The following is a 72,089-nucleotide window of genomic DNA, read 5'->3' as shown; positions in this document are numbered from 1 at the left end:
CGCCAGGTTCTGTGAACTGGTGGCCCTCTGTCCCAACATGGTTCATACTGAGGGGAAGAAGATTGAAAGATACATATGGGGGCTGGTGCCTCCATTCCAGGGAAATGTTTTGGCTTCAAACCCCACTACATTTGATAGTGCCAAGCGATTAGCACAGCGGCTCATAGACCATAGGGTTCGTTCCGCGGCCGCAACAACAACCCTAGCCATCTCGGAACCCGCCAGAACCGCTGATTCCAAGCGGAAATTCTGGGATGACAAGAAAAAGAAGAAGGTTTCCATAAAGCAGCAGATCGTGGCAGCTCATAGTGAGATAGCACCTGCCGCTGCTGCTCCAATAAAGCAGTACGCTGGAAGTTTGCCCAAGTGCAACAAGTGCAACTTCCACCACCTCGGTGCCTGCCGGGAAATGCAGTGTTTGAACTGCAACAGGAAGGGGCACATTGCCCGTTTCTGCAAAGCTCCGGCGAGGCCAATCACCCAAGTCCCCGGCGCTGGTGTGAGCCAAACTAGCTACGGTTGTGGCGAGGTGGGCCACTACAAAAGGAACTGCCCAAAGGTAGGGAATGCCGGTGGAGTGGGAAGAGTTCTGGCCATAGGCCACGAGGAAGCACTTGCCGACCACACAGTGGTCACTGGTACGTTTCTCCTCGATAACTCTTATGCATGCATTATGTTTGATAGTGGAGCGGAGAGGAGTTTCGTGAATCAAAAATTTGCTCATTTACTTAAGCAAAAATCACGAGCACTTAAAGAACCGTTCACTGTAGAAATGGCTAATGGAAAGACAGAGAGCACTAGCAGTATATTCATAGGGTGTACCCTAATACTAGATAGCCATTCATTTTCGATCGCCCTCATGCCGGTTTCTATTAAAAGTTTCGACGTCATTATCGGCATGGATTGGTTGAGTCTTCATCGTGCCGACATCATGTGTTACGAAAAGGTTGTACGCCTTAATCTGTCGTCTGGCGAAACTCTAGTAGTATATGGCGACAAACCCGGCACGAACCTTCGTATCATCTCGAGCATTCAAGCTCATAAATTCTTGCGAAAGGAATGTCGCGCATTCCTTGCTCATATGGTCGATGTGAGTCAAGAAACGAAAGACGGTCAGAACATTCCAATAGTACGCGACTTTCCCGACATATTTCCGGAAGAACTCCCAGGATTACCTCCGCAACGTAAAGTCGAGTTTCGAATCGACTTAGTTCCAGGGGCTACTCCCGTAGCCAAATCGCCCTATCGCCTAGCACCTGCAGAGATGCAAGAACTGTCCTGTCAACTTAACAAACTGCTCAGCAAGGGCTTTATAAAACCAAGCTTCTCACCCTGGGGAGCTCCAGTCTTGTTCGTCAAGAAGAAAGACGGATCGTTTCGTATGTGCATCGACTACAGGGAGCTCAACAAACTGACCATCAAAAATCGTTATCCTTTGCCTCGGATTGACGATTTATTCGATCAACTTCAAGGGGCGAACTTCTTTTCAAAAATCGACTTAAGGTCCGGATATCACCAACTACGAGTGCTAGGGGAGGATGTTCCGAAGACAGCCTTCCGAACTCGTTATGGGCACTACGAATTCGTAGTGATACCGTTCGAATTAACAAACGCACCTGCTGTATTCATGGACTTAATGAATAGGGTGTGTCGTCCTTACTTGGATCAGTTCGTCATCATCTTCATCGATGACATACTTATCTACTCTCGTAGTGAGGAGGAGCATAGTCAACATCTGCGACTAGTCTTAAAAAACCCTTCGTTCGGCGAAGCTCTATGCGAAGTTCTCGAAATGCGAATTTTGGATCCGACGAGTCGAATTCTTAGGGCACGTGGTTAGCGAAGAGGGAATACACGTGGACCCTTCCATAATTAAAGCCATTGAGAACTGGTCAGCACCGAAGACGCCTACAGAAATTCGTCAATTTCTAGGTCTCGCTGGCTACTATCGCAGGTTCATTCAGAACTTCTCCCGCATTGTGAAACCTCTTACGACACTGACCCAGAAAGGCGTGGCCTTTGACTAGGAAGAGAAGCAGGAGAGAGCGTTCCAAACGCTCAAGCGAGCCTTGCCCACCGCACCAATACTATCCCTCCCCGAAGGGATAGAAGACTTCGTTGTCTATTGCGATGCGTCGAATCAAGGACTCGGATGTGTTCTGATGCAGCGAGGTAAGGTCATCGCCTATGCCTCGAGACAGCTAAAGACACATGAGGTCAACTACACTACCCACGATCTTAAGCTAGGAGCAGTTGTGTCGCTCTGAAGATCTGGAGACACTACCTGTACGGTACAAAGAGCACAATCTTTACAGACCACAAAAGCCTACAACACATATTCGACCAGAAGGAGCTCAACATGAGACAACGACGGTGGGTCGAGCTACTCAGTGATTACGAATGTGAAATTCGTTATCATCCGGGTAAAGCCAACGTAGTAGCTGACGCCCTATGTCGGAAAGAATATTCTGGTCGTAGAGTTAAATCATTGACTATGACTATCCATTCACACTTGTCCACGCAAATTAAGGAGGCTCAGCTCGACGCTTTGAAACCTGAAAATGTGGCGGGTGAATCCCTGATAGGGATGGATAAGAACTTGGAGGTTAAGGGTGGCGGAGCTTATTTTCTCATGGATCGGATTTGGACCCCGAAACTTGGTGGTTTCAGAGACTTGGTCATGAACGAGGCGCACAACACTCGTTACTCCGTCCACCCAGGTTCAGATAAGATGTATCTGGATCTTAAAAAGCTATACTGGTGGCCTAACATGAAAGCAGATATTGCTACCTTCGTGAGTAAATGCCTTACCTGCGCTAAGGTCAAGGTCGAATACCAGAAACCCTCCGGTCTTCTACAACAACCGGAGATACCGGAATGGAAGTGGGAGCGGATCACTATGGATTTCATAACCAAGTTGCCCAAGACAACGGGTGGACTTGATACCATATGGGTCATCGTCGATAGATTGACCAAGTCCGCACACTTCCTGCCTATCAAGGAAACAGACAAGATGGGGAAGCTTACAAGAACTTACATTAGGGAGATTGTACGACTGCACGGTGTTCCCATATCCATTATCTCGGACAGAGATAGTAGATTCACGTCGAGGTTCTGGCAGTCGCTACAAAGTTCCCTAGGAACTAGGCTGGACATGAGTACAGCCTACCATCCACAGACAGACGGGCAAAGTGAGAGGACTATCCAAACATTGGAAGATATGTTGCGATCCTGTGTGATCGACTTTGGGAAAGCATGGGATACTCATTTACCCCTTGTCGAATTTTCCTACAACAGCGGTTATCACACAAGCATAAAGGCTGCTCCATTCGAGGCCCTCTATGGCCGAAAGTGCAGATCCCCTTTGTGCTGGGCTGAGGTGGGTGATACCCAGTTAGCTAAAGGACGAGTTCCTGAAAGCACTCTCACAGGTCCGGAGATCATTCGGGAAACGACAGAGAAGATCGTTCAGATTTGTGAACGATTGAAAGCCTCTAGAGACCGACAGAAAAGCTACGCTGATAAACGAAGGAAACCGTTGGAATTCCAGGCGGGCAACCGTGTTCTATTGAAGGTCTCACCCTGGAAGGGCTTGATACGCTTCGGAAAGCGTGGAAAGCTAAATCCAAGGTACATAGGGCCTTTCGAGATTCTCGCAAGAATCGGCCCTGTAGCTTACAAACTTAACTTACCACGCGAACTCAGTAACGTACATTCTACTTTCCACGTCTCGAACTTGAAAAAGTGTTTCTCCGACGAGACTCTTGTAATCCCACTCGACGAGATCGAGATCAACGAGAGCCTCAACTTTGTGGAAGAACCAGTAGAGAGCATGGACCGGGAGGTCAAGCAAACAAAACAAAGCCGTATCCCGATAGTGAAGTATCGCTGGAACGCCAACCCAGGACCTGAATTCACTTGGGAGCGAGAGGATCAGATGAAACTGAAATATCCTCTTCTTTTTACTTAGTTATTTGTAACTACTTATTTGCTTAAACTCTAATTTCGGGACGAAATTCCTTCTAACGGGGGGATGATGTGACAACCCGAAATTTCTATTCTGTACAACCATTCACTTCAATAGGAGTCAAAACTGTTTCTGCTAATTTTCAAGCTTTTTGGAATAAGTTTGAGTATTTTAAGATTAGTACTTCAGGAGATAACAGGAGAGAGGATGCCCTAGGGTATATTGTGCAACAATATTATTCCAAAACTCCAAGAGTTTGGAGTTTACGGCCTAAACAAAGGTGTTTACGGCCGTAAACCCTAAAAGGGGGTATAAATATGACACTTAGTCATATTTTACCATTTTTCAGATTTTCAAGATCCAAATCTCAATTCTCTCTCAAGTATCATCCAACATTTCTTCAAGATCTTCAACTTGTAAGTGTTTCTTACCCTAATAAGTTGATATATACCTTAATCTAGTGATCTAACATGATTCCATCCGTGAAATCATTCCAAAAGTGTAGATCTTCAAGTTTCACCAAGAACACCAAGAACACACACTAGTGTTCTTGGACTTTTAGCACCTTTTCAAGCTTCTACCTAGTAAGTACTTCTATCCTAGAGTATTATAGAGCTTGTTACACTTCTAAACATCAACAAAACGCCCAAGAAACCAAGGATCAAAGGTGTTTACGGTCCAAGATGTTCTTGGACCGTAAACCCCAAAAAGGGTGCCAAAGTGTGCCCTAGTCCCTTCTAAGCGTTGGAAACAAGCCTAGATCCCTTCCTTGATGTGCTTAGTACTTGAAAACATCAAAAGACCATAAACCATTTGGGTTTACAGCCGTAAACCCAAAGGGAAATGGTCCAAGGACTGTAACTCCTAAAAGGAGTGAAATGGTGCCCTAATCTCTTCCTAAGGCTTAAACATGAAGTAGGAATGCTTCTTGTGATCTTTAAGGCTTCAAAACACAAAATGGTCAAAGAAACATGAGTTTACGGCCGTAAACGCATGGGTTTACGACCGTAAACTCAATGAGTTATGGTCACAAAACCATAAACTCAAATAAAGGGTCCCCTTGAACCCTAAACTCAATAGCAATGTCCTACAACACTTAGATGCAATCCTTAGGACTTATAGCACTTAAATAAGGTGTTTTACATGTCCTAGGATGTCTTAACTTTGTTAATTAGTTGTTTAAAGACTAATTGGATACATATATGTGATATTATATGTTAAACTAGGATCATTGTGTGTGTACAAGTCTTCACTTGACACCTACCATCCTATACATTCCGTTCATCCAAACCACTCACTACAGGTGAGTTCATACCCCTTAATTAACCTTTTAAATGTTTTTAAATGCTTTTATGGGGGGGGGATACAAGTTGAACTATTATAGTTATTATATCAATCACATGTGATTAATAACTACCAAACAAGTAGATTTCTTACTTTTCAAACTGTGTTATCAAACTGTTTTACTTCAAACTGTTTTACAAACTGTTTTACATATCAAATACTTTTATTAAACTCTTTTAACTTATATTTTGTGTATCTATGTGGATATAATTATATAAGTAGGATTGAAAGGACTTATGACTGATAGCTCACCTTACTTCCTGTTCCTTGTTTGGGTGTGGACTTGGGGTATTCGGGTTATTTGTCCGAAGGTCGTTTGAATCCTAGTTATATATCATGTATATGTGTATAGATATAAAAGGTTACTTCATTCATTCAGTTTAATGCCTTTGGGTAGCAAAGGTATACAAACATGTTCATATACACAAACAACATTACTAGTAAACTATAATAGGTATAGTTTAGGAAGATACTATTACTAGAACAATGAAACATACAATGAGTCAGTTCATTCATGAGTAATACATAGTGATGAGAAACAAACATAATACATAGTGATGAGAAACAAAAATAATACATAGTGATGAGAAACAAACATAATACATAGTGATGAGAAACAAACATAATACATAGTGATGAGAAACAAACATAATACATAGTGATGAGAAACAACCATAATACATAGTGATGAGAAACAAACATAATACATAGTGATGAAAAACAAACATAATACACAGTGATGAGAAACAAAATATACAGGCTAGACAGAGAAAGAACACACAATACAGCTAGCACATACATATACATATACATATACATTACTTACAGTTATGTGAGCCACTTAACGAGGGCATGGCACTACCTGTCATGACCCGTTTTGTATCCAGAATCTCCTTAAATGAGGAGCATATGAGTTTGTGTATAGATCTATAATGGATTGACTATCCTACACCTTGCTGCTCGCTACAGTGGGACTTGCAAGTCTACGGGTGCCAAACGTCATTTCTTACGACGTCTTACATCGTCGTTTTTCTATAGAGTCGGTAGCAGGATACAGGCCGATCACATGGTACTTTAAATAACAATTGGTTTAAAGTAATTAATACAATAGTATTTACTTGATACAACACTACAGTACTATTTCATTTTCCCTTTACATTTACTTTGTGATATTCACACAATAAACAATAATGTAAAAACTATATTTTTGGTTAATGATAGTCAGATTTGGGAAAATACACACTCTTACAAGAGACACACACACAGATACTAGATGCCTTGGTAGAAGGCTACTTTTAGTAGGAAACATAGGGTTTTCTAGGAGAGTTCAAACAATTACAAACTTTTACAAAACTTATAGATTACAGACTTACAAACACTTTCATACAAATACAGACACTAATATACTTATGAACTCACCAACTTTAAAGCTGATAAACTCTTTCAAAATAACTTCTATTCTCAGGTCACCAGTAGACAGGTACCGGTGCCAGGTTTTGAGAAGATGGAGCTCGTTCAAGACTCATCTTTTATTTTTGATGTATATTTTTGGTGTCTATATAACTTGACAGAACACACTTGTATGAAATTATATTATTAATGCAATGGATGATGCTGTTGCTTGTTTACTACTTTGCATTGTTGTGATACTGAACATGACGTCCTCCACCCCCGAACGTTTCCGCCGTTCCGGTGTTGGGGTGTGACAGTTGGCGATGCTCTTCCTTACTTCGTGAGTAGACCAAAATGTCGTCGATGAACACGATCACGAACTTGTCTAAGTAGGGTCGACACACTCGATTCATCAGGTCCATGAACACCGCAGGTGCGTTGGTTAACCCGAAGGGCATCACTACAAACTCGTAGTGCCCATAGCGAGTTCTGAAGGCTGTCTTGGGGATATCTTCTTCTTGAACTCGTAGCTGATGTTAACCCGACCTCAGATCGATTTTTGAAAAGTAGCTTGCTCCTTGAAGTTGGTCGAAGAGGTCGTCGATTCGGGGTAGAGAGTATCGGTTTTTGATAGTAAGCTTATTTAACTCGCGGTAGTCGATACACATGCGAAAAGATCCGTCCTTCTTCTTTACAAACAGGACCGGTGCTCCCCAAGGTGAAAAGCTCCCCAAGGTCAATTGACTGGACAATTCTTACATTTCTGCCAGCGCTAGGCGGTATGGAGCTTTGGCTACTGGGGTAGCTCCGGGGACCAAGTCGATTCAGAATTCGACTTGACGTGCGAGGGGTACGCCTGGAAGGTCTTCAGGGAATACGTCGGGAAAGTTGCACACTTCTGGAATGGCCTTGATATCCTTCATCTCTTGTTTCTTATCTACTACGTGGGCTAAGAAGGTGTGGTATTCCTTTCGGAGATACTTTTGAGCCTTGACGCAAGAGATGATTTGTAAGTTTGCACTGGGTTTATCACCGTAGACATGAAGGGTTTCGCCACTTGGCAGATTGAGGCGAACGGCCCTTTCGTAACATAGAATGTCGGCACGATGAGAACTTAACCAATCCATACCGATGATTATGTCGAAACTTTTTATTGTTACCGGCATTAGGTCGATTTTAAATGAATGATTATCTAGAGTGAGGGTACACCCTGAGTATATATCGCTACCGCGCTCTGCCTTTCCGTTTGCCATTTCTACGATGTATGTGTCTTTTAGCAATTGGGGATCTTGTTTAAGTAAATGTTTGAATTGATGGCTCACAAAACTCCTCTCCGCTCCACTATCGAAGAGTATGCATGCATATAAGTTATTGAGAAGGAACGTACCAGTAACCACCGTGGGGTCGTTGATTGCTTCTCCATGTCCTATAGTCAGGACTCTCCCCACGCCACCAGCATTAGGGGTTTGTGATTTTGGGCAGTTTCTTTTGAAGTGCCCTATCTCCCCACAGCCGTAACAGGTTTGACTTGCCCCCGTATTGGTGACTTGAGTGATTGGTTGGGCTGGCGCCCTACAGAAGCGAGCGGTATGCCCCTTCTTGTTGCAATTTTTGTAGTGCATTTCCCGACAAGCACCGGTGTGGTGGAAATTACACTTGTTGCACTTGGGAAGGTTTCCAGCATATTGCATTTGTGGTGTTGGAGTGGCAGGGGTAGTGGCAGCGTGGACAGCAACTGTCTGTTGTTTTTTGGTGGAGTCTGGCACCGACTGCTTCTTTTTGTTGTTCCAGAATTTTCTTTTATTGCTCCCCCCTTAGCTAGATCACGGGTGGTAGTAACAGTACCGTGACTGGCTCTATGATCGATAAGTTGTTGTGCCAATTCCTTGGCACTATCAAAAGTAGTGGGTTTCGAGGCCAGTATACTACCTTGAATCTGGGATGATAGCCCCCAGAGGTATCGTTCCACCTTCTTCTCTTCTGGATTGACCATTGCTGGGCAGAGGAGTGCGAGGTCATTGAATCGGGTAGTATAAGTTTCAAGGTCTGTGCCCGACATCTTGAGGTTCCAGAGTTCTTCTTCGAGTTTTTGTACTTCGCCCCTCGGGCAATACTCCTTTAGCATCAAATCTTTCAAGTCCTCCCAGCTGATAGAGTTAGCCACTACAGGAGTAAGTGACTTAACTCGGCCATTCCACCAAGTGAGAGCTTTACCGGTGAAAGTTAATGCCGCATACTTGACTTTGCTTGTTTCGGGGCAAGCACAGATTTCGAAAACTGCTTCAGTCCTCTCGAACCATTACATTAGTGTGACCACTCCCCCGTTTCCATTAAAAAATTCAGGTTTGCCATTTCGTGAAATCTTTGTAGGAACACTCTTTTGTACGCCCCGTACTGTCCCCGTGGTTAGAGTGCGTAGCACCCGATCCAGAACCACCAGTACCGTTTGTCCCTATTTGCGATATTGCGGCCGCCACGACTGCTGTTACTGCAGCCTGGAACATCACGGAATCAAAATGTGGAGGTGGCGGCGGAGGAGGTGGTGCTATGCTGCCGGAAGGTCTGGGTCTTTTCCTTGGCGGCATAGTTCTGTCAAAAGTTATAAAGACGAAAAATCGGTAAGTCTTCAATTATAAGTCGGAGTTTATTGAATTTGATTATTTGTTATATGTCTCGACTTAAAACATTCAGAAATGATTTATGAAGAAAGTTCATGCGCTCGAACTCCCCGAATTTAGTAGTGACCCCAAATGTAATTCTGTAATCTTTGGTCATGCTTGGTCCTTTTCTATGATCTCTCGATGCACACCAGTTATTTGTGATTATGGTCCAATAGGCCGTTGAACTTAATGAGTCTATCCTAGGCCCACAACCAAACAAGGAACAGGACCTAAGGCGGACTCACCATTTCTAAGTCGATCGTCTCACAATTACAATTTACCAGGAGGTGTACATTAAGAATCTCAGAAACACCGAGAGCAAATTGTTTGCACTGCCATGCTATGAGATTTATCATAAACTCGCAATGAAATAAAGTACATGCCAATTTCATTGATATAATTTGATACATATTGATTAGGAGAATTTGACCTTTAAGCAGGTCTACATCAATGTAACGGAAAATTTTGGCATAACATAGCCCCTTGAGTAGTGTAATCACTTAATCACAGGGTTAGCTTACATGCAAAAGAGTAGCACCAACGCATACTCAAAATCCTAGTTTATAACAAAATGTGAGTAGTGTAAGAACTACTCGTGGCGGGTGGCATCTGGTCCATTGTGGCCTTGAGATGAGGTCGAGGCTCCCTGAAGCTCTGCAATCCGGCGTTCGGCCGCGATTACTCTCTCCTCAAGAGCTGTGTGCCTTATCTGGTACTCCCTTACCTCCGCCCACGCGGTGGTAAGGTACTCGATGAGTTGGTCAATGGGGTAGAAGTCTCTTTCCAAGTCCCTGGTACGAGCATCTGAGGCGTCTACAACAACTTTGAGATCCCGAACCTGATTTGCCACTTCCCTATTCTGGTCTCCAAGGTTCGTGATCTGTTGGATAACGACTGGGAGGGCTCTATCAGCCGGTCCCCCATGACTAAGGTCGTAGTAACCCCGTTGATCACCAAATGGTGATCGTTGTCATTGTTGACGACCCCATCGCTCGATCACTGTTGCCCAACGGGGCTCGGGTCCGTTGTAGCCAAAACGGTTTGCAGGCACCCTGGCGATGTAAGGAGGGTTGATAACCTCCTCCTCTGGCTCTTCTTCTTCTTCTTCTTCGTCCTCCATTTCCTCTTCCTCCTTGGGTTCCTCTTCTTCCTCAACCTCTTCGGGGTCTTCCTCAGGATCCTCCTCGATCATTTCCTCGGGTTCTGCCTCGAGCCATCTAGCATTTCCATCATTAGGGAAGTAAGGGTCTCCGGGTAGATGGAATCCTGCCATGTTGTCTGCACGTGAATAGGGGTGTAAGAGATATGAGATGAATCTAAAATGTCGAGTTATAATTTTACAAAATACTCCTATAGTATTTTTAAATGTTATGTTTGGTTCTTAGCGTATTCGTTATAGGGTGATGTTAGGTTGTCAGATTTGTTGTCCACTACGACTATCCCTTAATACATGAAAGTCACTTCTCGGACAGATATAGTTGATCAGGCTATATCCATCCCAGACTTGACCACATATCCCAAGGCATACTCGTAACGTACAACTCCTCCTATTTTACCTTATGTTTTTCATAGTTATGACACTATGCGAGCATGGATACTTGTACTTATACTTTTAACAAGAAACCGTTTACTTTCTAAAAGTATAGTCATTTGAAAATGTTCAATCAGAGACTTTCAGTCCTAATTGTGTTTATAGTTTGTATATCTTATGTGGTTCGAAATACTTAGTTCACTATAAACATTGCTCTGATACCAATCTTTCACACCCCCAAACCAAGGATGGCGGAAACGTCCGGGGGTGGAGGACTTCATGTATAGTATCATAACAACAATTTGCAATAGTGATCAAAGTAAATACAACCAACATAAATATAATTGAACGAGTTACATCATTGTATGAGTTTACATGTTTCCAAATCAATTACATTATGTTGACAAAAAAAATTGAAATGTTTGACGCCTTACGTCCCATCCTCAAAAGCACTCGGTTACCTGTTTATTGATTTCCTGATAATACAAGTAGTTTTGAAAGAGTGTCAACAATTAAGTTGGTGAGTTCATAGGCTTTTGAAGGTGATACTAAAATCCTTTTCTAGTAAAAATGATGTTTGTTCAAGAAAGATCCCATATTTTCTTATGTAATGCATTGTAGTCTTAAAAGCCAAGACCGAAGTGTTCAAGTATTTTACCATACTTAAAGAAATTTATGCAAGTTTAAATCGACATAAACTCGTTAAATTTAGAAGTAAACCCCCTAAATCTTATGTTTTGTTAATACCACATGTGAGTTATTATAACCATACTATGACTCAGACGGCCTCGTAATACGACGTTCTTCAGGCGTCGCAAGTTAAATGACACTTGTCACCCCAGACCTGTCGGTCTAGCTGTTGCATGCAGATCAGGTGTGGGTTTTTCAGACCCAATATAGATCTATACACAACTATCACGTTCTCCCTACAAGAGACTCTGGTTACAATTTACAGGACTTTTGATTTCGTTACTTGGATGTAACGCGAAGCGAATGTCTCACAAATTTATTCATTAACAGATTTACGTGAACTGAAAACCTTAGGTAAAGAGTTTGAAATGTAATGAGACATAAACTATACCTATTATAGTTTATTTTAATCGTTTATAAGGTAAAAGCAACATAAACTATACTTCCTTAGTTTATCAAATGTTTGTATACAATGGAGATAAACTTTGTTTATAACAAAAATTAATTACCATACTTGTGAAGGTACTCTCCATTTGTTTTCTGATGTATGTCAATTTATCAAGACGAAATGACATATAATGTAAAAACATATATTCACATAATGATACACACCTTGCTCAACAAGTTACAAGGTGCAAATGAAATTGATAGCATTTTTCTAGTATTAACATTTCTATTACTGTTCTGAGAAAATTTATAGAAAAATCATCAAAGGTCCAAATCAGAATCTGTAAATTCTGAGAGTTTGGAAAATGAGTCTAGTTTGTTCATAAATTTTATTATGATTTTTAGTGACCTCCAACTTGTGTGAAAAAGTCCTTAATCACAGAATGGTCCGGATTTGTTCTTGAAATGATAGGCAGTTTTGTAAAAATCACCATAAATTGTAGAAAATCGTACGGAGATGTGCAAGTATTCATTTTAAAGGTATGAACCTGAATTATTGGCACCTAGTACAGTTTTGAAAAATAAAATGTTTAAGTTGACCAAAACAGTCCGTGAATGGAGTTAAACTTTTCTGATGAAGGCTGTTAAATGAGTTTAGTTGTGTTCTTGGTGTTTTAACTTGTATTCCCCCCCCCCCCTTAAAACTTAAGAAAAAAATGAAAAGATAGGGGTATGAACTCACCTTGCGTGTTCTTAGTGGATGGATGTTGAAGAAAAGAAGTGTTCTACTCAAGAACACTAAGAAGATGCCTTGAAGGTTCGAAGATCAAAACTGAATGTGATGATGTTTGTGTAAGATATCTATGATTTGAGTAGAAGGAAGTGAAATAATCATAAGGAGGATAATATCACTTACCAAAACTGAAAGGAAAGTTGATGATCAGCCCTTGAATCTCGAATTTGAGAGAGAGAGAAGTGAGAGAGAAAGGTGTTTGTTCTTTGGTGGAAATGAGAGAAATGAGAGAGGAGAGATAATGATTCTACCTTTTGTTCAAGTGTATGGCTGGAAGGAAATGATGGGAAGGATGATGGAAGTGACCAGGTATGGTGGAAGGACAATGGTTGGTCATGGAGTGGGCATGGGGTGGTTGCTTGTGTCATACACTAAGGTAAAGTCAACACTCCACCACAAGATCTAACTTAATAGATTTTTATTCTTAAATAAGGATTTCCCTAAAAATATGCTTAATTTATGAATATATGGGGTCTTATATGTCAAAATATAAGTTTGGGTGAAAAACCCTCGTTAAAATAATTAAAAACGGGCTTAAAACGGAGTCGTGGTCGAAAACCGGGTGGAAAACGAGAAAATCCGCAGTCAAGGCGAGGTTCCGGTCTCAGCAGCCTTAGAACCGGAGTGATGTTTTGGTTGGTGCATTGGAACCGAGGGGAAGGGACTTCGGTCCGTGCAGGTACCGCAGGCGGACTCATCCGAAGGGACCGAAGGCGAGGGTCGGGTCCGGTGCTCCAGTCTCGAGTTCGGTTCAGCGTTGCGGTCTTCATCAGCTTCGGTCCTCAGCAGTTCCGTCCTTAGTCGTTCCGGTCCGATGGCTGCGGTTCCTCAAGGAGACTTTGATTTTGGTCCTTGGGGCTTCGGCTCAAGGAGGGTTTGGTCTCTATAGAGGGACTTCGGCCCTAAAAGGCCATTTTCCAACGTATCATCCCGTTTCGAGTGGTTTTTCATCAAGTCAAGTGTCGGGATGCCCCAAAGGATTAAAAAAAATCAAAAGAGGTTTTGAGAGAGATTTGGGAGAGATTTGACATACTTGGAATTTGACTTGTTGACTTGTTGACTTTATTTGACTTTGACTAGACCAGAATTTGACGGTTGTCACATATTCTCAGTTGGGCCAGATTGTTCAGTCTTAACTGAAGCTGGTACAGGGGGCTGGCCATACTGAGCAGGTATCTCTACCTCATTGGTTTCAAGGGGCGGGGTATAGTTGTCATCGAAGGGAGGTGGAACACTGTGATACCCTAGACCCTTATTCTGATTATCTTTAAATTTTAATTGTTTCTCAATCATGGACACAACTACCTCACTTGACATGTCAAATTTCTTAAAGTTAAATTCAACATCTTTATATTTAGCTTTTAGTGCATCAAGTTCGACAGTTAAGCTGGAAATTTGTCCCTTAACATAGTTATAGTTCTCACATTTGTTACTATAGTCTTCCTGAAGCTGTCTAAAGTCTCTTGTCTTGGCCTCTAAATTTCGTTTTAAAGGTTTTTGGCCCTTCCTGAGAGTATAGCCTTCATACCTAAGGTCCTCATTGTCTCTACGTAATATATCAATTTGATCGCAAAGAAGTTTAACAGTATCCATACAATTTTGAGAACAAGAAATTTCATTAACCTCGGTGATTGAAGAACTCATTATTCACCAAAAAGAGTAATTTACCAAAAATAGAACTGATTGTGAAACCAAGAAAAAATGCCCTTTGACTTGAAACCTCAAAAGTTAAACTTGAAAGTCAAAATTGAAAAGTCAAACTTGAAAAGTCAAAGTTGAAAGTTAAACTTTTTGCCCAAAAAATAATCTTGATTGAAAACAAAAGCTTCTAGACCGAAAACCAAATTACAAGACCAAAAACGAGAGTATTTGACCAAAAATGAGGGTATTTGACCGAATACGTGCCTTTTTGACCAAATACGAAGCTTTATATCCGAAAACGAAGTTATTGGATCGAAAATATGTTTTTTGGACCAAAAATAAGTCAAAATATTGAAAATCCAAAATTTCAGCCGAGGATGCGAGGCCGAAATCTCAGACCGAGAACACGACCGAAATCAGAAGTCGAGAAGAGAAGTTGACCGAAGTTGCGAGGCCGAGAAGCTGCGAACCGAAATGAGTGAGACCGAGATTGCGAGGCCGAGACCCTCGCATCGAGAACCCTCGCTTACGACCAAAAACGCTGCTGACCTAACCGAGAACGCTGCTGGCCTCCGAAATCTGTTAGGGCTTGACCGAATACCGAGGAGTGCCCCCGAAATCTCGCAAATTTCGACCAAAAACACCCAAAACTTGCCAAAAACATGGGATTTTCAAATCTTTAATGCCAAACTCGATCAAAACTCCAAAAATATGAAGAACATGAAGAACAAATAGCCAAAAATTCATCAAAAACAATTCAAAAACACCCGGAAATCCAAGAAAAATCCAAGAAACTCTTAAAAATCTTGCCAATTCGATTGATATCGATCCAAACTCTGTACCAATTGTAAGATCCCAAAATGCTACGATGTATCAATCAGATTCACTTGATGGTGCAGAATCCAAATCAAGTGAATTAGACAAGTCGAAATATAGAATAAGAACACAATAGTTAATCTTCAATGCACACTATTATTGAATAGTCGGGTACATAAGATTCTTGATTACACTTGTTTCTCTCTAGTTTTATCTTTAGATCTCGTTCTAAGCTTATGGCAGCCCCCAAAACATCCCACACTCTTTACATTGATTACACTTGTTTCTCGCTTGTTTTCTCTGTGGATCTAGTTCTAAGCTTATGGCAGCCCCGAAAACCCAAACAAAACAATATTAAGCCTAACCAAAATCACATGTGATTTTGGTCCAAACAACACCAAAACATGTTGTTTTCGGTCCTTGACCGAGAAATCTAATAGCTTATGAAAAGCAAAGTATAAACCACAATTGATGACCTAAAAAACAACCTTTGAAGTTCTTTGGGTCCTCTTGGGAGGCTTGTAAGTTGATGAAGAATGATGAACTTAAGATACACCAACAATGACTCAATTTCATGTAGAATGCAAGTTCTTTTGTATAAAACTCTTAATCTTTGAAGCTTGAGGTTCATAAGCAATATGAACTTCAAGAGAACATAAGATAAGCAAGTATTTTTCATGTTTAAACCCAAAACTAGAGAGAATGGAGAGAGACTAAGAGGTTTTCGAGTTTATCATGCAAGAGTGCAAGTGCAAAATGAAAGCCTTCTTACGAGTCATATAGAACAAACAATATCCATAAGTTCTTAACCATGGAACCACTTATGTCCCCTAGAGTTCGTTGTCTCCCATGCCTTAAAGGGAACCCATGATTTTGCATAAACTAATCAAAGAGGCCATGCTTTGACTCCTTCCCCTCAACCTACGGTTTTAGCAAGGAAGAAAAGCAAGCACCCCTTTAAATTAATAAAGTAGCTTTACTTGTTTATAAAATATGAGTTTTACAAACTCCCCTTTAAATTGATAAAGTAGCTTTACTTGTTTCGAACTTGAAACCGATCGTCGGGATGACTTCGACCTAACCGATCTTTGTCGAACAGGACAATCTCTTGAATTTGGCATCTTGTCCGACATTCCCTTCTTGACCTTGGTAGATTGATTCTTTCCCTTCTTAGCATTCTAGTAACCATTGTGTAAACGTGACCTCGAAGGGTTTCTTTTGGAGGATCTCCCTCTTGGCACGTTCTGCCAACCTTATGCATAGTAAGGAACAAATAAACGATGAGGACAATTTCTGGCAATGTGACCGGGAATCCCACAGTTAAAGCAGGTATGTCTTTTCATACAGATGAGATTGTGACTTGGTCCTTGTCCAAAAGAATTTTGTTTCAAGGGAATTCCACAAGCACAAGCACAAGAACATTTAACAGATTGTTTAACAGACTTTTGTGGCTTGGGTTTTCCACAGTAGGAGTATCAGCATCACAAGATTTTGAATCATTATCAGCAGAACGAGAATCATCTTTGTTCTGCTCATGCTCATCTTGCACTAAGACCTGCTCTGCACATGAGGTAGAAACATTAGTATCATTCACCTAAATATTCTCAGTTGGGCCAGATTGTTCAGTCTTAACTGAAGCTGGTACAGGGGGCTGGCCATACTGAGCAGGTATCTCTACCTCATTGGTTTCAAGGGGCAGGGTATAGTTGTCATTGAAGGGAGGTGGAACACTGTGATACCCTAGACCCTTATTCTTATTATCTTTAAATTTTAATTGTTTCTCAATCATCGACACAACTACCTCAATTGACACGTCAAATTTCTTAAAATTAAATTCATCATCTTTATATTTAGCTTTCAGTGCATCAAGTTCGGCAGTTAAGCTGGAAGTCTGTCCCTTAGATCTGATTGTGAAACCAAGAAAAAATGCCCTTTGACTTGAAACATGAAAAGTCAAACTTGAAAGTCAAAATTAAAAAGTCAAAGTTGAAAGTCAAACATTTTTCCAAAAAAATAATCTTGATGGAAAACAAAAGTTTCTAGACCGAAAATGTCACACCCCCGAACCTGGACGGCGGAAACGTCCGGGGGCGGATGACTTCGTGTACAGTATCATAACAATTGAATATGAATGAAACATAGCAACCAAACATCATACATTGGAAATACACACTTACATAGTTTACATATTGAATCTTGTTCATCAGTTACACAAAAGTAAGAAAGTAAAATCTCTTGAAGTCGCACCATTTGATCTTATAGTCGAACTTATTACCTGCTACTGGAATTCCTAAGAATACAAGTCGTTTTGAAAAGCGTCAACTAAAAAGTTGGTGAGTTCATAAGCAGTTTTGAATAAAAATGTTTTTTGAACTTGTTTAGAATCGTTTTCATAGTGCTTTCAAAAATCCAATATTTTCTAAAAAGAAATGGTTTGAAATATTTGTGTCCGATCTTATATTAATGCATATGTGTTAATGTTTGCGAAAATAGAAGGAGAATGATTTCCAGACAACCCGATGTTGCCTGCAATAGATACTGCTGAAATCTCAACCCCGGTGGTTGAGTACCAATGCTTATAGGTTGTCGTTTTATCAAAAAGAAGGTTTCCCGTTTCATCCCAAAAAAAGAAAATAGAATGGTTTCCTGTTTTATCCCAAAAAGAAAATAGAATGGTTTCCCTGTTTTATCCCAAAAAGAAAATAGAATGGTTTCCCTGTTTTATCCTAAAAAAAAATAGAATGGTTTCCCGTAAATCTTATAACGTTAATTCCTCTAAGTGAGTCGTTATAACCATACTAAATAATGACAATTTCGCCTATCTTTGCGTCTTTGGGACGCCTCCAGAAAAGAATAAGGTTTTTGTCACCCTAGACTGACCTAGTCTAACTGTAGCGAACAGCTCAGGTGTGGGGTGTCACCCCCGTATAGATCTATGCACAAACTCCCGCTTTCCCTCCAGGAAACTTTGGTTATAACTACAGGCTACGATTGTACACTCAAAGGTGCCAACCGACAGGTCTCAATAGATCCTTAATCGAAAATTTACACGGAAAAGAAAGAAGAACACATATAAAACTCATTCCCAGACCCAATAAACATGTAAGTGGACCATTAAGGCCCACTATACGTATCTATTATTTCCAGGCACAAAAAGAATGTGAATGTCTACCTTGAGCCCAATATACATGTAAAAGGACACTAAGGCTCACTAAACATGTATTTTATTTTCAGGCCCAATGAGGATAAGAATATCATTTTTAACCCGTTTGTTATTGTTCTGTTTATTTTAGCTCGATTATTACAAAATTGATATAAAAGCCCACTTTTTGTAAATATGACGTTCTTGGCCCAATAAGCCACAAAGTTTTCAATTAAGGCCCAATTATAATAAAAATAACACTTTAGTCCCCATTTTGTTTAAAACTTGTGTTTTTGACTAGTTGTGGTAAAAATAACATTTTAAACTCATTTTTGTCAAAAATATCATTTTTGGCTTGATTTTTGTGAAATACACATTTTTCTGGTTTTTTTTTGGCTTTTCTGATCTAGTTGTTGGAAAATTTGTAGAAAAATCATCGTAACTCGAAATTTGGATCCGTAAATTCTGGAAGTTTGGAAATTTTGTCTACTTTGTTCATAATTTTTCTCATAATTTTGATTGGCCTCTAACAAGTGTGAAATTGCTCACCTTCACAGGTTGGTCCGAAATTATTTCAAATCTGATAGGCAGTTTTGTAAAATTCGCCCAAAATAGTAGACAAATCGTATGAAAACGTGAGAGTAGTCATTTTAAAGGTATTAACTTGAAATGTTTTCAAGTAAAACAGTTTTGAAAAATATTACCATTAAGGAGGTCAAAACAGTTCGAGATTGGACTAAAACTTTTCTGTCAAGGGCTGATTTTTGAGTTTAAGTTATCTAAGTTTGTTCACAACACTTGTTTTTGCTATTTTAAGTGGATAAATCCCAGATCTACAAGTTTACAAGTATTATAGGTGAGGACACATACTTTTCTCAAGGTTTATATGAAGATCCAAGTGATAAACTTCGTTTTCAAGTAAAGATCTAAAAGTTAAACACATAAACATGCATATATACATAGATCTAACACAAAAGCACTTGTATTCTCCCCCAAAAACATTATAAAACCGAAAACAAGGGGGTATGAACTCACCTTGAGGTTTGATCGGTTTTGAAGAGGGAAATGAAGAGGTTTTTAGGTCCTAGCTAGCTTTCTTGAAGAGTTTTGTGGAGTTTTGATGTTCTAAGAGTGTAATCACGAAAATGGAGTTACTTAAGGAGAAATCTTAATGTAAAGTTGAAATAAAACATGGAGTTTAATAACAACTAACCAATTTATGAATGCTTGGAAGAAACTCTTTGCAAACCACTCACAACTAACGATTTTTGGGGAAGTATGGAAGGGATTTCTTTGAGTTTTTTAGAGAGAAAATGTGAGGATTTATGAGTGTTTGAATGAAGAATGAAGGAGGATAAGGGGATGGGTGGTGAATGGGTCGAATATGAGGGAAAAGAGGAGAGGAAAAGGACTTAGAAGTTTGTTGGACAAATCCTCCATGCCTAGATGTATGGAGGTTAATACTTAATTATTTATTGTGCAAAATTGAGGTGTCACAAGCACAAACCCTCTTATTATTAATATTATCTCTTTTTTTTGTTTTATATATAGGCCAATCGGATTTAGGGTGAAGAAAAAGAAAATCATTTGGGCTTGGTTTGGGGTGTTAACCGAGAACTCATTGGCCCGAAAAGGATTTTCGGCCCACGAAGGCCCAATACAAGTTTTCGGTCCATGAAGGCTAAATAGATGAGTTTTCGGCCCAATAGGCCCATTAAGAGAGTTTTAGCCCTAAAATCATGCTAAATTAAGTATTAGGCCCACTATGACCCAAGAAAGGTATTCACGGCCCAATAAGGTCCAATAAGAGAGTTTTCGACCATTAAGGTTGAATGGTAGGAGTTTTCACAAGGGAGTTTTGACTAAATTCATGTTTTGGATATATATAAACCTGTATCGTATTGAATTTTGGTATATATCAAAAGTAGGGTTGCCAGGTTACACCAGAAATCATCTTATACAAGGATTGAGATCGTAGCCCTAAATTGCTAGTTGTGACATCATCCTCCCGTTAGAGGGAATTTCGTCCCGAAATTCATTCTGAAGCAGCATCCCAAGTGCTAAGGAAAAGGTGTGAGTGTCTCTGTTATGTCTAGTTTCTTCATTCTTAGAAGAATTTAAGTCTTTGCTTAGTGTTCTAGCGGACCTTTGCTACTAGCCTTTGACCTTGCCCTTTTTGGTTAGTTAGGTGTTGGTCATCTCGGCCTAACATAGAGGCATTCTGTCTTTGCATCCTATATGGTGAAGTGAATGGATGGTCATGGTTAATGAGGACCACGTATTTGACGCCCCAAAAGTAGTTTCTCTAAACCTTAGGGCGAACACGTTTGTTACCAGAGTTAAAGTTTTGTGCGGTATGGTTGGCCTCATACTTCTTAAGTTGCCATGGGAGTTTCTTACTAAGAGATTTTGAACTAGTGGGAGGTTGATCTCTGCTTGTTTCTACAAGTAGGTCTAGTAAATCCTTGATTTGGGATAGGAGATATCGATCCTTGAGGATGGGTTCATTCGATCCTTAGTAGTCAGTGGTCCTATGGACACTTAGCCTTTCCTATTTATGATTTGGATATGCGTTCTCTGACTGTTCAAGTCTTGGTTTGATAACTTCATATTTACTGGGTCGTCCATCGATCGGATACCTTCGATGTCTATGTTGGTGCTAAGTGGTCTTGGTGGTCTGGCTATGTGAATGGCTTCATGAGTTGAGTCGATCTTCGAACTCAGTTTGTCATGTAGGTGATATTTCCGGAAGGATTTTTGGAGACATCTTAGGGGGGTTATAAGTCTCTAGGTTACCCTCGGTGTCCTTTGCTCCTTGTTTCCTTATCCCTATTAAGGGCTAGGAAAGAGTGTGGTATCACTTGTACGGGTACCTAAGGGTCTAGATGTCCGAGATAGTTCGGGGATTGTCGTTACAAGTTGTAGGGGTCTCGTTAATCGATTGGTTAAGGTGAAGAGTCTCGTTGGTACATGAATTTCGTATGGTGAGGATCAAGTCAGCCCATGTCAATTGACATCGTTGGGCTCTTTATTGTAATAGACGTTGGATTGATCTGAAAAGGGATAGTTGTTTGAAATGATAGCGTGTTCTATGCACACTTTTGTAATGTTACCCATTTCGTTCTTGGTATTACTACTGTGGCTGTCTCGGTCTGAATTTTTGGGTGCCCTAGCATTATGAGTGCATTGGTATAAACGATGTGATTTCATAGTCTGATTTCTATTAGACCTCTCTATGTTGGTTCGGTGTAGCTTAGTCGTACGTAATTCAAGATTGAAAAGGTTGTAGACTGAGTGGTTATGCCCTAAATCCACAGTCAACCAAGGAATAAGAATTAAGACGGGTCCACGTACTCTAAGTTTTTAGAATCTTAATTACGCACTGCCTTACGTTTACACTAAGTTATCATAACTTTCGCAAGGATCTTTAGTTTTCCTACGAAGGATATGATCAGTTCGGATGAGTGAGTACTTTATGATTACGATTTTTAATTGGAAAAATGTTGTGAAAATGCAATGCTTAACTTTTGTTGTTTTGAAACGTACCGGTAATCCCAGTAGGGTTCCTTGTTGCTTCATCATGTCCTGTTGTTAAACTCCTCCTGGTCCTTCGTCATTCTTCTCTGTTGGACAATTCCTCTTGAAGTGTCCCGTATCACCGCATGCGTGGCATACTGGACTTACTTCTGGGTTGAGGGTTGGAGTGACGCATGGGGCCGGGGCCCTATAGTAGCGGGAGATGTGCCCCTTCTTGTTGCACCTATTGCAATGCAATTCCTGGCAGACTCCATGATGATGGTAGCGGCACTTGCTGCAGAGTGGGAGGTATCCATGATACGGTTTTCTCGGTGCTGGGGGGCTAGTGGGGTTAGGGGCTGCTACAACTTGTTGCCTTTTGGGAGGCCCTTGAGTCGATACGCTTCCTTTCTTGTTCCCCTGCTTTCGCTTCATGACCTTAGGTTTGGAGTTTGGGGTGTCTGGGTAGGTTGTCCCTCGTTGGTTTCCTTGGGTGATACTACGGTTAGACTTATCGACACCATTTCCATTTCCATTTGGATTGTTGGTGTTGAGTTGTGCCATGACGGCTGTCACGGCAGCTGTTACAGCAGCTTGGAAGGTTGCAGGGTCCATCTGCAGAACTGGTGTTTCGCCGACTAGCTGGTTGTTTCCATGGGAAAACATGATTATGTTGCATGATGAGGAACAAGTTCATGAGTAACTATCGTTATTCCTAGTCGTATCTCATCTATGATTATAGATATGAACTTATGCGTGTATGCATATACATCACATGTTTTGTTGTACGATTCTCGTTGTTTCGACCTACATCCCTATGATGTATTAATGGTAGTATGTAGAAATAGGTATTGTACAAATGTTAAAGTTACCCTAATAGATTATGGATATCAGATCCTTAAGCTGGCTCGGGTTACATGAGTTCTCGTAGGGCGTACCTCTCTTGATTTACTTCTACTAGTTGTGACGAATTACATGGTAGACCTAGGACTTAGTGTGATGACTCTCATATGCCTAAATAGCGTAAAGGTGTCCAACCATTTCGCTCATCTCACGAGTGGCCTCTTCCGCTCTCAGCTCTACTAAGGGTACCCTAGCCTCAACTTCCATGAGCTATTGCCTTAGGGTGGTCACCTCCTCTTCTAAGGGGCGGAGATGATTGGTAAGGTCTTCCTGTTCTGCGTGTTGGTTCGGTATTGCATTCCGAGGGGGGTAAGGCTCGCTAAGGATATCTCTGGCGCCTTCATCCATGTCTGACTCTTTATCAGAATCCTTTCCCTCGGGGTTCCTCTCTTGGTATTCTTCAGGACCCAATTATGGGTTCTCCCTTTGCACTTCCTCTGGTTCTCCCTCGGTCCATTCGTTAGCTATTACTGCAGGGTAGTAGGGGTTCTCGGGGTGAAGCTCAATCTTGTTGCCTTCGCGAGAGTGGAAGTATGAGATACATGTAGAAGATTTAAGTGTGGAGGTCATATGGTATTCTAAAATGCTACTATAGTATTACATGTTTGATCCTAGCACTTCTTGATGTACGAAATCGATACGTTTTTAGACTTCTTGTTATTGTTTAGTATCATAAAATACTCCTATAGTATTTTAAACCTTAGGTTTGGCTCTAATGCTCCTTTACATGTAAGGTCGGTAAGTTTTAGACTCGTTGCAACGCTACCCTTACTCCCAAGCACATGTTGGTCGTATCTCAAATAAATATAGTTGATCAGACTATATTTATCCCATATATGATTACATAACTGCCCAGGTTTGACTGTAGTGTTCAACATCTAAATACTTTTGTTTTGTTCGTATTATGATACGTTCTAGCAAGCATGTATACTTTTAGAAAATACTTATATTCTTAAGGTATACTTTTAGTCAGAGTGTTTTTAGTCCCATTGTATATATAGTTGTATATCTTGTATGGTTAGATATACTAGTTCACTATAAACAATGCTCTGATACCAACCTGTCGCACCCCCGAACCGGGACGGCGGAAACATCCGGGGGCGGATGACTTTGTGTACAAAATCATAACAATTGAATATGAATGAAACATAGCAACCAAACATCATACATTGGAAATACACACTTACATAGTTTACATATTGAATCTTGTTCATCAGTTACACAAAAGTAAGAAAGTAAAATTTCTTGAAGTCGCACCACTTGATCTTATAGTCGAACTTATTACCTGCTACTGGAATTCCTGAGAATACAAGTCGTTTTGAAAAGCGTCAACTAAAAAGTTGGTGAGTTCATAAGCAGTTTTGAATAAAAATGGTTTTTGTACTTGTTTAGAATCGTTTTCATAGTGCTTTCAAAAATCCAATATTTTCTAAAATGAAATGGTTTGAAATATTTGTGTCCGATCTTATATTAACATATGTGTGTTAATGTTTGCGAAAATAGAAGGAGAATGATTTCCAGACAACCCGATGTTGCCTGCAATAGATACTGCTGAAATCCCAACCCCGGTGGTTGAGTACCGATGCTTATAGGTTGTCGTTTTATCAAAAAGAAGGTTTCCCGTTTCATCCCAAAAAAAGAAAATAGAATGGTTTCCTGTTTTATCCCAAAAAGAAAATAGAATGGTTTCCCTATTTTATCCCAAAAAGAAAATCGAATGGTTTCCCTGTTTTATCCCAAAAAGAAAATAGAATGGTTTCCCGTAAATCTTATAACGTTAATTCCTCTAAGTGAGTCGTTATAACCATACTAAATAATGACAATTTCACATGTCTTTGCGTCTTTGGGACACCGCCGGAATAGAATAAGGTTTTTGTCACCCTAGACGACCTAGTCTAACTGTAGCGAACAGCTCAGGTGTGGGGTGTCACCCCCGTATAGATCTATCTATACACAAACTCCCGCTTTCCCTCTAGGAAACTCTCATTGTAACTACAGGTTACGATTGTACACTCAAAGGTGCCAACCGATAGGTCTCACTAGATCCTTAATCGAAAATTTACACGGAAAAGAAAGAAGAACACATATAAAACTCATTCCCAGGCCCAATAAACATGTAAGTGGACTACTAAGGCCCACTATACGTATCTATTATTTCCAGACACAAAAGGAATGTGAATGTCTACCTTGAGCCCAATATACATGTAAAAGGACACTAAGGCTCACTAAACATGTATATTATTTCCAGACCCAATAAGGATAAGAATCTCGTTTTTAACCCGTTTGTTATTGTTCTGTTTATTTTAGCTCGATTATTACAAAATTGATATAAAAGCCCACTTTTTGTAAAAATGACGTTCTTGGCCCAATAAGCCACAAAGTTTTCAATTAAGGCCCAATTATAATAAAAATAATACTTTAGCCCCCATTTTGTTCAAAACTTGTGTTTTTGACTAGTTGTGGTAAAAATAACATTTTAAACTCATTTTTGTCAAAAATATCATTTTTGGCTTGATTTTTGTGAAATACACATTTTTCTGGTTTTTTTTCGGCTTTTCTGACCTAGTTGTTGGAAAATTTGTAGAAAAATCATCGTAAGTCAAAATTTGGATCCGTAAATTCTGGAAGTTTGGAAATTTTGTCTACTTTGTTCACAATTTTTCTCATAATTTTGATTGGCCTCTAACAAGTGTGAAATTGTTCACCTTCACAGGTTGGTCCGAAATTATTTCAAATCTGATAGGCAGTTTTGTAAAATTCGCCAAACATAGTAGAAAAATCGTATGAAAACGTGAGAGTAGTCATTTTAAAGGTATTAACCTGAAATGTTTTCATGTAAAACAGTTTTGAAAAATATTACCATTAAGGAGGTCAAAACAGTTCGAGATTGGACTAAAACTTTTCTGTCAAGGGCTGATTTTTGAGTTTAAGTTATCTAAGTTTGTTCACAACATTTGTTTTTGCTATTTTAAGTGGATAAATCCCAGATCTACAAGTTTAAAAGTATTATATGTGAGGACACATACTTTTCTCAAGCTTTATATGAAGATCCAAGTGATAAACTTCGTTTTCAAGTAAAGATCTAAAAGTTAAACACATAAACATGCATATATACATAGATCTAACACAAAAGCACTTGTATTCTCCCCCAAAAACATTATAAAACCGAAAACAAGGGGGTATGAACTCACCTTGAGGTTTGATCAGTTTTGAAGAGGGAAATGAAGAGGTTTTTCGGTCCTAGCTAGCTTTCTTGAAGAGTTTTGTGGAGTTTTGATGTTCTAAGAGTGTAATCACGAAAATGGAGTTACTTGAGGAGAAATCTTAATGTAAATTTGAAATAAAACATGGAGTTTAATAACAACTTACCAATTTATGAATGCTTGGAAGAAACTCTTTGCAAACCACTCACAACTAACGATTTTTGGGGAAGTATGGAAGGGATTTCTTTGAGTTTTTTAGAGAGAAAATGAGAGGATTTATGAGTGTTTGAATGAAGAATGAAGGAGGATAAGGGGATGGGAGGTGAATGGGTCGAATATGAGGGAAAAGAAGAGAGGAAAAGGACTTAGAAGTTTGTTGGACAAATCCTCCATGCCTAGTTGTATGGAGGTTAATACTTAATTATTTATTGTGCAAAATTGAGGTGTCACAAGCACAAACCCTCTTATTATTAATATTATCTCTTTTTTTTTGTTTTATATATAGGCCAATCAGATTTAGGGTGAAGAAAAAGAAAATCATTTGGGCTTGGTTTGGGGTGTTAACCGAGAACTCATTGGCCCGAAAAGGATTTTCGGCCCAAGAAGGCCCAATACAAGTTTTCGGTCCATGAAGGCTAAATAGATGAGTTTTCGGCCCAATAGGCCCATTAAGAGAGTTTTAGCCCTAAAATAATGCTAAATTAAGTATTAGGCCCACTATGACCCAAGAGAGGTATTCACGGCCCAATAAGGTCCAATAAGAGAGTTTTCGACCATTAAGGTTGAATGGTAGGAGTTTTTACAAGGGAGTTTTGACTAAATTCATGTTTTGGATATATATAAACCTGTATCGTATTGAATTTTGGTCTATATCAAAAGTAGGGTTGCCAGGTTACACCAGAAATCATCTTATACAAGGATTGAGATCGTAGCCCTAAATTGCTAGTTGTGACAGAAAACGAAATTTCAAGACCAAAAACGAGAGTACTTAACCAAAAACGAGGGTATTTCATCAAATACGTGCCTTTTTGACCAAATACGAAGCTTTATGTCCGAAAACGAAGTTATTGGATCGAAAATATGGCTTTTGGACCGAAAATAAGTCGAAATATTGAAAATCCGAAATTTCAGTCGAGGATGCGAGGCCGAAATCTCTGACCGAGTACACGGCCGAAATGAGAAGCCGATAAGAGAAGCTGTACAATGTTGCGAGGCCGAGAAGCTGCGAACCGAAATCAGTGAGACCGAGATTGCGAGGCCGAGACCCTCGCACCAAGAACCCTTGCTTCTGACCAAAAATGATGCTAACCTAACCGAGAACCGTGCTGGCCTTCGAAATTTGTTAGGGCTTGACCGAAGACCGAGGAGTGCGACTGAAATCTCACAAATTTCGACCAAAAACACCCAAAACTTTCTAAAAACGCGGTATTTTGAAATCTTTAATGCCAAATCGATCAAAACTCCAAAAATATGAAGAACACGAAGAACAAATAGCCAAAAATTCATCAAAAAAAAATTCAAAAACACCCGGAAATCCAAGAAAAAATCCAAGAAACTCTTAAAATCTTGCCAATTCGATTGATATCGATCCAAACTTTGTACCAATTGTAAGATCCCAAAATACTACGATGTATCAATAAGATTGACTTGATGGTGCGGAATCCCAATCAAGTGAATTAGACAAGACGAAATATAGAATAAGAACACAATTGTTAATCTTCAATGCACATTATTATTGAATAGTCAGGTACATAAGATTCTTGATTACACTTGTTTCTCTCTTGTTTTCTCTCTAGATCTCGTTCTAAGCTTATGGGAGCCCCCAAAAATTCCCACACTCTTTACATTGATTACACTTATTTCTCGCTTGTTTTCTCTCTAGATCATGTTCTAAGCTTACGGCAGCCCCCAAAACCCAAACAAAACAATATTAAGCCTAACCAAAATCACATGTGATTTTGGTCCAAACAACACCAAAACATGGTGTTTTTGGTCCTAGACCGAGAAATCTAATAGCTTATGAAAAGTAAAGTATAAACCACAACTGATGACCAAAAAAACAACCTTTGAAGTTCTTTGGGTCCTCTTGGGAGGCTTGTAAGTTGATGAAGAATGATGAACTTCAGAGACACCAACAATGACTCAACTTCATGTAGAATGCTAGTTCTTTTGTATAAAACTCATAATCTTTGAAGCTTGAAGGTCATAGCCAATATGAACTTCAAGAGAGCATAAGATAAGAACGTATTTTTCATGTTTAAACCCAAAACAAGAGAGAATGGAGAGAGACTACGAGGTTTTGGATTTTAGCATGCAAGAGTGCAAGTGCAAAATGAAAGCTTTCTTACTAGTCATATAGATCAAACAATATCTATAAGTTCTTAACCATTTAACCAGTTATGTCCCCTAGAGTTCGTTGTCTCCCATGCCTTAAAGGGAACCCATGATTTTGCATAAGCTAATCAAAGAGGCCATGCTTTGACTCCTTCCTCTCAACCTACGGTTTTAGCAAGGAAGAAAAGCAAGCACCCCTTTAAATTAATAAAGTAGCTTTACTTTTTTATAAAATATGAACTTTATAAACTTCCTTTTAAATTAATAAAATAGCTTTACTTGTTTAGAACTTGAAACCGATCTTCGGGATGACTTCGACCTAACCGATCTTGGTCGAACATGACAATCTCCTGAATTTGGCATCTTGTCCGACATTCCCTTCTTGAACTTGGGAGATTGATTCTCGCCCTTATTAGCATTCCAGTCACCATTGTGTAAACGTCACCTCGAAGGGTTTCTTTTGGAGGATCTCCCTCTTGGCACGTTCTGCCAACCTTGTGCATATTAAGGAACATATAAACGATGTGGTCGATTTCTGGCAATGTGACCAGGAATCCCACAGTTAAAGCATGTATGTCTTTTCATATAGATGAGATTGTGACTTGGTCCTTGTCCAAAAGAATTTTGTTTCAAGGGAATTCCACAAGCATATGCACAAGAATATTTAACAGATTGTTTAACAGACTTTTGTGGCTTGGGTTTTTCCACAGCTGGAGTATCAGCATCACAAGATTTTGAATCATTATCAGCAGAACGAGAATCATCTTTGTTCTGCTTATGCTCATCTTGCACTAAGACCTGCTCTGCACATGAGGAAGACACATTAGTATCATTCACCTAAATATTCTCAGTTGGGCCAGATTGTTCAGTCTTAACTGAAGCTGGTACAGGGGGCTGGCCATACTGAGCATGTATCTCTACCTCATTGGTTTCAAGGGGCGGGGTATAGTTGTTATCGAAGGGAGGTGGAACACTGTGATACCCTAGACCCTTATTCTGATTATCTTTAAATTTTAATTGTTTCTCAATCATGAACACAACTACCTCACTTGACATGTCAAATTTCTTAAAATTAAATTCAACATCTTTATATTTAGCTTTCAGTGCATGAAGTTCGGCAGTTAAGCTGGAAATGTGTCCCTTAACATAGTTATAGTTCTCACATTTGTTACTATAGTCTTCCTGAAGCAGTCTAAAGTCTCTTGTCTTGGCCTCTAATTTTTGTTTTAAAGGTTTTTGGCCCTACCTGAGAGTATAGCCTTCATACCTAAGGTCCTCATTGTCTCTACGTAATATATCAATTTGATCGCGAAGAAGTTTAACAGTATCCATACAATTTTGAGAACAAGAAATTTCATTAACCTCGGTGATTGAAGAACTCATTATTCACCAAAAAGAGTAATTTACCAAAAATAGAACTGATTGTGAAACGAAGAAAAAATGCCCTTTGACTTGAAACCTCAAAAGTTAAACTTGAAAGTCAAAATTGAAAAGTCAAACTTGAAAAGTCAAAGTTGAAAGTCAAACTTTTTGCCCAAAAAATAATCTTGATTAAAAAAAAAGCTTCTAGACCGAAAACAAAATTAGAAGACCAAAAACGAGAGTATTTGACCAAAAATGAGGGTATTTGACCGAATACATGCCTTTTTGACCAAATACGAAGCTTTATGTCCGAAAACGAAGTTATTGGATCGAAACTATGGCTTTTGGACCGAAAATAAGTCAAAATATTGAAAATCCGAAATTTCAGCCGAGGATGCGAGGCCGAAATCTCAGACCGAGAACACGACCGAAATCATAAGTCGAGAAGAGAAGTTGACCGAAGTTGCGAGGCCGAGAAGTTGTGAACTGAAATCAGTGAGACCGAGATTGCGAGGTCGAGACCCTCACATCGAGAACCCTCTCTTACGACCGAAAACGCTGCTAACCTAACCGAGAACGCTGTTGGCCTCCGAAATCTGTGAGGGCTTGACCGAATACCGAGCAGTGCCGCCGAAATCTCGCAAATTTCGACCAAAAACACCCAAAACTTGCCAAAAACATGGGATTTTCAAATCTTTAATGCCAAACTCGATCAAAACTCCAAAAATATGAAGAACATGAAGAGCAAATATCCAAAAATTCATCAAAAACAATTCAAAAACACCCGGAAATCCAAGAAAAAATCCAAGAAACTCTTAAAATCTTGCCAATTCGATTGATATCGATCCAAACTCTGTATCAATTCTAAGATCCCAAAATGCTACGATGTATCAATCAGATTCACTTGATGGTGCGGAATCCAAATCAAGTGAATTAGACAAGACGAAATATAGAATAAGAAGACAATAGTTAATCTTCAATGCACACTATTATTGAATAGTCCAGTACATAAGATTCTTGATTACACTTGTTTCTCTCTTGTTTTCTCTTTAGATCTCGTTCTAAGCTTATGTCAGCCCCCAAAACATGCCACACTCTTTACATTGATTACACTTGTTTCTCGCTTGTTTTCTCTCTGGATCTAGTTCTAAGCTTATGGCAGCCCCGAAAACCCAAACAAAACAATATTAAGCCTAACCAAAATCACATGTGATTTTGGTCCAAACAACACCAAAACATGGTGTTTTCGGTCCTAGACCAAGAAATCTAATAGCTTATGAAAAGCAAAGTATAAACCACAATTGATGACCTAAAAACAACCTTTGAAGTTCTTTGGGTCCTCTTGGGAGGCTTGTAAGTTGATGAAGAATGATGAACTTAAGAGACACCAACAATGACTCAATTTCATGTAGAATGCTAGTTCTTTTGTATAAAACTCTTAATCTTTGAAGCTTGAAGTTCATAAGCAATATGAACTTCAAGAGAACATAAGATAAGCAAGTATTTTTCATGTTTAAACCCAAAACTAGAGAGAATGGAGAGAGAGTAAGAGGTTTTGGAGTTTATCATGCAAGAGTGCAAGTGCAAAATGAAAGCCTTCTTACTATTCATATAGAACAAACAATATCCATAAGTTCTTAACCATTTAACCACTTATGTCCCCTAGAGTTCGTTGTCTCCCATGCCTTAAAGGGAACCCATGATTTTGCATAAACTAATCAAAGAGGCCATGCTTTGACTCCTTCCTCTCAACCTACGGTTTTAGCAAGGAAGAAAAGCAAGCACCCCTTTAAATTAATAAAGTAGCTTTACTTGTTTATAAAATATGAGTTTTACAAACTTCCCTTTAAATTAATAAAGTATCTTTACTTGTTTAGAACTTGAAACCGATCGTCGGGATGACTTCGACCTAACCGATCTTTGTCCAATAGGACAATCTCTTGAATTTGGCATCTAGTCCGACATTCCCTTCTTGACCTTGGTAGATTGATTCTTGCCCTTCTTAGCATTCTAGTAACCATTGTGTAAACGTGACCTCGAAGGGTTTCTTTTGCAGGATCTCCCTCTTGGCACGTTCTGCCAACCTTATGCATAGTAAGGAACAAATAAACGATGTGGGCAATTTCTGGCAATGTGACCGGGAATCCCACAGTTAAAGCAAGTATGTCTTTTCATATAGATGACATTGTGACTTGGTCCTTGTCCAAAAGAATTTTGTTTCAAGGGAATTCCACAAGCACAAGCACAAGAACATTTAACAGATTGTTTAACAGACTTTTGTGGCTTGGGTTTTTCCACAGTAGGAGTATCAGCATCACAAGATTTTGAATCATTATCAGCAGAATAAGAATCATCTTTGTTCTGCTCATGCTCATCTTGCACTAAGACCTGCTCTGCACATGAGGTAGAAACATTAGTATCATTCACCTAAATATTCTCAGTTGGGCCAGATTGTTCAGTCTTAACTGGAGCTGGTACAGGGGGCTGGCCATACTGAGCAGGTATCTCTACCTCATTGGTTTCAAGGGGCGGGGTATAGTTGTCATTGAAGCGAGGTGGAACACAGTGATACCCTAGACCCTTATTCTGATTATCTTTAAATTTTAATTGTTTCTCAATCATCGACACAACTACCTCAGTTGACACGTCAAATTTCTTAAAATTAAATTCAACATCTTTATATTTAGCTTTCAGTGCATCAAGTTCGGCAGTTAAGCTGGCAGTCTGTCCCTTAACATAGTTATTGTTCTCACATTTGTTACAATAGTCTTCCTGAGGCTGTCTAAAGTCTCTTGTCTTGGCCTCTAATTTTTCTTTTAAAGGTTTTTGGCCCTTCCTGAGAGTATAGCCTTCATACCTAAGGTCCTCATTGTCTCTACATAATATATCAATTTGATCACGAAGAAGTTTAACATTATCCATACAATTTTGAGAACAATAAATTTCATTAACCTTGGTGATTGAAGAACTCATTATTCACCAAAAATAGTAATTTACCAAAAATAGAACTGATTGTGAAACAAAGAAAAAATGCCCTTTGACTTGAAACCTGAAAAGTCAAACTTGAAAGTCAAAATTAAAAAGTCAAAGTTGAAAGTCAAACATTTTTCCCAAAAAATAATCTTGATTGAAAACAAAAGTTTCTAGACCGAAAACGAAATTTCAAGACCAAAAACGAGAGTACTTAACCAAAAACGAGGGTATTTCATCGAATACGTGCCTTTTTGACTAAATACGAAGCTTTATGTCCGAAAACGAAGTTATTGGATCGAAAATATGGCTTTTGGACCGAAAATAAGTCGAAATATTGAAAATCCGAAATTTTAGCCGAGGATGGGAGGCCGAAATCTCGGATCGAGTACACGGCCGAAATGAGAAGCCGAGAAGAGAAGCTGTCCGATGTTGCGAGGCCGAGAAGCTGCGAACCGAAATTAGCGAGACCGAGATTGCGAGGCCGAGACCCTCGCACCGAGAACCCTCGCTTCTGACCGAAAACGCTGCTGACCTAACCGAGAACGTTGGTGGCCTCCGAAATTTGTTAGGGCTTGACCGAAGACCGAGGAGTGCCGATGAAATCTCACAAATTTCGACCAAAAACACCCAAAACTTTCCAAAAACACGGTATTTTGAAATATTTAATGCCAAATCGATCAAAACTCCAAAAATATGAAGAACACGAAGAACAAATAGCCAAAAATTCATCAAAAAAAATTTAAAAACACCAGGAAATCCAAGAAAAAATCCAAGAAACTCTTAAAATCTTGCCAATTCGATTGATATCGATCCAAACTCTGTACCAATTGTATGATCCCAAAATGCTACGATGTATCAATCAGATTCACTTGATGGTGCGGAATCCGAATCAAGTAAATTAGACAAGACGAAATATAGAATAAGAACACAATTGTTAATCTTCAATGCACATTATTATTGAATAGTCGGGTACATAAGATTCTTGATTACACTTGTTTCTCTCTTGTTTTCTCTCTAGATCTCGTTCTAAGCTTATGGCAGCCCCCAAAATGTCCCACACTCTTTACATTGATTACACTTGTTTCTCGCTTGTTTTCTCTCTATATCTCGTTCTAGGCTTATGGCAGCCCCCAAAACCCAAACAAAACAATATTAAGCCTAACCAAAATCACATTTGATTTTGGTCCAAACAACACCAAAACATGGTGTTTTCGGTCCTAGACCGAGAAATCTAATAGCTTATGAAAAGAAAAGTATAAACCACAATTGATGACCTGAAAACAACCTTTGAAGTTCTTTGGGTCCTCTTGGGAGGCTTGTAAGTTGATGAAGAATGATGAACTTAAGAGACACCAACAATGACTCAACTTCATGTAGAAGGCTAGTTCTTTTGTATAAAACTATTAATATTTGAAGCTTGAAGTTCATAAGCAATATGAACTTCAAGAGAGCATAAGATAAACAAGTATTTTTCATGTTTAAACCCAAAACTAGAGAGAATGGAGAGAGACTAAGAGGTTTTGGATTTTAGCATGCAAGAGTGCAAGTGCAAAATGAAAGCCTTCTTTCTAGTCATATAGATCAAAAAATATCCATAAGTTTTTAACCATTTAACCACTTATGTCCCCTAGAGTTCGTTGTCTCCCATGCCTTAAAGGGAACCCATGATTTTGCATAAACTAATCAAAGAGGTCATGCTTTGAGTCCTTCCTCTCAACCTACGGTTTTAGCAAGGAAGAAAAGCAAGCACCCCTTTAAATTAATAAATTAGCTTTACTTGTTTATAAAATATGAATTTTATAAACTTCCTTTTATAAAATATAAACCTTAACCTTTTGGTAAAAGACAAAAAATCTTCATGGTCCAAAATGTTGTACATGACTTAATAAATCATACCATATGATCTATTATATTACTTGCTAATGAAAATTATTATTTTTAATAAATAAATAATTTCTAATTAACTATAAGAGTTTTACTGAATATTTATTAGAATAAATTTCTAAAAAATAATCAATTATATCAAGTTGCTTTTAGTGTGACCCGTTACTATCATATGTTAGTTAGCAATATCACTTTAATATGATTCTCTAGCATACAAGATCTTTTACCTCCTTCTATAAGCTCACAAAGAATGAATGTTGATATTCCTAGAAGGACTGTCCCAAAATCTTCACTAGTCCAATATTCTGGAGGTGTAACCAAAGAAATACCAATTATGGTCTCGAAAACAAGATCATATCATTGTTGTGTAGAATGGAGCAACATATAATTGAGTAAAGCGAAACCAACAAGATGCTTTTTTGAAAGAATGAAAAGGCTATGTTCAGAATCAAGGAGGCCTATGGAAACTACACCAACCCTATCTTCTTTCATGCAGTCCAGGATCCTGAACTTCGAAACTGGTGCATCTTGAGTAAGGTTTAGCTTTGTTAGTATGATCATAGAGAGGCGAAGTTCAGAATCACGGCTAAGATCTTTGAATATTGTTTTTTGTTAATGTTTCAGGTCTGCTCTATATAATGTATGATCATGGGGACAAAGAAAGATGACCCATGAAATATGAGATAACACCAGGATGCAAAGAAAAATCCAAGTGGTGTGCTTACCATGGAGATTTTGGAAATCTTACCGAAGATTTATTCTCCCTCGGGAAGGAGATTAGTTACTTGTTGAACAAAGGGATTTTGAAGGAACTCTTAGGAAAAGGAAAGGACAAGAATATCCAAAGATCCCAAGATCTTGAAATCCTTCTACAAATAATAACATCTCCACCTCTGATGCCAATGTAATTAATTTTATCTCTCGTGGATTTGACATATGTGGAACTTCTTATTCTACAACTAAAAGATATGAAAAGAATGAATGCATTCTTGACCAGCAAAAAAGATATCTACTGTAACATCCAGATTTCTAGGTACTGTATTTATCTAATTATTTTTGAGTTTTGGAGAGGGACTCGGCGAGTAGGCGCTTAGACTCGCCGAGTAGAGCCGCGCATTGTTGGACTGGATTAATGACTGGACTCGGCGAGTCCATACGTGGACTCGGCGAGTCCACGCTGTTTAATGAAACCCTAATTTCTTGGGTTTGGGACCTATTTAAAGGCCCTTAGGGCCGTCACTTGCGGCTACCAAACCCCAGAGAGAAACCCTAAAAGAGCTAGAGCGTTTGTGAGAGGAAAGGAGCCATTTCTTGATCTTTGTGATTGATTCTTACAAGAAGGAGGTGATTCCAGCTTGGAGGGGACCAAGGAGGTTGTGCATCTGGGGATTTCGAGCAAAAGACTTCATCTTTGAGGTATTATGTCGCCCCTTTATCTGTTTTGTTGAAGGAATCCATAGATGTAGAGTTTTTATGTCTTTTATTGGAAGGAGTTGTGAGAATATGGCCCCTATTCACTTTGAGACTTCGGATCTGGACCCATAGTGGTCTAAAGAGCTTATTCCAGCTTGCTTTATGTTGAGCTATGGAGGCAATGAGCTCAGGTTGTTGTTTTTGGGGCTAAATCACCAAGTAAAGCCTCCTAGGCGTCACATGAGTGTCAAGATCCACGCTTTACATGATTATCAGGCTTGGGAAGGTCAGATCTATGGTTCTAAGGAACAGATCTGACCTCAGGAGGTCAATTGAGTTTGTGCATGACATGAACTCGCTGAGTCCAAGGGCAGACTCGGCGAGTAGGGTTAGGGTTTCCCGTGAATCACACAGTGAGTGACTTGCCGAATTGGGGGAATGACTCAGTGAGTCAGAAGGGGGATAGAGGACTCGAGTTCACGACTGAACTCGACGAGTCACATTTGTGCACTCGGCGAGTCTGGTCAAGGGTTGACCGTTGACTTTTGTTGACTTTTTGGGTTTGGTCAACAATGGAACTTGTGGACTGTTTGAAGGGTAAAATAGCCTTGTAGCCTTCTTAGAAGACATGTGAGAGTCTAGTCTAGCCTAGAAAGTCGTGATTGATTGAGATGATTATGTTATGTGCATAGGCAGAGGCTAGATCAGTATATACACGGGCGGGATATTATCCGAGACATCCGAGATGAGTCTTCTCACTATACATTACCTAGAGTGGTATTTATGTGTAGACCAGAGGGTCTTGTATGCTATGTGTATGTATGAGATTATGTGCATTGTGTTATATGTATGCTATGTTTTGTATAGACCGGACCGAAGGGTCCAACGATATAGACCGTACCGAAGGGTCCAACGATATAGACCGGACCGAAGCGTCCAACGATATAGACCGGACCGAAGGGTCCAACGATACAGACCGGACCGAAGGGTCCAACGAGCTATGACCGGACCAGAGGGTCCAACGAGCTACGGGACTGGAGGGTCCCGCTAAGACACATCGGACCGGAGGGTCGTATTGTAGCCTCGAGTGGCGTATGTGTTGTATGTGGTATATTGGGGAACTCACTAAGCTTTTATGCTTACAGTTGTTGTGTGATGTGTTTCAGGTACTAGTGAGGATCGCGGGAAGGCGCCTGCATGATTCGTACACACGAGAGAGGATTTATTTATATGAGATCTTGGGACATGTTTTGTGATGATACAGAGATTTATTATGATTTTGTGATTTTTATGTGGTGGAAAGTATGTTTTGAAATGAAAAATTGTTTTGAAAATTTGGGTGTTACAAGTTGGTATCAGAGCCCAGGTTTGAGGGATTCGGGTGTATCTTCGGATGAATCCGAACTCAAACTGAGGAGATGAGAAAGTTTTCATAAAATAAACAATTTTTCTAAAAGAATAAAAGATTTTGAGAAAGGCAGAAGGAAGCAGTGTGTACGATCAGCCAGCGCCCGAACGGTGATTTCCCAAAATACCCTTACCTTATGTGTTATGAGATATTATGAGATATTATGCATGCTAGAATAGGCTAGGTGATCATATTAGGACTAGAGTGGCCTGATCTGTGATGCCTTAGCCTAGGAATGATTTTGGTGCTATATGATGCTTAAGAGCGAATAGGTAGCAGTGAGGAGCTGTTGGGAGGCCTACCGAAGGGTAGCCTATGCCAGTGAGATGTAGTGTACTTGTGATCTGGAATCCAAGGAGGAGGACTTAGAGTGAATGCTGATGCGGTGTGGACGGTAGTATAGGGCCCGTACTACTGAAGACACCGGAGCAGTGTGCACCCTAAGTAAGAATCCATTGGGTACTAAGGAGCAAGTAGGGTTGAGTTATCGAGTGCGAGTATACTCGAGCGAGTCTCTGATATCTTGTGTTGTATTTCAGAGAGACATCATGGTTGGGACGCGCCACCGGCCAGGGACTAGCGAGGGGGTTGTGAGCGATGAGGAGCTCCGCCAGATGATTCATGATGAGGTGGCTGCTGCCATCCGCGCTGAGATTCCAGAGATCTTCGGGTCTATCAAGACCACGATGATGGAGGCTTTTGATGAGCGGTACGCCGCTCTTACTGATGCAGCTGTTGCTGCGGCCACCGCAGCCGTTGCTGCTGCTAGGCCGCAGGGGGGTGACTCGTTGCTGTACAGAGAGTTCAGCAACACGAAGCCACCAGAGTTTGATGGGACGCAGGATCCGATTGCTGCTATGAGATGGATTACCGATGTTGAGGGTTGTTTCTATACCTGCTCGTGTCCAGAGCACCTGAGGGTTCGGTTTACGCTGAACCAGCTTCGCTTGGGAGCGAAGGACTGGTGGAAGTTTGTGACGGCAGACTTCACTACTGCAGAGCTGACTGCGGTGACCTGGGAGAGGTTCACCACGATGTTTCGAGATGAGTATGTTCCTCCGGTGGAGAGGGAGCGATTGGCTCAGGAGTTATTGACCCTCAAACAGGGTACTGATTCGGTTACTGTGGTTACCCGGAAGTTTCATGAGCGGGCGATGTTCTGCCCTGAGCAGGTGTCTACTGAGCAGGCACGTATGAGCCGGTACTTGGGTGTTTTGAGGAGGGATATACGGGAGTTCGTGTCGAACTCGACTTATCGGACATTTGCTGAGCTCCAGGCAAATACCCGGAAGAGGGAGATTGAGCTGGAGACACAAGCCAGGGAGGAGGCCGAGTCTCAGAGGGTGGATCGGCGACCGGCACAGTCTCAGCCGGCAGCCAAGCGGGCAAAGCCCGCTGATTCGAGATCTGGGGGTCCGAAGGGCCGCACTTGTGGAAAGTGCGGCAAGAGCCACGAGGGGACATGCAGAGCTGGGGTGTGTTATAAGTGTGGGAAGGAGGGGCATTATGCGAGGGACTGCCCCAAGGGATTCACGGTTTGCTTTCATTGCAACCAGACCGGCCATCGGAAGGCCGAGTGCCCACAGCTACTGCAGAGATCAGCGCAGGGATCTGCGCCTGCTGTTCGAGCTACAGAGAGTCGGCCGGCGAAGGCCGAGGCACCAAAGGCTCGCGGGAGAGCCTTCCAGTTGACAGCGGAGGAGGTCCGCGCAGCACCCGATGTGGTAGCTGGTATGTATTCTTTCCTCGGTTTATATTGAGTTTGTGATATTATGCTTATTTTGAGGTATGCATAGGTACATTTCTTGTGTGTTCTGTACCTGCTTTGGTGTTGTTTGACTCGGGTGCGAGTCGGTCATTTGTGTCGATAGCTTTTAGTCGACACATCAGTGTTCAGCGAGAGGCGTTGAGTCGACCTCTACGAGTTTCTATAGCCGACAAGCGAGCAGTGTATGCTACTGATGTGATTCGAGGATGTGTACTCGAGATCTTCGGTGTCGAGTTCCCGATAGATCTGGTCTCGATTGCTATGGGGGACGTATGTGTCATAGTAGGCATGGATTGGTTGAGCCGATTTGGGGCTGTGATAGACTGCGAGCGACAGTTGATGACGATACGAGACCCCAGTGGGGGAGTACTTACGGTGTACGGTGAGGGTACCCGTTCTGGCTCAGCATTTTGTTCGGCCGCTAGAGCGAGGCAGAGTCTACAGCAGGGCTGTAGTGGGTTTGTGGCTTATGTGGTGGATACGAGAGTAGATGCAGAGAGACCGAGGTCGGTCGATGAGGTTCCGATAGTGCGTGAGTTCCCGGATGTTTTCCCCGAAGAGTTGCCGGGTGTACCTCCCGAGAGGCAGGTAGAGTTCCGTATTGACTTGGTTCCGGGGGCAACGCCTATCACCAAGGCGCCCTATCGCCTTGCGCCACCAGAGATGCATGAGTTATCCTCGCAGCTTCAGGAGCTGCTGGGGAAGGGGTTTATACGGCCGAGTAGCTCGCCGTGGGGAGCGTCGATCCTTTTTGTCAAGAAAAAGGATGGTTCACACCGGATGTGCATTGATTACCGGGAACTGAACAAACTGACGGTCAAAAACCGTTACCCCTTACCGAGGATCGACGATTTATTCGATCAGTTGCAGGGAGCGTCTTGGTTTTCCAAGATCGACTTGAGGTCTGGATATCATCAGATGAGAGTACGAGATGAGGATATCCAGAAGACAGCATTCAGGACTCGTTACGGGCATTACGAGTTCGTGGTGATGTCTTTCGGGCTCACCAATGCACCGGCGGCATTCACGGATCTCATGAACAGAGTATGCAGACCGATGTTGGATCGTTCGGTGATCGTGTTCATCGATGACATATTGGTGTATTCGAGATCCAGAGAGCAGCATGAGGAGTATTTGAGAGAGTTACTTGGAGTTTTGAGATCGGAGATGCTTTATGCCAAATTCTCCAAGTGTGATTTCTGGTTACGAGAGGTCCGGTTCCTAGGGCACCTCGTTAACCAGAATGGGATTTTGGTCGATCCGGCCAAGATTGAGGCAGTGATGAGTTGGGAGGTGCCGAGATCCGCCACCGAGATCAGGAGTTTCCTCGGGTTGGCCGGCTATTATAGGAGATTAATCAGGGATTTCTCCAAGATCGCCGTGCCACTCACCAGATTGACCCGGAAGGGTGTTGCTTTTTCATGGGGCCTAGAGCAGCAGGCCTCCTTCGAGACACTTCGCCAGAGACTGTGCGAAGCCCCGGTGTTAGCCCTTCCGGAGGGAATGGAGGACTTTGTGGTGTATTGTGACGCATCGATATCGGGGCTGGGAGCGGTGCTAATGCAGAGAGGGCATGTGATAGCATACGCATCGAGACAGCTGAAGCCTCACGAGGCGAGGTATCCCACCCACGATCTGGAGCTGGGGGCAGTAGTGTTCGCCCTCAAGATCTGGCGTCACTACATGTACGAGGTTCGGTGTACCATATACACGGACCATAAGAGCTTGAAGTATTTGATGGATCAGCCGAACCTGAACATGCGTCAGAGGAGATGGTTGGATGTGGTGAAGGACTATGATTGCGAGATCCTGTACCACCCGGGCAAAGCTAATGTTGTAGCTGATGCCCTAAGTCGCAGGGCGGAGAGTGCCCCGATACGAGATGTTTGTATGAGATTGATAGTGATGACTCCGGTGTTGGACACCATTCGAGGGGCGCAGGCTGAGGCCATTAGGCCGGAGAACCGGAAGAGAGAGCGGGTTATCGGACAGGTATCGGAGTTCGTTACCGATGGTCGAGGACTTATAACCTTTCAGGGTCGGATTTGGGTAGCGTTCGTGGGTGGAACGCGTACCATCTTGATGGAGGAGGCGCATAGATCGAGGTTCTCGATCCATCCCGGGGCCACTAAGATGTATTTGGACCTGAAGAGAGAGTATTGGTGGCCCTGTATGAAGAGGGATGTTGCATGATTCGTAGAGAGGTGCTTGACCTGTCGCAGAGTTAAGGCCGAGCACCAGAGACCGCATGGTAAATTGCAGCCGTTGGAGGTTCCCGAATGGAAATGGGAACAGATTACCATGGATTTTATCACCAAATTGCCGAGGACTGCTAGGGGCGTCGATGCAATTTGGGTGATTGTGGACAGGTTGACGAAGAGCGCTCACTTCCTTGCTATCAGTGAGAGCTTTTCCGCTGAGAGGTTGGCAGAGTTGTACGTGAGGGAGGTGGTATCACGGCATGGAGTGCCGATCTCGATCGTCTCAGATCGAGATGTGCGTTTCACTTCCAGATTCTGGAAGAAGTTTCATGACGAGTTGGGTACGAGGTTGCATTTTAGTACCGCATACCACCCACAGACAGACGGGCAGAGTGAGCGGACGATTCAGACGCTCGAGGACATGCTTCGGGCATGTGTATTGGACTTTGGAGGGAGTTGGGACACATATTTACCCTTGGCAGAGTTTTCCTACAACAACAGCCATCATTCGAGCATCGGTATGCCACCCTTTGAGCTGTTGTATGGGAGGAGGTGTCGGACTCCCATTTGCTGGGGTGAGGTCGGGCAACGTGTGATGGGTAGTACGGAGATTGTGCTTCAGACGACCGAGCAGATTCAGCAGGTCAGGAAGAGGTTACTGACGGCCCAGAGCCGTCAGAAGAGTTATGTGGATAGACGACGGTCCGAGCTCGAATTTCAGGTTGGTGACTTCGTCCTCCTGAAGGTATCTCCTTGGAAAGGAGTGATCCGATTCAGGAAGAGAGGCAAGTTGGGGCCTCGGTATATTGGTCCTTTCAGGGTGATCGCCAGGGTGGGCAGAGTAGCGTATCGTTTGGAACTACCTGCGGAGTTGAGTCAGATTCATGATACCATCCACGTATCTCAGTTGAGGAAGTGTATCGCCGATGAGTCGGCAGTGGTTCCCCTTGAGGACATTCAGGTGGATGCGAGCCTGAACTATGTTGAGAGGCCGATCGCGATTCGGGATAGGAGGATCAAGGTTTTGAGAAACAAGGAGGTGTCATTGGTTCAGGTCCAGTGGCAACATCGGAAGGGGTCCGAGCTGACTTGGGAGCCGGAGTTAGAGATGCGTGAACAGTACCCAGAGTTATTTGCTGAGAGAGACTTCGAGGGCAAAGTCTGATTCTAGTGGGGGAGAATTGTAACATCCGGATTTCTAGGTACTGTATTTATCTAATTATTTTTGAGTTTTAGAGAGGGACTCGGCGAGTAGGCGCTTAGACTCGCCGAGTAGAGCCGCGCATTGTTGGACTGGATTAATGACTGGACTCGGCGAGTCCATACGTGGACTCGGCGAGTCCACGCTGTTTAATGAAACCCTAATTTCTTGGGTTTGGGACCTATTTAAAGGCCCTTAGGGCCGTCACTTGCGGCTACCAAACCCCAGAGAGAAACCCTAAAAGAGCTAGAGCGTTTGTGAGAGGAAAGGAGCCATTTCTTGATCTTTGTGATTGATTCTTACAAGAAGGAGGTGATTCCAGCTTGGAGGGGACCAAGGAGGTTGTGCATCTAGGGATTTCGAGCAAAAGACTTCATCTTTGAGGTATTATGTCGCCCCTTTATCTGTTTTGTTGAAGGAATCCATAGATGTAGAGTTTTTATGTCTTTTATTGGAAGGAGTTGTGAGAATATGGCCCCTATTCACTTTGAGACTTCGGATCTGGACCCATAGTGGTCTAAAGAGCTTATTCCAGCTTGCTTTATGTTGAGCTATGGAGGCAATGAGCTCAGGTTATTGTTTTTGGGGCTAAATCACCAAGTAAAGCCTCCTAGGCGTCACATGAGTGTCAAGATCCAAGATTTACGTGACTATCAGGCTTGGGAAGGTCAGATCTATGGTTCTAAGGAACAGATCTGACCTCAGGAGGTCAATTGAGTTTGTGCATGACATGAACTCGCCGAGTCCAAGGGCAGACTCGGCGAGTAGGGTTAGGGTTTCCCGTGAATCACACAGTGAGTGACTTGCCGAATTGGGGGAATGACTCAGTGAGTCAGAAGGGGGATAGAGGACTCGAGTTCACGACTGAACTCGCCGAGTCACATTTGTGCACTCGGCAAGTCTGGTCAAGGGTTGACCGTTGACTTTTGTTGACTTTTTGGGTTTGGTCAACAATGGAACTTGTGGACTGTTTGAAGGGTAAAATAGCCTTTTAGCCTTCTTAGAGGACATGTGAGAGTCTAGTCTAGCCTAGAGAGTCGTGATTGATTGAGATGATTATGTTATGTGTATAGGGAGAGGCTAGATCAGTATATACGCGGGCGAGATATTATCCGAGACATCCGAGGTGAGTCTTCTCACTATACATTACCTAGAGTGGTATTTATGTGTAGACCAGAGGGTCTTGTATGCTATGTGTATGTATGAGATTATGTGCATTGTGTTATATGTATGCTATGTTTTGTATAGACCGGACCGAAGGGTCCAACGATATAGATCGGACCGAAGGGTCCAACGATATAGACCGGACCGAAGGGTCCAACGATGTAGACCGGACCGAAGGGTCCAACGATATAGACCGGACCGAAGGGTCCAACGATACAGACCGGACCGAAGGGTCCAACGAGCTATGACCGGACCAGAGGGTCCAACGAGCTACGGGACTGGAGGGTCCCGCTGAGACACATCGGACCGGAGGGTCGTATTGTAGCGTCGAGTGGCGTATGTGTTGTATGTGGTATATTGGGGAACTCACTACGCTTTTATGCTTACAGTTGTTGTGTGATGTGTTTCAGGTACTAGTGAGAATCGCGGGAAGGCGCCGTCATGATTCGTACACACGAGAGAGGATTTATTTATATGAGATCTTGGGACATGTTTTGTGATGATACAAAGATTTATTATGATTTTGTGATTTTTATGTGGTGGAAAGTATGTTTTGAAATGAAAAATTGTTTTGAAAATTTGGGTGTTACATCTACTTTGACGAAGATGACAAGGAAAATATACCAAACCCACACCATGATGGCCTTCTTATAATGTTGTACACGACCAACCACTTCATCCGAAGAATCTTAGTAGACGGTGGTAGTTCAATCAACATCATTCGCCTAAAAACGCTCAACAAGATGAACATCCCAGATTCTGAAATAGTATAAAGATCCTAAGTTCTAGTAGGATTCAATGGCAAAACCAAGAATATCATTGGAGAAATCGAATTACCAATATACTTAGAGGTACTTAACTCTATCCAACGTTTTTGTGTTTTTGATTCTTTGTCTTCCTATAACATCATCTTAGGCAGACCCTAGATCCATGACATGAATGATATCCGTTAAACTTACCATCAATGTGTGAAGATGCTAACACCATAGGGAATAGTCAAGATCAATAGCGATCAACGAGAAGCTAAAGATTACTATACCACTTCGATGAAAAACTCGACTACTCCCAGGCAAGCATATCAATTAAAGAAAAAGGTACAGGATGTTCTGGAAGCCAAGGAAAGTGAAGTCAAAGAACTCTTGTTTAATATTGAGGATCCTAACATCAAAGTGTTGTTAGGCGTAGATCTTGAGCAAGATCTTACCAAGTTCAAGAAGATCAGGAAATCGACATTTTCTTGGAAACATGAAGATATGACAAGTATGTCTGCATACCAAGAAGACATAACTTTTATAGCCCCAACAAATATATATTGTTATATAGTAATGTCTTTTGGTCTTAAAAATGCATGTGCTACATATCAAACACTAGTGAACAAAACGTTCAAGCAAAATCTTGGAAAAACCATGGAAGTCTATATAGATGACATGGTGGTAAAATCTAAGAAAGTCGAAAATCATCTACAAGATCTTGAAGAAGCATTCAACATCTTGGATCAATTCAACATGAAGCTCAACACCTCTAAATGTTATTTTGGTGTGAAGGCTGGGAAGTTCCTCGACTACATGGTGACAAAAAGAGGAATCGAGGCAAATCCAGAACAAATCAAGGCTATCTTGAATTTTCAATCCTTATCTTCAACCAAAGATGTCCAAAGATTGACATGTAAGTTTGCAGCACTTAATAGGTTTATCTCCAAAGCATCTGAAAGATGCAAACCCTTATATGATGTATTGAGGAAGAACAAAAGTTTGAATGGACATTAGATCATGAAAAGGCGTTCCAAGAGCTGAAAAATTACCTATCTTCAGCTCCATTGCTTGCTAAACATGAAGATGGAGAACCTTCGTTCCTCTACTTAGTTGTATTTAAGAATGAAACAAGCACATTCTTAGTGAAGGATCTAGATGGTGCTCAACATCATGTGTATTACGTAAGTAAGAGTTTTTGGATGCTGAGACTAGGTACTCACATATTGAAAAACTAATCATATTTCTTGTCTGTGCTTAGCGGCGGAACCAATTAGTTGGCAGGGGTAGCACGTGCTACCCTTCATTCTCTCCCGACATATGTTAAAATTTTGGATTACTTTTTTATTCATAGTGCACTGCTAAATTAAATGGTGCTCCTATCTTAAATAGAAAGCCCAAAATTCTAAAGTACTTTAATGGCCCACTAAACGAAGGGAGTAGCCCAAATGTGTACACAAAACTTCAATATGAACATAGCCAATGACAATATTTCAGCAAAGCAAAGGGAATAATGGAAATTTGGTTTTTCTTTCTCCCGTCCCCTTGCTTCACACGACAAGGCATATACAACACAAATGAGCTTGGCATTTTGGTTTTTTTACTGTAGCAACCCCAACCATTGAAATATGTTTTTTTTCGCAATTAAGCTTTTGAAGACCAACTTGCCTAATAAAATGGGAAATGATTTTATGAACGATGGTTTGATTTGTAGTGAAGAAAAATAAGCATTTATAGGTGTTAAGATTGAACGAGTGATGAAACGCTTTTTAAAAATGAGTAAACGAAAATGTCAACTTTAAAATGTAAGATTTTTGCACTAGTTTGTTTTTTCTAATTAATCATAATTTTAAAAAATTATCTTATTACTTTTATTGGGAATTTTTGGTGCTACCCCTTGCAAATGTTTCTGGTTCCGCCACTGTCTGTGCTTCAACTAAATTACGTCATTATTTTGAAGCTCGTCGTATTTGTGTAAAATGCAACTATCCAATCAAGAATGTGATGAGAAAACCTGAGACGTCGGGAAGAATGGCCAAATGATTCGTACAATTAAGTACGGATGACCTAAGATACGTGCCAAGATCTGCCATAAAATCACACGCATTAGAAAATTTTGTGGCTGATTTTAGTCTGGATCTTCAACCTGAAGACGAAAAGAAGTTCAATTGCTTCAAGATATAGAAGATCCAAAGAAATGGACCCTCTTTATAGATGTGACTTGTAATTCTGCAGTCGCCGGCGGTAGAGATGCCGAAAAGAAAACTAGAGTTTTTACTTAGTGCAATCGGAATTTTCACGTGAGATGGGTAAGGCTTGATACGGTGTTGATTTGTGAAAATAATCACGTTAGGGTTTCTATGTATTCCTTTGTTGTTTAACATTTTGAATACCCACTAGACAATGTATTATTTGTCATAAAATAAGTGTGCTTCTATATATGTGTGTGTTTTTAGAGTTCATATTCACAACGAGAATTGTGTGTTTACTTTGTTTTTGTACCTGTATAGAGAAATTTACGTGTTCAACAAATTGAGGTGTGTCTTAATTAGTTTTCTTTCTACTTTAATTTTGTTAAGAGCATAGAATTTCATAAAACTTTGTCTTCTTATTTTATAGTACCAACCATTCCTAACTATCAAGCATTCCACTACAATTGTGCTTCAATCCGTCTAAACAGGCACATGGGGTAAACGATGAGAAGAAAACATCCGGTTATAAACACTAGTTTTGGTATAAAATTTTGAGTTGTAACATTTGTATTAGACTTTGAATGTTTAATTTCGTATTAAATTTTAAATCATTTTGTATTCGTTTTTAATTGTTTTTGGGAAATTTGAATTCATAGGTGATAAATATGAAGATTTGAATGTACTTGCAGATCGTATGTTGTACTTATAGGTATTTAATTACGATTTTAATGTTTATATCGACAGAGTTCTATGATGAGATGTCATTGGAAAAAAGGTAGTCTATAACGGCAAATGATTCAGCGAGCACTTTCTACACATGACATCAAGCAATAGCAAAGAACCATAGACGAGCCATCATTGCCGAGTATATATCTACACGAACGACTTCCTGATATACAAAGACAACTTTTCGTTGCTCAACGTTGTAGTTGTTGTAGTGTGAAGCTCCAAAGCTAAACTCTTAGAATAAATCGCCTAATAAGAAAGGAGAAAAAGAACTATAAAAAGTCATAAAGTTCATTTTAATGCATGCATCATTACCACATATGTGTAAACATAATTACAAGGAAATATAACGTCCATTGAAATTAGGTTTTCTAGAGTACAAATTTTTGTCATTTTATAGAAGTGCTAACTAAGAAAAAGGAATGACATCTATGAGAATGTCCACACAATCTCCACAAATTTCTCCATCCAAAAAGCTTTGTCAAAGCCATGGCACTCTTTTCCTCTCCTGATCTTTCATTTTGTTAGACTCTTATACACTTTGGTGCATTACGGGTCCTTCAAGTCCCTCTATTCGGAGCCTGGAGGACCCTATTCATTCTGTTTTCGTTGATCTCATCGTTTTTCAGGAAATACGTGTTGCCTGTTTTACATTTTTCTTTGACAATCTTCAATCTCTATCTCCCTGTAAGACTTCATGCAAAACAAATTATGAATCCAGGGAGCTACACGGGAATTGATAAAACGCTTTAATTGAAGAACATATAGAACATATATAGCAATAAACATCCAAAACATACTCCTTTTCTTTTTCTTTTTTCTTCGGTCGAAGTTATTTATTCTTTGTGTGTTTTCTATTTTTGAAAAAACATTAATAGACGTATATATTATAGCATAAAGAATGAATTGTTTGCCATGCCTTAGAGGAAAGAAATCTAAAGGAAAGAAACCAGATGAAAAGAACGAAGATAAGAAGGAAGACGGGGAGTTGCCTGTCGCACAACCTAAAGAAAATCCCCTGAAAAAACAAACTACTGGTATGTTTATATGTATAGAATTTTTCATCAGATCCATGCATCGTTTGTACTTATTTTTCTCATAAACACTTATCGATTCTGATTTGACCTAAAATAATAAATCGATTGCATTGGTTATTATCTACATTGATTGCCATTGAAGGGAAAACAAAATCTTGATTTCTTGATGCATTTCACAGAATAAAAATTAGCCAAAAATTTATGAATGGGTGATATAAAATGACTTTTTTACATTACTGAACAAGATACTCAATTCTCTTCGTTCCAGTGAAAATCACCGGTTCAAACAAAAAATATGATTCATACAAACAAAACGATTTAAGCAAACAAGAGCAAATCGTTGACATTGATGATGGTGTTGGTGGGGGTGGTGCTACTGTTGCTGCTCAGCCTGTTGTTGTTGCTCCAGTTGCTCCTGCCACCACTACTCCATACGAACCAATAGAAGAAGTTCCGACTGGTACATTCAAATTACATGAGTTGGTTGCAGCCACCAAGAATTTCAAGAGAGAATGTCTATTAGGGGAAAGTGGATTTGGAAAAGTTTATAAGGGAACTTTGGCTGATGGCAAGGTTAATTAATACACTCATTTTACTGATATTAATTAATCCGAATCTTTTTATCCTGTTTTGAAAACAGATTATAATAATATGATGTTGATGTACATCCAGGTTGTGGCTGTGAAGCAACTGGATAAAAATGGTTTCAAAGCAAATATCGAGTTCTTAGAAGAAGTGAGCAGGTTGAGTGCCCTTCAGCATCCAAATCTTGTAGATCTTATCGGATATTGTGTTGAGGGAGATCAGAAGCTTTTGGTTTATGATTACATGCCAAACGGTTCCCTTAAAGATAATCTATTTGGTAATTTTATGTTCCTGAGTTCTGCTATGTTCTTTAGTAAATCAATATATCACAATCACAAACCCAACTCATATATACTAAAATTTTCTAATGTTCATGGAAATAACTTGTGTTTGAATGACTGACCTTTCACCAGAGAAAAGACCATTAGATTGGATCACAAGGATGAAAGCTGCCTCAGGAGCTGCACAAGCCATGCAATATTTACATGAAAAGGTCAATCCACCTGTTCTGTGTCGCAACCTTAAGGGTACCAATGTTTTGTTGGATGAAAACTTTGAACCAAAGGTCACAGATTATGGGTATGTCAATCTAGAGAGTTACACCGGTAATGTGCAGCAAAGGGTGGTCGGAATGGTTGGTTGTGCTCCAGAATATGAAAAAACTGGTCAACTCACAGTCAAATCTGATGTTTATAGTTTTGGAGTTATTCTATTAGAGCTTATCACCGGGAGAAAAGCTTTGGACACCTCTCGCCCTACAGATGAGCAAAATCTTGTGTCTTGGGTAATCTAGTTTCTACCTTTCTTATAGTTGAAATTCTTTAATTTAAAATATTCATCAGCCCATTATTCAACCAGTTTTTAAGCCTGGAAAAATCTTTTTATTAGGGTTTCTCTAGACGAACCAAAGTTTTTTTTTATTATTCTAAATTAACTTGTCTGCTTTGATTGAAACAGGCACAACCATATTTTAGAGATCCAAAGAGATTCCATTTGGTTCTTTTTTATTATTCTAAATTAACCTGTCTGCTTTGACTGAAACAGGCACAACCATATTTTAGAGATCCAAAGAGATTCCAAGAACTGGCAGATCCTATGTTCAAAGGAGTAATTCCTGAAAAGAATTTAAATCAAGCTGTTGGTGTAGCAGCTATGTGTTTACAAGAGGAGACATACATGCGTCCATTGATATCTGACATTGTAGATGGTCTGAGCTTCCTCACAGAAGATCCAGAAGGGTTTACATCACTAGCGGCAAGTGAGCTTGATCTGAAGGTGGAGCCATATAACCCGCCTTCATCCTCATCCTCATCATCATCATCGTCAGACTCTGATTCAGAAAATGAGCTTAAAGTGAAGATAGAGCCATTTAATCGACCTGTGCTAGAACCAAATCCAGAGCCACAGCCTGAGCTGGTAACGGATTCTGACCAAGAGTCTGAGTTGGAGCCAGAACCCCAGCCAGAGCCCGAGCCAGAACCAGAGCCCGAACCTGAACCTGAACCTGATTCAAGTTCAAGTTCAAGTTCGGATTCAGATCCAGAGCCTGAGCCAGTACCGGTTCCTATACCAGAACCGGTACAAGAACCAGTGCCATCAAGTTCAAGTTCAAGTTCAAGCTCAAGTTCAGACTCTGAGCCAGAGCGAGAGCCAATATTAGTGCCAGAAATACAACCAATGGCAGAACCTAGTAAGAAAGATCAAACTTCTTCGGATGATAATTCTGATGATTCATCGGTTGTATATGAGGAAGATGCGTATAGCGAAGAGGAATCTTCAGATGAAGACAAGACAAACACATCAACTTTGCTAAACTCTAAATCAAAACCACGAACAAAATCAACCAAGAAGAGAGTTATGTTTAACACAGAAGGAAAAGACTCAATGAAGCCAAGACCAAAAAGGATGAATTCTAGTCGGAGCAAGAAGACCTTGAAAGGTGATCGAAGCAAAACTAAAAGCATGCGTAAATCTAAATCGAGGGGAGATGACCACAGTGATATAGAGTTTACAGATGAAAGTGATGGTGAGGATACAAGTCAAAGGTATACAAGTACTATTTCAAGGTTCATGAGTGCCAATTCAAAAGTTTACAGAGGATATGCCGATGAGAGTGACAATGATTCAAGTTCAGAGGGCGAAAAATAGAGGAATAATATTTGCACCCATATTCCATTAACTCAAGGTTTTCATTGACCAAATGGAAACAGGATAAAAAATGAGTTCACGATTTCTTCTATCAACGTTCATAATTGATAATCTTTCCCTCATATAGACTATGTCTTCTCAAGTTTGTATTAAGAAATAGTAAAAGTAGACCCATTTTTGCATACGGTTAAGTTGTTCAATGAACTCTATATAAGGCTTAAGTCCTTATAGTGTTGTTAAGACCTGGTAACAGCCTTAGAAGTCATGAATTCAAGTCTACTTTTTAAATAACATGTCCATAAGCCAGATAATAAAAATGGGAAGAACGTAGATAGCACATAAATCAAGATTACTCTTGACCCACTTATAATCAGTGACTCTCAAACTAATTTGTAAAATAGTTTTCTGATTTGCAAATTGCGCATATCACATTAGGAGAAAAGCATATGATTGTTTTTTCATTAACAAAAAATAATGAAATTTAGTTCAGTCGTACTTCTTTTTATTCTTTTTTGCATTGTACATACCCTAGAATATTTTTTGTTGGGATAAAAGCAAGAAAACAGAGAAATAAACATAATGAGATTTATGTATTTCGGTTGATATACATAATTTACAGACAAGTAGGAGAAATCTTTGCACGAGTTTGTAATCAAGAATACAAGGGATACCCAAAATATGACTCGTTAAATAAAAACTCCCAAAATATGGCTCGTTAAATACCCATTTAGGTTTCAAAAACAATTCAGATGACACTACGACACTTACATATAATATCGTTATTTATACTATATGGGTTTATTGTTAATTTTATCACTCAATATAGGGATTAACATTTGAAAATAACAATATACTTTGAAAAAATTATTTTGGTTAGAACAATGCAAGTTTAGTAGAAGAAATTGGGAGGTGAGGTAGATTGTGAAGCATGTAGCATAAATTCAAATATTAACTTGGAGTAAAATATGATTGGGGGATGAGGTAGATTGTGAAGCATGGAGCATAATTAATGACTGAAATTGTAACTTGCAGTAAAAAGTGATATTTGAAAAATTGTACGTCGACAAAAATTGACGGGTTTGGCAAGAGGAACAGCGCACCCCAAGTGAACCACAAGACTTTTATGAATATAGTTTGAATAAAGTGATATATATATATATATATATATATATATATATATATATATATATATATATATATATATATATATATATATATATATATATATATATATATATATATATATATTTTGGCTAAAATTAGGGCCCTATTTTTTTCGAGACCATATGTTGTCGCATACCCTATGTATCCCCCTTAGGGCCTAAGGGCCACCTCAGGGACAAACATTTTAGTAATAGCAATCCTAAAGTGTATCTCTAAATATTTTTTCTCTAAGCATAAGCAATTCAAAATGCATAAAAGTAATACCCTTTAGTCATCAATAATGTATCATCACACATATATATCTAGCCTAGACATGTAACAATAATCTATCTATAATGTTCAAAGCCTTCAACTAGACACCATCGATAGGTTCACAAGGTTATGACCTCACATGTACTCGCAAATAGTCAACACATACCCAACCCATGATACGAAATGAAAAATAAAAATGCATGCACGACTCAAGACATGCCAATTTATTTTACCTGAGACACAATAATATGATATTTGAACCTCACTTTAAGCGTACAATATATGAAATCTTCATAGGTTTTTCATAATATGCTAATATGTAAGTGTAATTTAGTAGGTCACCAACGGGTTTCCAGCCACCGATTGCGACTCCCCACTTATCAAGAATAAGCGAGAGGGCTTGCCCTTTGGCGATATGCAAATTCACTGAAGTATGTAGCATACCCTCTGCCCAATTCATAACTGAAACCCCCATGATTCAAACACTGAAAACTCCTATATGAAAAGGCTAGTAATTCTCAAAGAACTGAATTGTTTAGCCGTGTTACACCACAACTTATTTTAAAAATTGAAGCAATTCTTTAAGAATATAGTTTTCTAACTCTATAACACAAAAACAAATTATACAATTGAAGAATTATTGAAGAATTTAAGCATTCTTGAAGAATACAAAGTCTGAAATATTTTATGTTTCCAATTTCTTTGATTGATATCCACCAACACTTGTATCGCCATCATCTCCTGCCATTTATCTGCATAAAATTGTCGCCATCAAGAGTTCATCAATGCAAACCACCACCATCAGCCATTGTTAATGCTTTAAGAATCAGAATTCTTTCTTTAAGAATCATAACTAACTCTTTAAAAATACGCTTCTTGGTAGTAATATAATAAAATCACCAATGAATTCCTTGTGTAAAAGCCAAATAAACAAACAAAGAACCTAAAAGGGGTCTTTAATCAACATGTTTCTATTGATCTAATAATCAACAAATGCATTCCTAAAAGCATGTTAATTCAAATTTATCAGATACAAAAACTAGTGAATCATATAAATATAATGTTCCAAAAAGTAACAAAGATAAAAAGAAGTGATCGTCATTCTAATAGATGGTTCATATCTTTATAAAATAGGTTGTTAGCTTATGCTTTTAGTCTTTCTCTTAAATATAGGCATTCTCAAGACTATTACTTTCTTATTTGATAGTTTTAATAATAAGCAATCAATTTTGTCCATTAATTAGGGTTCCTACAAAGATTTGATTCAAATGTTATAGAAAACATAATTCAAGAAATACCCATTTTCCGATTGTCTATACTAAAACCACCCAATCCCTTTATTTTTTCATATTGCAGGAAAATTCGATACAAAGCACAAAACAATTAAAGTTAGTTTTCTCATATAAATCCTAGCTTAAAACTTGCAGCTTATATGTCATGTTACGCCTACCTTAACTGACAACTACATATTAATCAAGTCCTAAATTAATTGAATAGTTAAACCAATGAACAAGAAAATACCCATGTATAAAAACATTTAAAAAAATCAAAAGCAATGCACAATTAAATTCTGACAAGTACTTATAAAACAGATTCGTAATGAAGAATAAAGCCATGCTAAGTATAAAATTATGATTCAATAAGAGGATAGCCAAAAACTAAAATTATTTTCACATTGTAAGAATATACTTTTGTTGAAAGTTAAATCAAACAAAAATTATAACTTTTCTATTTAAAGAAACATCTAGATAAGCACAAACATTTTATCAAAAAATTTTAAGAACCTTATACCTCTCATACCTGATGTTGGAGCATGCGAAGATGGAAATCCAAATCAAACTAAACTGAAAAAAAAAATCCAAACCATAGAACCCCTATACATGTTTTGGACTAGGGAACAATGGAAATCCAAACGAAACGTAAAATAGATTCCAACTCATACCCAAATATAAGCTTAGTTTTGTTCGAATCTGAAATGAAACCATAGCTTCACTCTATTGAAACATACAGAGGAAAATAGTAGTGTTAGTGTGTGCATGTGTATAGACAAAGAGAGGGGGTACAGTAGTACATGTGAGTGTAGTTGTGGTCGTGGCTATGGTGGGTGTGTATCACATAACTTTGTAGATGTATGTTGTTTTCCTTAAAGAGATACAGATTACCTTATGATTTAGGAGACTATTTTAGTTGTAAGTTGAGGTTTGAAAAAAAGAGCATATATAGATAAGGACCGAATTTAAATTTGGGATTTGTAGTAGATAGAGGTAAAGAGGAAGCATGATAATAAGTAAAGGAGATGTTGTTATGACATCAAGCGATGGAGAGATTAATTTAATAACCACTTAAATTCGTTTCTAAAGTAATATCAATAAAATGAGTTGAATAATTACCTGATGAAGAGGAAAAATGGGCAATCATACATGAGGTTGTAGGTTTGATCATATGGGAGAAAGGTATTGTCAACTGATTGGTGATAAGGTAAGGATTAATTCCTGAAATGGTGGATTTTAAATCAAATCAATTGATTAATTTTCTAAAATTATAAGGAATTAATTCATATAATAATTAATATGATTAACCAATTTACTATAATGCCATTATCAAATTATTGGACCATATTTGGTTATACATTCAAACAATACTTATAGTTTATACATGATCCTACCGACCTAACTAACTAACTAACTAACTAACTAACTATATATATATATATATATATATATATATATATATATGTGTGTGTGTGTGTGTGTGTATGTATATATATATATATATATATATATATATATATATATATATATATATATATATATATATATATATATGTAACACCTAGTTTTGGATGTTTCTTTTATCGGGATAGCGGGTCATAAATGGATCGAGTAAAGGTCTTGCAATCCAAGAGATTAGAGTTTAGACCCTATCGGATGATGACAATGTTTGGTTAAATGTTTAAATCCCTCGAATTGCGCTTCGAAGAAAAGGGTAATATGGGAAAAGTTATCGGGCTTCTTTCAGGGATTATAGTTTTATTTCAACATGTGCTAAGACAAAGATAACTAGATAGGATACTTGGGCTTGTCAATACATTTCTGTGCAAATAAAGAGCGTCGAAAACGGAGTTGAAACGAATAAGTTATGGTTGTTTGAAGTTGAATTGGATGTTTAGGGTTTTGTCCTACACAGGGCGTAAGCAAGTTATGCAGGGCGTATGAAACTTACGCAGGGTGTAGATGTTGAAATATTGGCATGGGTTTAATGACCTACACATGGAGAGGTTATGCTACGCAGGGCGTAATTGCGGCAGATCAAAACCCTAATTCTTTGGTTTTGAGCATTATTTAAGGGCTCTAAGTTCTAGGAAACCCTCTCATGACTAGCCTCCATTAGCTAAGCTCATTCCTTGAGAAACCCTAGCCTCCTCTTTCTTGTTTTGAGCCTTGGCATCATCTATGAGCTTATTTCTCCATGGGAAGGTTGAATCTTGGAGAACAAAGTGGTTGCAAAGTGTATAGAAGAACGGTTGAAGTATAGATCCAACAATGTTGCTTCATTTTCTGGACCATTGTATGTAAAAAGCTTCTAAATTGCTCATTGATTTCTTATATCTTGTTATATGTCATATTTCTCACTTCTTGGTCCCTCAAGCTTGTGTTTTGGGGGTTGAGGCAGCTCCATCAAATTTTAAGTTATATGGAACACTCTTGGGACTTGTTGAACTAGGAAAGTTGTGATTTGGTGCTTGTTCTTTAAGCCATGGATGTTGTGTTAGCATTTTTGGTCTTTTAGTGCATAAATTTTAGATCTTGCTTATTAGAGTCTCTTAATGGGTAAAGCTCGAAACTTTATCCATTAAAACATTGTAAAGGTCCTTACCTGAAAGTTTGAGGGGTTGGCAATCGGATTGTTATGTAGGGTGTAATTTCCCCTATGTATGGCATAGCTTGGTTTCGGCCGTATTGAAACATCCCAAAAATATAGCCCAAAAATTTCGTTTTCATTCATTAGTAAAAAACATCAATATCATCCATCACATAAAAGTCATAAACCATTTATCTCAAAATAAAATAATATCTGTCCATGTAACAAACTCAAATGTTAAAATCAGAGTAATTCCCCCCAGACCAAAAACGGTGGTGTGTGCCATGCAGTCATCCCGATCTCTTCCCCTTGCTAGTGGAAGTACCTGAAACCAAAACTGAAAACTATAAGCACAAAGCTTAGCGAGTCTCCCCAACTACCACATACCATACACATATCCCATAAACATATCTTGGGCCCCACCCCTGCTACATCGAGTCAGGCTCGACATCCTCTTTCCCGACATCGAACCTTATTCGACATCGGGCCCCGCCCGACATCGAGCCTTGCCCGACATCGAGCACATCTCCGAATACATGTGAACACAATCAAATAATACACAAAAACCAAAGCATATACCATTAACATTTAAACATTCCTCGGGCCCCGCCCGGCATCGTACCATAGTCCGGAAGCATACTAACATTCCTCGGCACCGCCCCGACATCGAACCAAAGTCTGGAAACATACAAGTACAACACATACAAGAATCACACAGACATCAAGCATACAAGCATTCTGCGGGACCGCCCCGGCATCGGATCGAAATCCGGAAAAGCATATAAACCTACATCGGGCCCCGCCCGGCATCAGACCATAGTCCGGAACTACTAATAACTAAACGGGCCCACCTTTGTGCCTTAGACCCGTTCCTACTAGAGTAAACTCACCTCGTATGCTAGCTATGAAATCTTGTGTGAGGAATCTCTGACGGCTACTCCAATGACTCCCTGGCGATCAATTTCACAATAACACTTAATCAAAATCTGATAATCCTTTTTAGGGTAAAATGACCATTTTACCCCTGGTCAAAGTCAACATCCTGGTCAAAGTCAAATTCAAGGTCAACTCTCAGTCGACTCAACTCGTCGAGTTACCTCCTAACTCGACGAGTTCCTATACTACTCAGACTCGTGATCAACCGAGTCAACTCGTCGAGTCCCCTCACAGACTCGTCGAGTTCTACCTAGCATAGGATCAGGACAACCCGACTCAACTCGTCAAGTCCCTTTCTGGACTCGTCGAGTTCCCATGTCTGTTTGGGCTATCTTAATGGATTAAGCCCCTACACTTCAGATCCAAGCTTCATACTTCACAAAAACCCTTAAAATGTCCTTTTAAGGGTAAAGTTTCTAACATTACCCATTAATACCTCTTCTTAAAGGGTTTAGCTCAAACCCTAATTCCTTGGGACCTAGAAGTTGGTCCTTATGTCATCCATACACCCAACTAAATCTTACAACCTCAGATCTAAACCCCCTAACACTACTTGGACACATAAAGTTCCTACATTTTTCCACATGCATGCCCTTTTGAGGCTAAAAAGGCCAATATGACACTTTATGCCTTGCATAGGGGCTCCAATGGCATAAAGTTTTCACCTTTATGTCATATCAACCCCTCTAGGTCCTAGATCTGGAAAAATACCCACTTGGTGGTCGATCATTCTCCAAAAGCAATCATTCTTGGACCAAAAACCCTCATAAAGATGGACATAAAGAGATCTAATGAACTAATAACCAAGATAGAAACTTGATTACCATAAAATGTAGCAAATGGTGTGTAGTTTCTGGATCTACTCTTCCCTTCTTGAGCCCTCTATCTTTTTCTTCTTCCACAAGCTTCAAAAGTACACAAATATCACTAAAAATGGATCACACTCTCAAATAAAGCTCTAGGGTTTCGTAGATTAGGGTTTGGGGACAGGGAGGGTGGAAATGAGGCCAAGGGGTGGGGGTTAAGGAGCTTAAATAGGGTGCAAAACGCCGAAATTAGGGTTTCACTCTGGCCGATCTACTCGCTTTTAGAATATTTCTGATAAAATAGTGGAACGTTTAGAGGAGTATGGAGGAAATGAAAGGCTTATGATAGTGAATGACACCTATCGGAAGATATCGTAAGTGTGGTATCTTGCCTTTAGAATATTTCTGATAAAATAGTGGAACGTTTAGAGGAGTATGGTACGTCTGAAGTACACCTTCGATTGGCAGGATGATAGAACGATTGGTGTAATTCTTGAAGTTGTCCCATCTTCTGGAATTTCCATCACCAACCGAGTTGAAGTAGAATTGATGATTGAAGATACGCATGGAAGAAGTCCTAGTAGAGTCTAGGAAAATTTCTATGATTATTTGGACACATTTGTATGTGTTAAATTGTTTTGTGGTTTTAGAGCTTGGGGACTGCGAGACAATACTTGGGAAGAGTATGAGTAGGTGTGAATAGTAGTAGAGATCTATGCTACTGGTAGCACAGGACTCACGCTTGGATCAGGGAAAGTCATAAGGTTACCAAGAAGCTTGTAATTGAGTTCGTTTTTATTCATATATGTCGTTACCATTGTTTCGATAATGACTAAAAAGATGATTGATATTCTGGACCTAGTGGTCATAGCAAATTGAGTCCAACTAGGATGAGTTTGTTACGTGGTTCAGAGAACCAAGTTCGATGTAACATCTGACTTAAGTCTGAAGATTGAAATCAATGCGATCAATAGCATCGCGCTCGTTGTTAATGAAGCTTGTAGCTGGAAATGCTATATGCTAAAATGTGATTATATCACATTATAATATGAAAGAAGGTATATTCCATTCTCGAATTTGACTCAAAGAGACTTGAGTCTAGGCGTTGCATCATCCGATGAAAGGTCATTAGAACATGACCCATCGATCTGTTACAATAGATAAGGGGAAGTAATTATCCTAAGAAGAAGAAGGAGTCCTCAATAAGGTTTTATTTTGTAACTTGTAGGTTACGATTGAAAGTCCAACCTAGTACGAAGAGCAGGTGCAAGATTGAGCATCATGGTTATTACTTAGGATGGAAAGATAACGTATGTAATCATTATACAAGCCCTATTTTCATTGATGATTCCGGGATGTAATCATCCTAAGGGGAGATAATTGTAACGCCCGTAGATCCGGGCTAGTCAATTTCGAGACGATAAGCATCAAAAGTTATTTTTTTATAAAAGATTATTTAGAATGAATAATCTTAACCAAGTTGTAGTATATGTCACAAGGTTTCAGAAAATATAAAGAATGCCGAAATCCGAGTTATAACGAAGAAGTTATGACCTGTCGAAGTTTCGCGACAGAACCGACACGACACAGCGCGACGCAAATAGTGAATTTACGTTAGAGCGATATTTGACCTTAGCGATCTAAACAAAAGTCGTAGAATACGTTAAACCGAGTGCGTGCATAAAAAGAATGTCTAAATCTGACTTCGTATGAGGAAGTTATGATTTTTCTAAGTTTCAGCTTAGCGGTAGAGATGCACAAAACCCGAATCCGATCCGATCCGATCCGGATCCGAATCCGATCCGGTTTCGCTTACGTCATCAAAAATCCGATCCGGTCAAAATCCGATCCGAATCCAGTCAAATCCGATCCGGTTCCAACTGAAATCCGAATCCAATTTGAAACCTATTTAAACCGATTTTAGTGGGTTATAATCGGATTTTGGGACGGATTTGGATCCGGTTTTTAGAGAATCCGGTTTACGATCCGGTATCAAATCCGATTTCGAATATAGGATTAGGATCCGATTGAAAATCCGGTTTTAAATCCGATCCGATCCGGTTTGGTCAAAACCGGTTTTGACCCAATCTGGTTTCGGATTGGATCCGGTTTTGAATAGTGAAACCGGTTTTTGTGTGCATCTCTACTTAGCGGTATGCAACCCAAAGTTCGAATATGAGATCGAGTGGTTTCTAGCCGAAACAATCTAAACGAGAATCGAAGATCTCATCGATAGTTGTCCAACGGTAAAAAGACAGACGAAAACGGAGTTCAGATGAAGGAGTTATGAATTTATAACAGAGTTTTCCTTGCCCGGACTACTAAAAATAATATAATAAAAATAAAGTCAAAATTATCTGACGGAGTCTAAATGAGAGTTGTAGAGCATAATCTCACCTACGCGTGGATATAAAGAACGTCGAAAACGGAGCCCATATGAGAAATATATGAATTTCTAAAGTTCGGGGCGCGAACCCCGATACTGTGTCAGAGTTCACGACGTGAATACATTGTTCACGACATGAACTTAGTATTTATGACTTCTGGAGCCTGACAGACGCAAGTGGCGATGACGCACCTGATGACTATTGAACTCACGACGTGAATATTTGAGATTCACGACGTGAATATTTGAGATTCACGACGTGAATCCAGAAAAATGGCCCTATAATTAGAAACTGAAGGGCAGTCGGCCATGGTTGCTAATTCCTTCAATCTCTCACTTCCTACACTCTCTCTAGCCTTCTTGAAGTACCCCCGAAGCCCTGGTATCATCCCGAGACCCGAAGCGAGTCCCGAAGCTCCGAAGATCCCGAGAAGAAAAGAGTTTCCGAGCCGAAGCTCTGCCCGCGAGAAGCCCGGTGTGTGAAGATATCCCGGTTTCACCGAGGAGTTACTACTTGGAGAGTCGTAGTGTTGTTCGATAATCGCTTATTCAAGTGAGTGTGTAGTTACTTTCTTCTAACACATAAATATGAAGTATTTGCTATGAAATACGTGTTATGTGTTTGCATATTGTTGTTTATTTGAGATGAGTGTGGAATGGATGTTTTATATTGGTTTTAAATGAGTTAAACTGTATAAATATTTTTGTATCTACAAATATGTTGGGTAGAACATGGGTAGATGAGATTGTTGGTGTGTGATAAAAGATGAGTTTGATAATGAGATACATTATTATCACATTGTTTTTGAACTAGGTGTTCATTAAGTATTTTGAACTAAGTATTCACTAGCTATTTTTGGACTAGGTGTTCATTAAGTATTTTGAACTAAGTGTTCACTAGCTGTTTTTGAACTAGGTGTTCGTTAAGTATTTTGAACTAAGTGTTCACTAGCTGTTTTTGAACTAGGTGTTCATTAAGTATTTTGAACTAAGTGTTCACCAGATGTTTTGAACTTATGTGTTCATCAGGTATTTTCGAACTCTGTGTTTAATGGACGTTTTGAACTATGTGTTTCTCAGGTATTTTTGAACTATGTGTTCATTAGAGGATTGTGTTCATTAAGTATTTTTGAACTAAATGTGTTCGCCATATGTTTTGAATTAAGTGTTCACTAGGAGTGTTAGAACTAGGTATTCACTAAGTATGTTGAACTAAGTGTTTACCGGTTGTAATTTGAGGACCTGGGCAGTGGTGGACTTTGTGTCAATTCCTTAGGTCAATCCTTAGGAATAAATGAAAAAAGGATAATTGATTCTTAGGGTAAATTCTTAAGAAATAAAGGAGATATAGGGATGGGTAATTTGGATTGATTGATGATTGAATATAATAAATATATTATTGTGGGTCGAAAACCCTATATGCTCACTAGGCTCCCAAGCCTGACCCACTCAGTTTTTTTTTGCATTACAGGTAAAGGCACAAGAGTATAAGTTGGTTGACTTGACGAGAGATTCTGGATTATAGACCAGTAGTTGTAAATAACTGCTGTAATGTTAAATTGTATTGTTTATGCTTTTTGGTCTGTATCAGAACATGACATCCCGAGGTTTTATTATTTAATGAAAAGTACATTCTCTTTGAGAAATGTTTTGATAAAGTTTTATCATATTTTGTTTGGGAACAAATTCCGCAACTGTTTTCTTTAAAAGATTACTCTGATTTTAAAACAAAGCATAAACAAATCGGTCTTTTGTGGCCGTGAAATTGGGGATGTCACAGTTGGTATCAAAGCATTAGTTTAAGCGAAGTAGGAATTTGTAGGATTTCTAGACTTAAACTTAGAATGCTAAGCGATGATTGTGAGATGAGTGTCTACCATATTTTAGACACGAGCACTAGTACATTTTAGGAAAGATGCCTAAAATGCTTTTATGTGCTAAATGTTATATGTTTGCCATATATGATATTATATGTTCGGATCTATGGTCTGTTGCCGACCGGGTCTGGAACCTTATGTGTTTAGGATTCTAAGCGTATGACTACGGTATTAGAACTAGCATGTAAACATTTCGGAGTGATAATGAGATTTATACGTCTATCGTAAATAAAGCTTTCTTATCTTAAATTCTCGCCCGGTACACCGAACGTTTGCTTGGGTGTACAAAACGTTATGGTGGAGACTCGTAGAGAATTGAGTAAATGGAGGAAATGAAAGGCTTATGAGAGTGAATGACACCTATCGGAAGATATCGTAAGTGTGGTATCTTGCCTTTAGAATATTTCTGATAAAATAGTGGAACGTTTAGAGGAGTATGGTATGTCTGAAGTACACCTTCGATTGGCAGGATGATAGAACGATTGGTGTAATTCTTGAAGTTTTCCCATCTTCTGGAATTTCCATCACCAACCGAGTTGAAGTAGAATTGATGATTGAAGATACGCATGGAAGATGTCCTAGTAGAGTCTAGGAAAATTTCTATGATTATTTGGACAGATTCGTATGTGTTAAATTGTTTTGTGATTTTAGAGCTTAGGGACTGCGAGACAATACTTGGGAAGAGTATGAGTAGGTGTGAATAGTAGTAGAGATCTATGCTACCGGAAGCACAGGACTCACGCTTGGATCAGGGAAAGTCACAAGGTTACCAAGAAGCTTGTAATTGAGTTCGTTTTTATTCATATATGTCGTTACCATTGTTTCGGTAATGACTAAAAAGATGATTGATATTCTGACCCTAGTGGTCATAGAAATTGAGTCCGACTACGATGAGTTAGTTACGTGGTTCAGAGAACCAAGTTCGATGTAACATCTGACTTAAGTCAGAAGATTGAAATCAATGCGATCAATAGCATCGCGCTCGTTGTTAATGAAGCTTGTAGCTGGAAATGCTATATGCTAAAATGTGATTATATCACATTAGAATATGAAAGAAGGTATATTCCATTCTTGAATTTGACTCAAAGAGACTTGAGTCTAGGCGTTGCATAATCCGATGAAAGGTCATTAGAACATGACCCATCGATCTGTTACAATAGATAAGGGGAAATACTTATCCTAAGAAGAAGGAGTCCTCAATAAGGATTTATTTTGTAACTTGTAGGTTACGATTGAAAGTCCAACCTAGTACGAAGAGCAGGTACAAGATTGAGCATCATGGTTATTACTTAGGATGGAAAGATAACGTATGGAATCATTATACAAGCCCTATTTTCGTTGATGATTCCGGGACGTAATCATCCTAAGGGGGAGATAATTGTAACGCTCGTAGATCCGGGCTAGTCAATTTAGAGACGATAAGCATCAAAAGTTATTTTTTGATAAAAGATTATTTAGAATAAATAATTTTAACCAAGTTGTAGTATATGTCACAAGGTTTCAGAAAATATAAAGAATGCCGAAATCCGAGTTATAACGAAGAAGTTATGACCTGTCGAAGTTTTGCGACAGAATCGGCACGACACATCGCGACGCAAATAGTGAATTTACGTTAGAGCGATATTTGACCTTGGCGATCTAAATGAAAGTCGTAGAATACGTTAAACCGAGTGCGTGCATAAAAAGAACGTCTAAATCTGACTCCGTATGAGGAAGTTATGATTTTTCTAAGTTTCAGCTTAGCGATATACAACCCAAAGTTCGGATATGAGATCGAGTGGTTTCTAGCCGAAACAATCTAAACGAGAATCGAAGATCTCATCGATAGTAGTCCAACGGTAAAACGACAGACGAAAACGGACTTCAGATGATGGAGTTATGAATTTATAACGGAGTTTTCCTTGCCCGGCCTACTAAAAATAATATAATAAAAATAAATTCAAAATAGCCGACGGAGTCTAAATGAGAGTTGTAGAACATAATCCTACCTACGCGTGGATACGAAGAACGTCGATAAAGGAGCTCGTATGAGAAAGATATGAATTTCTGAAGTTCGGGGCGCGAACCCCGATACTGTGTCAAAGTTCACGACGTGAATACAATGTTCACGACGTGAACTCAGTATTTATGACTTCTGGAGCATGACAGACGCAAGTGGCGATGACGCACCTGATGACTATTGAACTCACGACGTGAATATTTGAGATTCACGACGTGAATCCAGAAAAATGGCCCTATAAATAGAAATCGAAGGGCAGCCGGCCATGGTTGCTAATTCCTTCAATATCTCACTTCCTACACTCTCTCTAGCCTTCTTGAAGTACCCCTGAAGCCCCGGTATCATCCCGAGACCCAAAGCGAGTCCCGAAGCTCCGAAGATCCCGAGAAGAAAAGAGTTACCGAGCCGAAGCTCAGCCCACGAGAAGCCCGGTGTGTGAAGATATCCCGGTTTCACCGAAGAGTTACTACTTGGAGAGCCGTAGTGCTGTTCGATAATCGCTTATTCAAGTGAGTGTGTAGTTACTTTCTTCTAACACATAAATATGAAGTATTTGCTATGAAATACGTGCTATGTGTTTGTATATTGTTGTTTATTTGAGATGAGTGTGGAATGGATGTTTTATATTGGTTTTAAATGAGTTAAACTGTATAAATATTTTTGTATCTACAAATATGTTGGGTAGAACATGGGTAGATGAGATTGTTGGTGTGTGATAAAAGATGAGTTTGATAATGAGATAAAAGGGTGAGGAGGTTAGTTTTAGATCTGGGAGTACGGATTATGTATTTTTGAACTATACGTTCATCCGATAAGGTATCATGTGCATAGTCCCTTTCATGGACATGATTTTAATACAAGTATTGATTAAAGTATTAAATATATATGTATGTAAAGTATTTGTTATTGCCCGAAATACGTGCTAGATATATTTGATGATATGCAACGTACGAATCTGTTATGGTTCAATATGTGTTAAGATGTGAATATATGATATTATTACTTAAAACTCTGTGTTAAGTATACACTAGTTAGTGTTGCCTAAACGGAGATAGTATCGAAAATTGATTATAAACTTCGTAGGTTTGCCTAGTGATGGGTTAAGACTTAAAAAGGGATGTTTAGTTCAATTAAGTTTGGACATTGGGTAGCCTCTTATTAAGAGTACGTGTGTGGTGAGATCGATGATCGGTGGAGTACGTCTTACGTACAACAGTACATTTTATGTACGAATTTCTTTTCAAAGCCATGTGTCTTTGGTGTTGCTTGCGCCGAGGTATTATTATGTTCTCGGGTACAAGTCCTACGCATACCAGAGTACTATAATGTGCCAGAAGTACTACCATGTACAAAGTCTTTTTGACACTATTGTGTGTCGGTTACGGGAGCGTACGGGAGTACTCTATTAGTATTTCCCCATACTTTTTATTTTGAAAGTGCATTGGAGTCATCGTTTCTTTCTTTTATGAAGTGATCGAACGAGCTTCATATGTCAGCGTTTCTTTTCACGAAGTAATTGAGGAAACTTCGTAGACTGCCTAATAAAGTGTGTCGGTAATAGACCACTAATAGGTATGTCTGGTGTTATATTGCTGGATAGGGTGAGTCTGGGGGTAAAATACCTCACGATATTCAGACCACTGCTCGGCAATGTTCGATGCTGGATAGGGTGAGTCTGGGGGTAAAATACCTCACGATATTCGGACCACGGCTAGGCATTTTTATCTAGATAACTACCCCTGACTAAATTGTCTTGTGGTTCTTTCTTTTACGAACGAAGGTTCGTGGTGAAATTTATTCTATTCCCCTCATTTGATGTCTTTATTGATCCTCGTTTGCTGCCAGGGAATTTCCGAAGCAGCTTCGGCAGTTCGTTGTTCATATCGATTCCTTAGACTAGATCTCGTAAGATCATTATGTAGGGTCAGTATGTGGGGATCGACGGGATGGGATAGATTGTTTTAGAAATATGATATATATGTGTTAATTAATAATAGTGGTCTTGCGGGATTTAGATATACATTATTATCACATTGTTTTTGAACTAGGTGTTCATTAAGTATTTTGAACTAAGTATTCACTAGCTATTTTTGGACTAGGTGTTCATTAAGTATTTTGAACTAAGTGTTCACTAGCTGTTTTTGAACTAGGTGTTCGTTAAGTATTTTGAACTAAGTGTTCACTAGCTGTTTTTGAACTAGGTGTTCATTAAGTATTTTGAACTAAGTGTTCACCATATGTTTTGAACTTATGTGTTCATCAGGTATTTTCGAACTGAGTGTTTAATGGACGTTTTGAACTATGTATTTATCAGTTGTTTTTGAACTATCTATTCATTAGAGGATTGTGTTCATTAAGTATTTTTGAACTAGATGTGTTCGCCATATGTTTTGAATTAAGTGTTCACTAGGAGTGTTAGAACTAGGTATTCACTAAGTATGTTGAACTAAGTGTTTACCGGTTGTAATTTGAGGACCTGGGAAGTGGTGGACTTTGTGTCAATTCCTTAGGTCAATCCTTAGGAATAAATGAAAAAAGGATAATTGATTCTTAGGGTAAATCCTTAAGAAATAAAGGAGATATGGGGATGGGTAATTTGGATTGATTGATGATTGTATATAATAAATATATTATTGTGGGTCGAAAACCCTATATGCTCACCATGCTCCCAAGCCTGAGCCACTCAGTTTTCTTTGCATTACAGGTAAAGGCACAAGAGTATAAGTTAGTTGACTTGACGAGAGATTCTGGATTATAGACCAGTAGTTGTAAATAACTGCTGTAATGTTAAATTGTATTGTTTATGCTTTTTGGTCTGTATCGGAACATGACATCCCGAGGTTTTATTGTTTAATGAAAAGTACATTCTCTTTGAGAAATGTTTTGATAAAGTTTTATCATATTTTGTTTGGGAACAAATTCCGCAACTTTTTTCTTTAAAAGATTACTCTGATTTTAAAACAAATCATAAACAAATCGGTCTTTTCTGGCAGTGAAATTGGGGATGTCACAGTTGGTATCAGAGCATTAGTTTAAGCGAAGTAGGAATTTGTAGGATTTCTAGACTTAAACTTAGAATGCTAAGCGATGATTGTGAGATGAGTGTCTACCATATTTTAGACACGAGCACTAGTACATTTTAGGAAAGATGCCTAAAATACTTTTATGTGCTAAATGTTATATGTTTGCCATATATGATATTATTTGTTCGGATCTATGGTCTGTTGCCGACCGGGTCTGGAAACCTTATGTTTTTAGGATTCTAAGCGTATGACTATGGTATTAGAACTAGCATGTAAACGTTTCGGAGTGATAATGAGATTTATACGTCTATCGTAAATAAAGCTTTCTTATCTTAAATTCTCGCCCGGTACACTGAACGTTTTTTGGGTGTACAAAACGTTATGGTGGATACTCGTAGAGAATTGAGTAAATGGAGGAAATGAAAGGCTTATGATAGTGAATGACACCTCTCGGAAGATATCGTAAGTGTGGTATCTTGCCTTTAGAATATTTCTGATAAAATAGTGGAACGTTTAGAGGAGTATGGTACGTCTGAAGTACACCTTCGATTGGCAGGATGATAGAACGATTGGGGTAATTCTTGAAGTTGTCCCATCTTCTAGAATTTACATCACCAACCGAGTTGAAGTAGAATTGATGATTGAAGATACACATGGAAGAAGTCCTAGTAGAGTCTAGGAAAATTTCTATGATTATTTGGACACATTCTTATGTGTTAAATTGTTTTGTGATTTTAGAGCTTGGGGACTGCGAGACAATACTTGGGAAGAGTATGAGTAGGTGTGAATAGTAGTAGAGATCTATGCTACTGGAAGCACAAGACTCACGCTTGGATCAAGGAAAGTCACAAGGTTACCAAGAAGCTTGTAATTGAGTTCGTTTTTATTCATATATGTCGTTACCATTGTTTCGGTAATGACTAAAAAGATGATTGATATTCTGACCCTAGTGGTCATAGCAAATTGAGTCCGACTACGATAAGTTTGTTACGTGGTTCAGAGAACCAAGTTCGATGTAACATCTGACTTAAGTCAGAAGATTGAAATCAATACGATCAATAGCATCGCGCTCATTGTTAATGAAACTTGTAGCTGGAAATGCTATATGCTAAAATGTGATTATATCACATTAGAATATGAAAGAAGGTATATTCCATTCTTGAATTTGACTCAAAGAGACTTGAGTCTAGGCGTTGCATCATCCGATGAAAGGTCATTAGAACAAGACCCATCGATCTGTTACAATAGATAAGGGGAAGTACTTATCCTAAGAAGAAGAAGGAGTCCTCAATAAGGATTTATTTTGTAACTTGTAGGTTACGATTGAAAGTCCGACCTAGTACGAAGAGCAGGTGCAAGATTGAGCATCATGGTTATTGCTTAGGATGGAAATATAACGTATGGAATCATTATACTAGCCCTATTTTCGTTGATGATTCTGGGACGTAATCATCCTAAGGGGGAGATAATTGTAACGCCCGTAGATCCGGGCTAGTCAATTTAGAGACGATAAGCATCAAAAGTTATATTTTGATAAAAGATTATTTAGAATGAATAATCTTAACCAAGTTGTAGTATATGTCAGAAGGTTTCAGAAAATATAAAGAATGCCGAAATCCGAGTTATAACGAAGAAGTTATGACCTGTCGAAGTTTTGCGACATAACCGGCACGACACAGCACGACGCAAATAGTGAATTTATGCTGGAGAGATATTTGACCTTAGCGATCTAAACGAAAGTCGTAGAATACGTTTAACCGAGTGCGTGTATAAAAAGAACGTCTAAATCTGACTTCGTATGAGGAAGTTATGATTTTTCTAAGTTTCAGCTTAGCGGTATGCAGCCCAAAGTTCGAATATGAGATCGAGTGGTTTCTAGCCGAAACAATCTAAAACACTTGTGGTCCATGAGGTACCTCAAACTCTTGTGGTCTGTGTAAATGGTACAACGGACCCCATAGAGGTAATGCCGCCAAATCTTGAGGGCGAAAACCGTAGCCCCCAGCTCTAAATCATGTGTTAGATAGTTACCCTCGTGAGGCTTCAACTGCCTTCCGCTAAAGTCAGGATAGGTGCATCAACATTGCACCCATGCATGTGATAGAAGCGTCACAGTATACCACGAAGTCATCCATGACCTCCGCTAAAGTCAGGATCAGTGCCTCACATAACCGCTGTCTGAGAGTCTCGAAGGCTGCCTGCTGCTCAGGCCGCCAGCGAAAGGTCACTGACTTCTTGGTCAATCGGGTCAAAGGAACTGCAATCTTGGAGAAGTCCTGAATAAATCTCCGCTAATAACCCGCTAGACCCAGGAAACTCCGAATCTCAGTTGGAGACCTCGGAATCTCCCACTGCATCACGACCTCTATCTTGGCGGGATCAACCAGAATACCCTTATGATTGACAAGGTTCCCAAGATATTGCACCTCGCGCAACCATAACTAACAGTTAGAGAACTTTGAAAAAAGTCTCTCCCTCCTCAGTGTCTCCATCACCTCACTCAGGTGCTCCGCATGTTGCACCTGAGTCTTGGAATAGACCAAGATATCAACGATGAAAACTATCACAGACCGATCCAGCATCGGTATGCAAATGCGGTTCATGAGGTCCATGAACGCGGCTGGAGCATTGATGAGCCCAAACGGCATCACCACAAACTCATAGTGACCATAGCGGGTCCTAAAAGCCGTCTTCTTCACATCCTCATCACAGACTTGCATCTGGTGGTAACCCGACCGTAGATCAATCTATTGGGTTTTGAGCATTCTAACACTCCTATGGTGTACACGCAACCCTAGAAACCTTGGATCTATGTTTTACTATGATACATGCAAAATTGATTTTCCAAGGTTCTTATCCTATGTATCATAGCATGGGGAACTTTTAAACATAAATGCTAGAAGAAAAACATACCTTTTGTGGTTTGGATTCCTTGAGAACCTTGTGAGCCTAGCACCTCAAGTGTGATGCCTCAAATTGTTGGGTTTTGAGCATTCTAACACTCCTATGGTGTACATGTAACCCTATAAACCTTGGATCTATGTTTTCTCTATTATACATGTAAATATTAAATATTCCAAGGTTTCATCCTAACTAGCATATTATGAAGCACCTATACTACAAAGTTCTAGATAGATGACATACCTTTTGATGTAGCTTGATGTCTTCAAACTTTAAGAGCTTAGCCCCAATAGGGTGGAAGACTCAAGTGGAATAACAAATCACCAAAACACCTTGGAAGACTTTAGAGAATATGGATACTTGGCTCATACTTATGAAATCGGTTATTGTCCTCTTTAGTGTATCCACACTAGCCACTAGCCTCATTTCATGAACCATAAGACCCTTTATATAGTGTGGAGGATTAGGGTTAAACCCTAATACCCATGACCTTTCATTTCCTAGGATCCATGGGTTAAAGCTCCATGGACTATCCATGAAGACTTAGCCCAACCTAAATGAACTTGGCCCACGACACATATATATCTAAGAGTCCATATTTAATTAGTTCCTTTTGATCACTTAATTAATTATAAATTAATTCTTGATCAATACTAATTAAATAATATGATTATATATTAATATATTAGAACTTATAATATATTAATATAAATCATAAATATATTATTCTCAAAAGACTATCCATATAAATTGTGCCGGTGAAGTGCAACCCAAATGGACCATGCCGGGTCGGGTAAAGTACATACCAAATATAGTTATGGACTTAGACATTAATCCAACAGTCTCCCACTTGGATAAGTCTAAAACTATTATTGAGTATCACTTCAAAAACCAACTGGCAATCGTAGCTCTTAAAGTCGTTGTCGAACTCTGATCTTGTCAACGAACTCTGACCTTTGTCAATGACTTGTCCATTAGATAAGGGATCATATATTCCTCCATTCTAGATATCATATGGATTGAGACATGGATTGTAATCATTCTCTCTGTCCATTTGTTGTTTCCCGATTTCCGATTTATGATGACTGACAGATTGAACAAATCAAATCAGTCCTGGCTTGGCCAATCACTCACATGTGTCATCATCAAATCATCGAGGGGCCCACAGATATCGCTTTTATCCCGAAGGTAAAAGGAATGGATAAACTTCGAATCATATGGCTTGTTCTACTACTTGTTGAATCATACACAAAGGCACGTTTTATAACATCGAGTTACCAATGCGGTTTCGTGCAATCAATGTACAACCAACTCATAGTAACAACTCATATCTCTAGATTTGAAGAATATAAGATATTATCGTCTCATGATCACTCGTGATAAAATCCATGAAGTGATTCAAATGAGCGCGGGTTGAATCCAATACTCAGAACTTATGAGCACTCATGAGTGTTGTAGCACAACTTTGTCCACCAACTTGGACCTCTACAAGCCAACCCATGACAATCTTGATTCATATCTACTTCCAACATATAGCCGACTGTGGATGGTTTGAATAACTTAGTCATTCCGGAAGAATAACCTAGTTATTATGGAAGTCAAAACATGCAAAGTGAAACACAAGAATAAATGAATAAAATATGGTATCAAACCCTATGAATATAAATAGACCACCTTTATTTATCACCATACTGATTACTCATTATTCATTGTTTCGGTTTTATCAACTTTATACCTGAATTAAAAACACTAGT

The 72,089-nt window shown here is 39.5% G+C and overlaps 1 protein-coding gene across 1 annotated transcript; it reads left to right on the top strand.

Moving 5' to 3' along the window:
- Positions 1-47,831: 47,831 nt before the first annotated feature.
- LOC145159085 (uncharacterized) lies at positions 47,832-51,370 on the top strand. Its single transcript, XM_079077983.1, has 5 exons — positions 47,832-48,397; positions 48,666-48,970; positions 49,070-49,259; positions 49,396-49,766; positions 50,027-51,370. Exons 1-5 carry the CDS (start codon positions 48,262-48,264, stop codon positions 51,128-51,130), a joined length of 2,106 nt encoding a protein of 701 aa, XP_078934109.1. The 5' UTR covers positions 47,832-48,261; the 3' UTR covers positions 51,131-51,370.
- The last annotated feature ends 20,719 nt before the right edge of the window (positions 51,371-72,089 follow it).

This window comes from Lactuca virosa, chromosome 2, assembly GCF_052849685.1.
Source record: "Lactuca virosa cultivar CGN04683 chromosome 2, Lactuca_virosa_CGN04683_v6, whole genome shotgun sequence".
NCBI lineage: Eukaryota > Viridiplantae > Streptophyta > Magnoliopsida > Asterales > Asteraceae > Lactuca > Lactuca virosa.
Note: the sequence above shows the minus strand (reverse complement) of the source record. Positions and strands in the feature narration are given on the sequence as shown.

Excerpts from the sequence above, each read along its gene's own strand:
- LOC145159085 (XM_079077983.1), top strand. The coding sequence starts at position 48,262 with ATGAATTGTTTGCCATGCCTTAGAGGAAAGAAATCTAAAGGAAAGAAA. Across the intron at positions 48,398-48,665 it reads CCTGAAAAAACAAACTACTG|TGAAAATCACCGGTTCAAAC; the intron begins GTATGTTTATAT and ends TCTTCGTTCCAG. Across the intron at positions 49,260-49,395 it reads CCTTAAAGATAATCTATTTG|AGAAAAGACCATTAGATTGG; the intron begins GTAATTTTATGT and ends ACCTTTCACCAG.